This window comes from Pteronotus mesoamericanus, unplaced genomic scaffold (genome assembly GCF_021234165.1).
Source record: "Pteronotus mesoamericanus isolate MK-2021 breed Mesoamerican mustached bat unplaced genomic scaffold, CSHL_Meso_final contig_173, whole genome shotgun sequence".
Taxonomy (NCBI): Eukaryota; Metazoa; Chordata; class Mammalia; order Chiroptera; family Mormoopidae; genus Pteronotus; species Pteronotus mesoamericanus.
Genome location: NW_026555072.1, coordinates 1,023,514 through 1,090,268, shown reverse-complemented (window position 1 = coordinate 1,090,268; position 66,755 = coordinate 1,023,514). Strand labels below are relative to the sequence as shown.

Here is a 66,755-nt window from a genome sequence, read left to right as displayed (position 1 = left end):
GTTTGTTGATGTTTATGATGGCCTTTCTGACAGGTGTGAGGTGATATCTCATTGTGATTTTCATTGCCTCTCTCTGATGGCTAGTGATGTTGAACATCTTTTCATATGTCTGTGGGCCCTCTGTATGTCCTCCTTGGAGAAGTGTCTATTCAGATCCTTTGCCTATTTTTTAAATTGGATTGTTTGCCTTCATGGTGTCGAGTCATATGAGTTCCTTATATATTTTGGAGGTTAAACCCTGGTCCAGTGTATCATTGGCAAATATGTTCTTGCATACTTTAGATTCCCTTTTCACTTTGATGATGGTTTCTTTAGCCATGCAGAAACTTTATAATTTGATGTAATCCCATTTGTTTATTGTTTCCTTTATTTCCCTTGTTCTAGGAGATATATCAGCAAAAATATTGCTATGTGGTATATCTGAAATTGTCCTGCTTATGTTTTGAGTTTATTCTGGTGTATGGTGTAAGTTGGTAGTCTAGCTTCATTTTTTGCACGTACCAGACCAGTTCTCCCAACACCATTGATTGATGATACATATTTTTAAATTCTTTGTCTACCGTTTTACCAAATGCCCATTAAGTGGGCTTCATATGCTGAAAGTTTTAAAAGATTCCTGTAGGAGTCACTCATATTTTAGAAATCAGGAAATGATCTGATCATATCTGTGTTTCAGAAAGATAACTCTGCTTGTCACTAAATACTACCTATATTTGTGTTTCTAGCATAAGATGCATTAATAATTAAGCATTTCTTTGTTTTATTTTCACAATATAATTGACCTACATTTGTCAGTGGCAGAGAAGGGAAGCGGGGGCGGGGGGTAGAAAAGAGAAAAGAAATATATCAAACTTTGAATACCAGTGCCTTATTTCTTAATATGAATTGTAATTAAACCCCTTTTTAGTATGAGGACTAACTGTATCATAGCTACAGTTCCCTAGTTTTCAAAGGAAACATATTTACATGGAATAAAGAAGTCCTTCCCCTAGAAGCACTGATGTAGCATTTGAAGAACACGTGAACTTTCATCAAAAGTTGGTAACATTGTACTAGTTATACAATCCAGTCACTGTATGTTGAAGAACATTTTTTTAGGTAATAAAACGAATAGCATCTTGAAGTGTAAAATCATCTAATAAAGTAATGTAAATCTTATTAGATCATGTAAGTGAATTCTGTAGAGGTCTTTAGATACTATACGTGGAATCCTATTTAATAAAAACTGACTTGGAAGATGGATTGTGAGATTGGGCATGTCATCCTCTTTAAGTAAGATATATACAAGGTCTGTCCAGAAGGTATCCAGCCATGTACTGTGAAAACCAGAGACATTTACTGAAGAAGAAACAAGATACAAGAAACATTGTACCTAGGACAATGACACCTCAGTCTCCTTCAAAGTAGGCACCTTGAGACCTCACACAGTTCTCCCAATCGCCCTCAGTTGCCCCATCATATTTTCCTGAACCTCACTGATGGTCTGAAATCTCTTGACTTTCAAAGGTGATTTTAGTTTTGGGAAAAGCTAGAAGTCACAGAACACCAAATCTGAGCTGTAGCGGGGCTGAGTCACCTGGGTGATTTGATGTTTTGCCAAAAACCTCTGCATGAGATCTGATACATGAGTGGGCACATTGTCATGGTAAAGCTGCCAGTCACTGGTTGCCCACAGCTGCGGCCTTGTGAATCATCTGAATAGTTTTTTTCCTGTGGACGAGTGTTCAAACTTAATGTGAAATTTGATGCAGATTCATTGCTATATTTGTTCAGTCATTTTGAATGCAACAGTCACACAGTACACATGCTTGTTCAATGGCGTCTCCTGCCCCCACTGACTAGTACAGTGAAGTCAACATTGTTCACACATGCGCATTTCAGTCCACTCTCCTTGGCTGCCAGGTTACATTGATGTCACGCAAACCGTCCCCATTATATTAACAATGGTTGGACTTTTTCCGGACATATCTCATTATATTTATATACATGCACACATACATACACACACTTTTCTAAAAGTGTAATTGTATAAGGCACTCACACTTGGGCCACAAATAGTTTTGCTTTTTAAGCTTTGCAATTTATTGCTACAATACCATCAGTTGCTACTTCATTTTAATTCTTCTCAGTAATGCTAGATTAGTTCATTAAGAAACTGAGATGTTATAATAATGATAGACTGGACTGAAAACATACAGGTTTCCTGAAGTTCCTTACATTTCATAAGATTTTGTTTTATTAACATTTCAGGGTGCATTGAGCCTTAAGAATTGATGAGAGTAACTCCACATTTTAACTCTACATTCAAGTCTGATTACTGGAGCATGCTAACTGGATTAATGCTTAACAGTGGCTATCTTGTGCATTCACTTAGGAAGTTGGGAGATGGCAATTTGATTCTTCTTTATTGGACTGGCCTTATTACACAATTAATTAAGACCTGCTTAAAAACAGCCTTCAGAAGAGGGCCAGGGAAGGGAATGCCTTTAAAACAGTGCCACTATAGTAATGAACTCATGTTTATGCCTGACATAGCTACTTTTACCCAGTTTGGATTTAATAAGATAAGATATGATTTTGCTTTCTGGCTAAAGCACTAATACTAAGAAACAACTCATTTTTGTTAACTATATTTTAGGTTTTCAAAGTTATTGGGTGCTTTTAAAGAACTGACCCTGTGTAGACAGTTCATGTGCAGTTCAGTTTTTTATATTTTTCTCTAATTATGATGTTTACTTAGAAAGGCATAAAACATATGTGTACAGTTTAAAGATAATTATAATGTCAACACTCTGGTAACCACCACTCAGATCAGGAAAAATTACAAGTGTTCCAGAAGCTCCACCCTTACTATGCACTCCATCCAGATGACAACCTCCTCTCTTCCTCTGGGTAGCCACTGTTTTTACTTTCATCATTTTCTTGCTTCTCTTTGTAATGTAGTCACTTTTTGTATCCTATACAAGAACAATATAATTTAGGTTTATCTGATTTTGAAATTGTATGAATAGAATCATGTTATGTACTCTTTTGTGTCTGGGATCTTCAGTGTTATATTTGTGATTTTATTCATGTTATTTCTATGTAGTGAATTTTTTTAAAAGCTTTTTTTAAAAATATATTTGCTGCTCTCCCTTTTTTACTTAGGACCCGTGTAACTAACTGCTTTTGGAGATTTCCACTTTACCTTCTTGGATTTTCTACTAAATGAGGTCTGAAGACTAAAACTTGTCTGGGCCCCAGTTTTCTTTTCTTTTTCTTAAAAAAAACTTTATTGAGGTAAAATGGTTTATAAAATTATAAAAGTTTCAGGTGTACAACATTGTAATTCTAGTATGCTCTATTGCATTCTTACCACCAAAAGTCTAGTTTTTCTCACCATACATTTGACCCCCTTTACCCATTTGGCTGTTCCCCACTCCCCTCTACTCTGGTAACCAACAATCTGTTCTCTGTATGTATGAATGTTTTTGTTTTGTTTATTTACTTATTTGTTTATTTTATATTCCACATGAGTGGTATATGATTTTTATCTTTCCTTGAGGGTAATACACTAAGTGAAATATGTCAGATAGAAATGGACCCCACTTTTGTGAACTGAATTGACTGCCACCAGTTTGGTGGCATAAGTTTTGATGAGACTACATCTTTAAGGCTTCTGTGCTCGGTTAAAAATCTTCCTTTCTCCAAGGCTGGTCCAAGGGTCTGGTCATGTGATTTCAACAGTGACATCATACTCTGACTGCCGGGGAACACTGGTGGTTCTTTAGGTGGCGTTTGTTCCTGTGGAAGGCAGAGAAGGCAGCAAGTGCCCCTCTAAAGCAGTTTTTACCGGGGCTCCTTCTGTAAATGCTTCTCAACCTAAATGACCAAATGCGAGCTTCCAAGGTTATTTCTTCCTTGAGGCAGAAAAAAAGAAAGCTGTAATTGAAGGTAAGCAGACTTGAGCCTGGCCAGGGACGGAAGCATGACCCCAGGGAGAAGGGAATCTGGAGAATCACAAGCAGCCCGTTGTCAGATTCTAATGACTGCCTGCTCTTTTAGAGCTGCCTGATAATTTGCATTTATAACAGGAGACTATCTACAAAGAAGGATGATGCATGCTTGTGTTACCTAGCAATGGAAGAGGTTTCTTTCATATCTATTAGAAAGCTGTTTGCAGATCTTCATTTTGTCTTAATATCCTTCGAGCTGGGGCTTCATTTGATAATAGTGTAACATTAGATAGTTATTGCTTTTAAAAATCAGTTTCACAAAATCCTTTTTTAAATTTCTCCTGAATGGAACACCCTTAAACCAGAGCAAATTTAATTGAAATATGAATCTGCTTTTAAAAAGTAAATTTCTGATTGTTTGGTGTCCTGTGTTCATCATGTTAGCATTTGTCTTGAGAATTTAAACAGGCTTGTTTCCCACCCCCTCACATACTTATTCTCCTTCTGCCCTCATTTCCTAGCTGGCTGTTTCCCTCCAAGCTCTCAAACAGCACACCAACACTGATCTTTATCAGTATGCCACTAACATGATAGGAAATACTGGGCTGGTGATTCAGCAGCCAACCATTTTACAGCCAGGTAGGCTGGAAGATAAGGAAAGGACTTTGATTAGGAGTTTTAAGATTAACTTGTTCACCTCCTCCATTCCATCCCCACCCCCAGCCCTACTCCTCAATATAATTTGGACTCTGCAGAGCTTTTCATTTCAAATATGTGTGTTGCTTATGAAAGGTATGCTACATTAGGTATTGAGAAGAGTCAAATTTGTAAACCAGATACAGCTTGGGTGTTAATTCAAACTGACACTATGAGAGTGCTGAAGTTGTCTGTTGGAAGTTTAGAGTGAAGATGGGGATACAGATAGGGGGCGTGGGGAGTCAGTTCAGGCCCACTTTGGTCTTCTCTGTAGAGGGATTCATCACCAAACAGTCTGGGTAAAGCTTTGTACCTGCCAAGGTTGATTCTACAAATGTGAGCTCTGACTGTCTGAGTTCAATCATGCCATTACTCTGCATATTTTCTCAGTGTGCATTTGCATAAATACCTGAATACTGTTTTACATTTTATGTTTAATAGCTAAATATTGTTCCATCAGAGGATTGTGGATATATTTTGAACAAGTTTGTTAAGCCAGACTAAGTAACCTTGTATAAGTACAACTTCTGAGTTTGAATACTTCTCCCTTATCACTACAGTTCATCAAACAAACTTTGGTTTAGCTGGTATTTATTGAGTCTTGTGCAGATGCTAGATGCTGGAGAAGGCAATGATGAGTCAGATCTGTAGCTGCCTTCAAAGAACTTCTAGTCTAGAAAGGTACATAAAACATTTGATTAAGTAATTGTAATATAAGTGCTAAAGGTGAAGCAGATAAAGGGCTGTGATTGTTGGGCAAATGGATATGTTTCTTCCAGTTGAAGAAATATCAAGGAGGGACATCATCATGGAGCCTCATACTGCTCTTTAAATCTCTACTGATAAAACCTAGGCTCTTCTGACATACTCAGTAAAAGTTTCTATAAGCTTATTACATCAGGGATCAAAGCCTTCTACCCATTGAAGGGAAATAGGTACATTCCAGCCAGTTTAACTCTTGAAGAGGTTGATATTCTTTCTTTGGAGTCCCCATTAAGGCAAAAGCTACTTCCTAAGATGAATTATTGCCCTCATAAATGTAAAATGCTTTCTGCTGTGATGTGTCTGCAAGGGTCTTTGACCCTTTTATCTCCCTTCAATAACAGAAACTGAAATACCTAACTGCTCCAAGCTCCTGTCTTTTGCTTCATAAATCCTTTCCTAGTGCACTTCAACTCCTGTCAGTCTCCCTTTGTATTGTCACTCTCCTCTGTCCCCTTCCATTTACACTGCCTTAAGATACTTATTTTGTGCTTAGACCACAGAAATCTCTGAATGTGATGGATATTCTCACCAGGTGATTGATTTCATTGCTTTGTCAACCCATCCTAACTGTATTCAACCGGTAGTTTAAGGGCTCATCTTTTGGTGTGCTGAAAAGAAATATTAAAAATGACCTGTGTCTGAAATACTAATATCTCTTTCCTGTTCAATACAGAGGACAGGTCATACAATGGTGGAGGAATAGGTTCTTCAAATAGGATGATGGACTTCTTGGAGGAGCCAATCCCTGGTGTGGGGACCTATGATGATTTCAATACGATTGATTGGGTGAGAGAGAAGTCTCGAGACCGGGATAGGCACCGAGAGGTAAGGTGAAAGATGGCAAATGAGTAACTGTTAGGAAACATCAGAAGAAGACGTTGAAGATATATATTCTTTATATGTATTCTTTCTTTCAGCCCTGTATGTGGCTAAATCTGTTTTTTATTGGTAATGTAGAGTTTTATTTTAATTTGTTTTTAAGCCATCATTATATGATTTTGAAAAGAATTTATATTTAATGATGATTTATATTCCTGTAGTAAGTGGTTGAAAAGGATCCTTACAGCCTTGAAATGGGTATAAATATCTATGCAGACAGGTGAAAACAAACTTGGTGGGAGTGACCAAAATAAATTTCAAAGATCCTCCTTTCCCATTTCATCTCCCTTTCATGGTTTTCCCTTGAAACAGGATTTTTAGAACTAAGAAAAGTAAATTGGATCCTTTTAAAGGAATAAAAGAAAGAAATCTCAGAGCCCTAATGTTTATTGAAGCACACAAGATAAACTTTTTCTGATTATAGCTATTGTACAACCACAACACTGAAGTAAATTTATGTATTTTGGCTCAAACAAAATCACAAGACCAATCAAATTCAAATTAAGGACATTGATTTAACATGATAGGTAATAGGTGGTACTTATGGCTATGGCACAGCTTCTTGTAAATATCACAAGAGCATTTCCCCACTTTTCAAAGTACTATGAAAACTTTTTAGAGCAGTCCACCAAGGTCATTTGCCTTGAACTTGTTGCTGTGTATCATTTAAATGAGGGAATCCTAATTTCTAGTTTGTGTCTGGAGCACATAGAAAGCTTATTAAAAAGGTACGGCCCTGCCCCAGTTACCCTGATTCAGTAGGTGATCCTCTGGAGAGACATTTCAACCAATGGTAGGTATTATTATTTTTTATTTCTTGTTATTTCTGCTCTGACTCCAAATTTAAAATTTGATTTTTAAGCTGACCCCGTTCTGTCCAGAGTTCATGATTTCCTTCTCTAACAGCCAAATCAATCTCCTGAGCAGATCACTTTTCATTCTTAAGCCTTTCCCAGCTCCTAACTAGTTCTTTTGTGACCACCTGAACCCATGAGTCAGGTTGTCCCAGGTACAGGTTTTGAGAAATTCCTTTGTAATCCTTGGATTTGTGATAATCCCACTGAGTTTTCTTATTTTAACTTAAAAAGGTGATCTCTATAAAACACTCTATGTTTTTCAAAAGTTTCTGATTTTTAGGAACACATATGTATTCTATTTATCCTATCAATACATCAAGCAGGCTTTAAACTTTGGAATTTTATGGCATTTGGATTTCTTCTCTTTGTAATTCAGAGTTCAGTTTGTCATCAGTTGCATATTCAACTTTATTCACATTGCAAAAGTCACCTGTGATATGACAAGGACATATTTCCCATTGTATTAAAATGGTTACATCTGAGACAAATTATACCAATTAATGATCATTCAAAATCAATTAAAATGTGTTTATGAAATGTTCAAAGGGGACTTTTTAGCAGTAACTGTTCATCATTGGAGTGGAAATAGCCACAGGGAAAAATGTCACCTCATTTACTTTTTCACCACTGGACTGGAAACTTGAAGTTATAGGTTAAAATGCAATTTTAAATGGCTTTAAAATTTTTTATAATTTATTATAATTAGTTGTGATGTTGATAGATAAAGATGGAGTGGCTAACTCACAGTTGCAAATATAAGAAATAGAGGTCCAGAGAAGAGGGGTAGTATCAATGACAAAGCTGTCAGAATGCTTGGTTTTGAAATGTGGGCACCGAAGGGATAAACTGACAAGGCTAAGACCTAAAAGTTAAAGCTTTCTGCAACTCTTGATAGCCTTAGATATTCCCAGCAGGTTTCTGAAAATAAAGATGCATTTCTAATATCTTTTAGTGTCTATGATCAGTGTAGAGTTAGGGGTTTGTGGGATTAAGTCTTGAAATTTGCCTGACTTGAAGCATAGCTCTGGATAGATAGTACACCTCAAATTGTACTTTCACCACTCAAAGGAGCTTATGTTTGTTTATTCTTTGAAAAACAACCAAATATTTGTTGTGAGTCAAGAGACCATCCTTGAAATATCTGATGCCTAGGGCAGAAAGAGACCACTTCAGTAAGCAAAATAGAGTGATACTTTAAGAAATCAGCAGCTGAATATGGAAGGCCTGAATAAGATACGTGCAGGCATTGTGATATTAAAGATGAAGGTGGGGATCAGTAGTCAAGATTCAATAAACCTCAAAGTCCTTGGTTACATTGGGTTAGCCAAAGATTATTTTAGAAGTAACCCCAAATCAGTCTCTATTCCCGATGAGTAGGTTTGTCTTTGTGTTTTCTTTACTTATTGCACGTTTGAAAGTGAAAAAGCAATGGTATATGTATAATGTATCAATGTTTTCTCATTTTTCCTTAGATTACGAATAAAAGCAAAGAGTCAACATGGGCCTTAATTCACAGTGTGAGTGATGCTTTTTCTGGCTGGTTGTTGATGCTACTTATTGGGCTTTTATCAGGTATGGTAAACTCTGTTAGTTTTCTAAACAAATCTCTTAAAATTATAGTATGCCCCTCCCCTAAGTCATGACCTGAGTTGAGTGCTATGCTTTATGATTTTCCTACATGAAATCAATTGCTGATGGATCTTTTGAATGCACATGTCCCCATCATAAAGGGGTACTAATACATGCATTTAATCTCCTTCCTTAAATAAATGAGATTTAATGAGGAATTGCATTTAAATGCATGTGTATGCTATAAAATGATGTATTCATTTTAAGGTGCTGTTAGCACTGCCTTTGGTACTTTCAGTTTTTTTTTTAAAACACACACTACATGGAGTTTAGGAGAGAAGATGTAGAAGAGGACCTCCTGAGATGTTTTTGTAGCTATTTCTTAAATATCTACTATTCCAATTGGGGGTAAAGGAAAGCACGTAATATATGGCTCATACCCTGAAGGATTTTACCATCTCATTCTCTCATAGTGGCTGAAAAGTGGGGTGCTACCACCTTTTCCTATCTTCACCAACCTCCTAAGACACTACAAATAATATACACTCTAACTCAGAATATTACACTTGGTGTGCAAATACAGCTTTTCTCATTAATATATATTTTATTGATGTTGCTATTACAGTTGTCCCATTGTTTTCCTCCACTTTATTCCCCTCCACCCTACACCACCCCACACCCCAGCATTCCCACCACCTTAGTTCATATTGTACGTATAAGTTCTTTCGCTTCTCCCTTTACTATACGATACACGAATAAACATGATTTTCTTTTAAATCATGTTTATTCTTTTACAGTTGTCTCAATTTTACCCTCTTTGCCCTCCTCCACTCATCCCATGCCCCCCCGCTCCCAGTCACTTCCCACTCTGTTGTCCATGTCCATTGGTTTTTCATACATGTTTTTTGTCTACTCCCTTCTCCTTCTTTCCACCATTGTCCTCCTTCCCCATCCCCTCTGGTCACTTTCAGTCTGCTCCATGTTTCCATGCCTGTGGTTTATTTTGTTCGTTAGTTTATTTTGTTGAATAGATTCCACTTATAGGTGAGATCGTGTCGTGTTTGTCTTTCACCAACTGGCTTATTTCACTTAGTGTAATATTCTTCAGTTCCATTCATGTTGTCGCAAAAGGTAGGAGTTCCTTCCTTCTTTATTTATTTTTTTAACTGCAGATTTATTTATTTATTTGCAGGTTGATTTTATTTTTTTAAATGTCAAAATCCACTATAAAATATTAAAAAATTTAAATCTATTATAAAGTCTCAGCAATTAAAACATGACACCAGCACAGAAATAATCAAGTAGATCAATGAAATAAAATGAGCATTCTAGAAACAATCGTATATATTTGTCTAACAGTGTAATATATGATTAAACTGATATTTCAAATCAATGGGAAAAATAAGGCATATTCAACAAATAAGGTGCATGAACCACTATTACTTGAAATAAAACAAATATAGAGCCCTATTTCACACATTATACAAAAAATATTCAGGTGAATAAAAATCAATATGTAAAATCTAAGGAATTTTAGGAGAAAATACAAAATAATATTTTTCTTATCCTGAAGTAAAATATTCAAACCCAGAAACTATAAAGTAAAATATTGACAAAATGACTATATTAACATTTAAGACTATACAGTAATATATGTATAAAAAAAGGTAAAGGACAAGTAATAGACTGGGAAAGTGTTTGCAACACATGTAAAAAAGGGTTAATAGGTTTTTTGTTTTCTTTTTTAGGCAAAAATTCTATATACATTTAGTAAAAAAAAATGGGTAAAGAATACCAAAAACTCATTTAAATCTTTTAAAAATAATAGAAATAGGCAAGAAATATCCAAAAACAGTTTCAACAAATAATACAATAACAAAATAACACATTATTGTCACAATCAGATTAATAAGTATTAAAAATATTGTTAATATCAAGTAGTAGTGACTCTGAGAAGAGCTGGATATTCATAGATTCCTTTTCTTCATCTCAAAGCAGTCCCTTTAGCATATCTTGCAATGTTGGTTTAGTGTAGCTGTATTCTTTTAGCCACCTTTTGTCTGAGAAACTCCTTATTTCTCCTTCCATTTTTATTGAGAGCCTTGCTGGGTAGAGCCATCTTGGTTGCAGGTCTTTGCTTTTCATGACTTGGAACACTTCTTGCCATTCCCTTCTTGTGTGTAGTGTTTCTGTTCAGAAGTCAGCTGCTAGCTGTACCAGGGCTCCTTTATATGCTACTACCTGTTTCTCCCTTGCTTCCTTTAGGAGTCTCTGTTTGTCTTTGATATTTGCCATTTTAATGGTGATGTGTCTTGGAGTGGGCCTCATTGGGTTCCCCTTGAATGGGACCCTCTGTGCTTCCCTGACTGGCAGGGACTGGGTTCCCTGCTTATGGTTTTGGCCTTGTTCTTTTCAGGGGAATTAAACTGGTCATTTCAATATCCTTCTGGTGCTGCCACTCCTGAGTGCCCCTCCCACCTTCTTGATTCTCTACCGCACTCCTTACCAGTTCGCTTGTGCTAAAGCTGATTTTCTGTCTATCCAAGATAATAGCGAGATATCCTATCTTGATATTGTTCAGCTGTTTGTTCCAGGTGATTTCTCCACAATTTAGTTGTAATTCCAGATTGGTCCTGGAAGGGGGTCAGGGTGACTTCCATTCACTCCTCTGCCATCATGATTTCTGCAAATACAGCTTTAAAGCAAGTTCCCAAGCAGGCTTCCCCTCCCATGGAGGAAGCAGAAAGCCAAGAATACCTGGCAGAGATGCTAACAGTTGTAGCCTTATGGCATTAAAAGATGGGTGTAGGAATATCTGGAATATTGAGCTAAAACAAAAGTTGGGTGGAAAACCTGAATGGAGGTAGATGAGATGAAATGGCAATTAACAGCACAGGCTCTAGTTTGTAGCTGCCTAGAGTTTAATCCAAACCCTGCTGCTTGTTAGTTTTGTGGCTTTTGGCAAGCTTTTCAACCCTTGGAAGCTTCAGTTTACTGATCTGTAAAATGGGGATAATGAGTACCTATATTACACACTTGTTGTGAAGATTGAATGAGATAGAGCACACATAGCACCACAGTGCCCAGTTGTTAATGGTGCTTCTGCTCTTGTTATCTAGAGATAATTCATGAGCCATAGAGTATAAGATGCTTGTTGCAATGAGGAATGGTTTACCCATTGCTGGCTTTTCAATGATCTAGGGCATGGGTCAGCAAATATTTTCTCTGCAGGGCCAGATAGTAAATATTTTAGGATTTGTGGACCAAATGGTTTTTGTAGCACAAAAAGAGCCATACACAATTGGTAAACAGATGAGTGGGCTAGTGACCAAGAAAAACTTTATTTACAAACACAGAGGCGAAATTGACCCTCCAACCATAGTTTGCCAACCCATGGTCTAGGGTGTTAATGTTATCCCTTCTGCAAGTTTAGAGCTGACTAATAATGGACTGAGTGATCTGTAGTCCCAAGTATTGCAGAGAAGCTGAAGATAAAGAAGAGCAATGAGAAAAAGTTATATAGTCTAGCAGTTAGGAAGATACCAGTGACCTTGAAGAACAATCTCAGGTAAATGTTAGGGGCCAGAGTTCAAGGGGAAGCAAGCAGTGTGGAAGTTTTGGAGGTATTTGGTATTCATTGGAAGTAGAGAAGGGACAAAAACTTGAGGTGGTAACAAGGACAAGGGAAAACATTTTATTTTTTTTAGAGGAGGGGAAACCTGATGAAATTTGTAACCAGGAAAGAAGCCAATTGGGAAAAGAAGGGGTAGAAGTAGAAGGGAAGATAGCATTGAGGGTACCTGTGTTAGGTAGGATAACACATGCATGCATGAAATAACTAGAGAGCAAGCCAAACTCTATAACATAATGTTACTTTTCTGAACCCAGGCAGTAAGTGCAATAAGAGTTAGAAGAAAGAGAATGTGGGAGCCGAAATGGTCAAGAGTAGGTAACAAACTGTTAGATTTGACTAGGTTATTTAAGTATGTACATAATCTATGTTAACACTTTTAGTACCTACCAAAACATACATGTGAAATTGCCTCCAGCCTGTTGGAATGCAAATATAATATCCTCAACTTTTTAATGTATTTCTTGTCACTAGGTGGTCACTGAATATTTTTCTTTCCCTCATACACACAGGGTATTTTGTTTTTAAGCATTGGAGAGCTACAATAGAAGCAGTGTGTCTGAAGGCAGGAACAGCCTGTGGATTCAGGGGCTGTGAATTTTATGTCTTTCCTGTTTCCCTAAACCACTATTCTAGACCATTTAATTTCTGTATGCCAGAATTTCTTCATCTGGATGACAGAAATGATGAGAAGACCAGAATCAAAAGTACTATAACTGTCTTAACCCTATCAGTCTATTAGCCATAGTGCCTGAGTCCCCATTCACTATTCACTTTCTCATAATTTTCTTTGATGAATGTTATGGATATAATATTGTTTGCTCCTCTCACTAAGAAAACTTCAGAATGTTCATGCCCTAGGCTAAGGAGGCTTCAACGTGTCTACAGTTTCATATAACCTTCTTCTGTGTGTATCACAGTGTGTGCTTTTATAAATTCAGTTCCCTTAGCCTGCCATTGCTCAAATTGCTTTGTCCATGGAACAAAATCACTATGAAGACTGAGTCCTTCACCCCATAATCTTTATCAGTTCCCCTCTCCAGGCCATCTCAAATAAGATAACATATAATATAATTCCATATGGTCAATGTCAGTTTTCTCAATCTTACATATATAGGGAGAATAAAATAATTTTAATAAACTTGACTGTCTTTATGGATCAGTATTCATTAACTCTAAGCCAAAGCAGAATCTTTCAAAGCTAAATTAGGCAGGTCCCAGAGTCCATCCTTGCCATCCTTTTCGCTTCTCCTTTCTTAGCATAGCTGAGCCTCATCATGGTGGAAGCCTTTGCAGGCACCTGAAACCTAGTGGACAGCAAGAATTTCGATGACTACATGGAGTCACTTGGTGTGGGTTTTGCTACCAGGCAGGTGGCCAATATGACCAAGCCTACCACAATCATTGAAGTAAATGGGGACACTATCTCCATAAAAATCCAAAGCACCTTCAAGAATATGGAGGTCAGCTTCAAGCTAGGGGTGGAGTTTGATGAGACGACAGCAGATGACAGAAGGTCAAGTCGACTGTGATGCTGAATGGAGGCAAACTTGTCCATGTGCAGAAATGGGATGGGCAAGGAACAACACTTGTATGGGAGCTTGTTGATGGAGAACTCACCCTGACACTCACCCATGGCAATGCAGTTTGTACTTGTACTTATGAGAAAGAGGTGTGACCTGCCCACTCCTTCACTGACTGCTCCTCTGCCCACTGGCTACCCCTGGACTAACTACCAGATTGCCTCATTTTTTCCTCTGGCATTTTGTATAAATTCACTTTGTTTGGGGAAATTCTTCTGGAGTCAGGTGCACCATCCTGGATCCAGTTCCAGTACCCATTGTGTTTGTTTTTTTAACTGCATCCAAAGAGCGCCCTGAGGTCAATAAAGCAGAGCCAAGACCCTCTCTTCCCCAAAAAAGAAAAGAGAAGCTAAATCAGCTAAAGGTCAAATCCATTTGTGCCTTGCTCCCATCCAACCATTTTGCTTTCCCTTAAGTTTCCCCTATATAGAAATTCTACAGACACAGTGTTTAATGCAGACAATGTTTCATTCTGCTTTTTCCTTCTTGAACAGGCATTTAACAATAGGTGAAATCTATTAGAGATAGTAGGTGCAAATCAAGCATAGAGACAGTCAGAAAGAGGTTGCAAGTTGAATGGGAAAAAGTATATGCTTGCCCATTATTTTTATCCCTTTTTCCTCATTTTCTCTAACAATTTTGTCCCTTCCTTTCCTGCCCTCAAATCAGGTTCCCTAGCTGGCTTGATAGACATCTCTGCTCATTGGATGACAGACTTAAAAGAAGGTATATGCACAGAGGGATTGTGGTTTAATCATGAACACTGTTGCTGGGACTCCAAGTATGTTACCTTTGAAGACAAAGACAAATGCCCAAAGTGGAATAGCTGGTCCCAGCTTCTCATCAGTGCGGATGAGGTAACATTTAGTGAAGATTTTGGAAGTACTGACTTTTATTCTTTAATTTCCTTCATTTCTTATACTGTACTCATGCCAATTTTGGAATCTCCCCCCATTTTCCTTTTCATGAAAAGGGGAACCAGTGCCAGCTGCCTTTTTCTGTGGTTTAAGTGCAGCCTTATTTCCCTCTCTTCTGGCACATGGGATCATTTGATGCTTACACAGTGACTTAACATTTTTGCTTGTTTTACACAAGCTTAGGGTTTCTTCGTAGTTTTAGTACACATTGTGACTGAATCTATCTTCCTCTAATAATCTCAGTAGAACTGTCTGACAGGTAAGCTACAATTTCTAACTAAGGATGGAGTGAGTTAAAAATATGTTTATAGTATATGTTCCAAAAGTAATTTTTCCCTGAGCATTACATTAGAAAATTATAAATTATAATACATTCCACATCAAAACAACAGAAACCTAGGAATAAAATTGCCCCAGTTCCACTTTGAGATTAAATCAATATTTTCATTTATCCTCCTTCTAGCTTATATTTTTCAATGCAGAATTAATTTTGCTTTGCAGTTCCTTACCTTTCTATTACCACTTAGTTGTAAGTTAGACCATTCCTATTTGTAAAAAGCACTAAGTAAAACAAAACAAAGCAACTCTGAATTCCCAATTCCACTTTGACTTCTACTAACTAAAACAGGTACCATCTCAGCTCACTACTCATCCACTCTGTTGGTGAAGTGAGGGGGGCAAGACTAGGATATATGTATGTGCTTTTAAAATTTATTTTTATACTCACTTTGAAATGGCACACATATACACACATACAGAATCAGTCAAGGGAAAAGGTTAGAAAAATAATGTCAGAAATAATAGTGTACCTATGACTGTACATATTTTGGTTTGGGAAAAGAGATCAATAACAGGGGTAAATATATAGTGTATATATGAGAGGGTTATGAGAGTCTATGCTTCTCAAACTGGGGTCAGTGTGGCAAAGGGTAGGTGAAACCACAGGAAAAAATGCTATGTGCCTTCTCAGAATATCAATTTTTTCCTAAATATTTGGACAAATTTTTTTCAAAAATTAAATGTAAACAGTCATTAAAAGGAAATGCAAGATTCCCATGTTTCTTGAGATAAAACATAATCTTTATTTCAGTTCTGCTCCTGGGTACCCCACCCCCTACCCTGATGTGTCTATTTACTCTCCTAGATTAGGAGTACTTGGGTAGAAAAATTTGAGAAGCCCTGGAACTTAGGGTGAGTCTGTGTATCTTTGTGTATATGTGATTTCCTTGCTTTTTAAAAATCTTTTATTTTTGAAGTAATTAGAGATTCATAGGAAGTTGCAAAACAGTGTATAGGGAGCTTTCCCCTACCCTTCTCTCAGCCTCCCTCAATGCTAACATCTTATACTATAGTACAGTAGCAATACAAGGAAATTTATATTGGTACATTCCACAGACATCATTTCATCTGTTTTACATGCATAGATATGTGTGTGTGTGTATCTCCCTGCAGTTTTATCACATGTATAGATTTGTGTAACCACCACCACAATCAAGATACAGACCTATTGTTGTATCACCACAAGGCTTCTCCATGGTGTCCCTTTATAGCTGTGTGTGCTTAAATGTTCCAGTAACTTTCAGACTGGAGCTTGAGATTTGTAAAGTGACACATTTATCTGGATCTCCTTTTTATGAACAAAATCCTTGCCTGGGGAAAGAGTTTTCTTGGTTTTAAGAACAGTTCTCCTGCCAAGAACTTGGCCTCCCGGTTCCTGCCTTTAGCCAGTTTCAACTATTTTCCCATTCCCTCCCTTTCCCTCTTAGTTTCCAACTTTTTGAGTCTTCTTCCTTAGCCACATTCCAAAGAAAAAGAGAGAGCAATTGTGTGTTTCTCTCAGGGAGTAAGATAATGGAAAACCTGTGTCAAAATTATGACTCAGAAAAAACCTGGATATTTTGGTTCTCCTTGTCTAGGTCAGCAAATTATTTTAATAGTATTTTATGTTTTAAAAAGTCAAGAGTTCATTGAGTTTTGTGTTTCATGTAATTTGAATGAGTTTCAACTTCTAATATTTTTATCAACAAGCATAATCTAATGTTCAAAACAGTTTTTTTAAAGACATAACTATTTGCAAGCCCTTCAATGTTGATGAATCCTTATGAGTGGTTAAAATTAGATTTTTTTCTAGCAGACTTTGTTATCATAAGGGGTAGCTTCAAAAGTATACTTTCTCCATTTTAAAAATACCTATTGCCATTTTATACTTTGGGATATCTGACATTTCACTGATTTTGTTTTATGGTCAGAGCCTGGAACTTTCTACTGCATAAACTTGTTGCTGAATCTGTGGTAGCAAAATTTTCTCAAAATTGTGGTCATTCTCTACAAAAGATAATTGTGTATTTTAAGAAAAACACCCAGGAATTTTAGACACTGTAACCTCCTATGAGAATTTGACACCAATGTAGGTAGCCAAAGGTGAATTTAATGGAACTTCAGAGCCAATCTTCACTTCAAATGTGTAGCCAAGATTCAGCCATTCTAATAAAAGAGCTGTTAATTATCTTAATAAAATTGACATAGTATCATATAAAGTTGACCCTTGAACAATATGGGTTTGAACTGTGCAGGTCCACTTATACACAAGTTTTTAAAATAAATATAACTGTCCCTTTGTATTCACCTTTATGGATTGAACTATCTGTTGATTCAACCTACCACATATCAAACACAGTATTTTCATATTAGCATCTACAGTTTCCTAACTGCAGATGAAAGATAGTTTTTGACTTGCGATTGGTTGAATCCATGGATGTAAAGGGCCAACGAAGCTTTTGGGGAGTCAGAAGTTATACAGGGAATCTAAAGAACAAAATAAACAAAATAGAAACAGATTCATAGATACAGAGAATACACTGATGATTGTCAGAGGTGTTGGGGGGATAGGTGAAAAGGGGGAAGGGGTTAAGAAAAACAAATTGGTAGTTACAAAGTAGTCATGGGGATATAAAGTACAGCATAGGGAATATAGTCAATAATATTGTAATAACTATATATAATGTCAGATGGATACTGGATATATCAGAGGAATCACTTTGCAAAGTATATGATTGTCTAACCACTGTGCTGTACACCTCAAACTAGCACAGAGTAATATTGAATATAAAAATGTTTTATGGAGATTTTCAACTGCTCAGGGGTTGGTATCCCTAATCCAGCATTATTTAAGGGTCAACTGTATAGTTGACTACAAAATCTACCAAACTAGTCATAAAGAAAATGAATGTGCTTGCTTCAGGGGTTTGTTTGCTCTTCTTCTTGCCTGTCCTTAGAAGCTATTGTCATTTTCCTTGGGGTATAGCAAAGCCTCTAATTCTCAGTAGCAAATGCACTGACAGTGTTTTAGTAGTTGTTTTGCTGATAATCAGGGAAGGAACATCTTGAGCAATTTAATATTGGTCTTTTTCTTTCTGATCTGCTCTCCCGAAAACCTGTTATTCAGAAGAGCTGCATGCCTTACTGAAGCTGTTTTAGCTAAAACAAGCTGCTTTTCTTTTTCCTCTGTTCCAGGGAGCCTTTGCCTACATAGTCAACTATTTTATGTATGTCCTCTGGGCTCTACTATTTGCCTTCCTGGCCGTGTCTCTTGTCAAGGTATTTGCACCTTACGCCTGTGGCTCTGGAATCCCTGAGGTGAGTCTCTAGAATGGCTTATAAATGGTAACAATAATGAATCTTTTTTTGTTAAAACATTTAATATGTATTAACGCAATATGAATGTTAAACAGGATCAGGTCCTGAGGTAATCTGGGGCTTCTCTGGGTCTTCCCTAAGTCTCCTCCCAGCCTGGGACACCTGGACATTAATGGGAGTTGATTCCTATCTCCTGTGGGTTCCTGGTGAGCCAGCTCCCCAAAGACCTCCCCCACTCCCTACCCAAGAAACTCTCATGGTGGATCCCAAGATTCTGGCCTGAGAATGTAGTGGTATTGTCAACTTTGTTAGAACAGAAGGGAGAAAACTATTTTTGGCCCTGACCAGTGTGGCTCAGTTGGTTGGGCATCATCCCACAGAAAGAAAGGTTGCGGGTTCTGTTCCCGATTAGAGCACATGCCTGGGTTGCAGGTTAGTTCCCCATTTGGGGTGTGTGCAAGAGGCAAGTGATCAATGTCTCTCTCTCTTTCTCCCTCCTCCCTCTCTCTCTCAAAATAAATAAATAAAATAAAAAACTAGTTTGCTGTATTTCCTACAATCTAATTTGCTCCAGAAAAAAAATGGTGATTAAAACCCTGTTTTTAACTATTTTTTGCTTTAGATTGCTTGACAATGACTGAAACCACTGAGATTTAAGGTTACCCAGATGATCTTGCCCCTCTCTGTTTCCCGACCAAGTCGTAGTTACAAATTTTTCTGGCAGAGAATCAAGTCTATATGAGTCTGTAAGGGAAAATTCTTTTCTTTTCCAACTCTCCTTCTCCATATGTGCACTCTCATACTTATAATACTCCCTTGCCCAGCTATCACATAGCCAAAAAAAGAAAGAAAGAAAAGATATAAATTTGAAAACTTAAAGAACAGTTCTCACTTTCTTGGGCTCCTGGGCTCCCCGCCCCCCGCCCGCAAAATGGGGTCACTGTAGTTCAGGCACTTATGTCACTTGTTCAAAAGGTATAGTTTCTATAATGAGGTCCAGATTATTGTTCCATAGCCTGCTTTACTTGCTTAGTCTATATCCAATCTCTTTGTGTTTGACCTGCAGATAAAAACTATCTTGAGTGGTTTTATTATTAGGGGCTATTTGGGTAAGTGGACCCTGATTATCAAAACCATCACACTGGTGCTGGCAGTGTCTTCTGGCTTGAGCCTGGGCAAAGAGGGCCCCCTAGTGCACGTGGCTTGCTGCTGTGGGAACATCCTGTGCCACTGCTTCAACAAATACAGGAAGAATGAAGCCAAGCGCAGAGAGGTAATAACGACCTTAATAGTCTCTTGTTTCTTTGTGTGTATGTGAACATAAATGGTACATTCTTAGGGATGAAAATTTGGGGATTCTACCAAAGTAAATGCAAATATGCTTTGACTTGGGAGTTCCACTTCTAGAAATTTATCCTACAGATGTTCTACAGATTTTGGATAAATTCCCACAAGTGGAATTGCTGGGTCATAAGGCAGTTCCATTTTTAATTTTTTGGGTTAACTCCATATTGCTTTCCACAATTGTGTATGTGCCCAAAGATGTATGAGAATAGTCAGTGCAGCATTTGTCAACATAGTGAAAAACTGAAACAACCAAAATGTGCATCAACAGGAGATTGATTGAATGAACAATCTTCTGTATGTATTATAGAATACTATGCAACTGTTAAGACTGAGATAACCCTTAATATACTGACAGTGAAAGATGGCTAGAAAACACTGTTAGGTTTCAAAAATCCAATTTTAGAATAAGGTATATAGAATAATTAATGTTTCATTTTATACTATTCATTGTTTTTTTTTAATCACCATTTATACCCCATACCCTCTTCTACCTCCAGTGTTGTCCATGTACATGAGTTCTTTCTCTTTTTTTGGCTCAATCCCTCTACTCCCAGTTCCCCCTGCACCGTCAGCCTGCTCTCTCCATCTATGAGTCTGCCTCTGTTTTGCTTGTTAGTTCAATTTGTTCATTAGCTCCTACATATGAGTGGAAATCATGTCATAGCTATCCTTCTCTGACTGGCTTACTTCACTTAGCATAATGTTCTCCAGATCCTTCCATGCTGTCGCAAAAGGTAAAATTTTATTTTTTACGGCCTAGTAGTGTTCCATTGTGTAAATGTCCCATAGTGGTTTTATCCACTCATCTGCTGATGGACACTTGAGCTGCTTCCAAATGTTGGCAATTGTAAATAGTGCTGCAATGAACATAGGGGTGGATATATTCTCTTGAATTAGTGTTTAAGGTTTCTTTGGATAAATTCCCACAAGTGGAATCACTGGGTCATAAGGCAGTTCCATTTTTAATGTTTTTTAAATGCAGATATATTTATTTTTTTAAATATCAAAATCCATTATAAAATATTTAAAAAGTTAAATCCATTATAAAATCTCAGCAATTAAAACATTACACCAGAACATAAATAATCAAGTAAATAAATGAAATAAAATGATCATTCTAGAAACAAACACATATATCTGTTAACGATGTAATATATGATTCAATTGATATTTCAAATCATTGGGGAAAATAAGGCTTATTCAACAAATAAGGTACATGGACCACTATTACTTGAAATAAAACAAATATACAACCCTATGTCACACATTATACAAAAAATATTCAGGTGAATAAAAATCAATATGTAAAATCTAAGGAGTTTCAAGAGAAAATACAAAATAATATTTTTCTTACCCTGAAGTAACATATTCAAACCCAGAAGCTATAAAGTAAAATATTGACAATATGACTATATTAAACATTTAAGGCTATACATATATACACATATAAAAAAACTTAAAGGACAAGTAATAGAAAAAGACAGTATTTGCAACACATCTACAAAAGAGTTAATAATTTTGGTTTATTTTAGGGAAAAATTTTTACAAACATTTAATTGAAATGGATAAATTACCAAAATGTCATTTAGAGCTTTTAAAAATAATAGAAATAGGCAAGAAATATACAGGTTTAGTTTCAACAAATAATAAAGTAACAATTAAAATAACACATCATTGTCACAATCGGATTAATAAGTATTCAAAATATTGGTAATATCAAGTATTGGTGACTGTGAAAGGAACTGGGTATTCATAGACTCTTTTTCTTCATCTTATTATTAAAGCAGTCCCTTTAGCATATGTTGCAATACTGGTTTGGTGGAGGTGCATTCTTTTAGCCTTCTTTTGTCTGAGAAACTCTTTATTTCGCCTTCCATTTTAATTGAGAGCCTTGCTGGGTAGAGCAGTCTTGGTTGCAGGCCTTTGCTTTTCATAACTTGGAACATTTCTTGCCATTTCCTTCTGGCTTGTAGTGTTTCTGTTGAGAAGTCAGCTGCTAGCCACACAGGGACTCCCTTATATGTTATTACCTGTTTCTCCCTTGCTGCCTTTAGGATTCTCTTTCTGACTTTGATATTTGCCATTTTAATGATGATGTGTCTTGGAGTGGGACTCATTGGGTTCCTCTTGAATGGGATCCTCTGTGCTTCCTGGACTTGTGTGATTTTTCTCTCCTCCAATTAGGGAAGTTTTCCATCATTAATTTTTCAAATATGTTCTTATCCCTTGCTCCTCTTCTTCTCCTTCTGGTATCCCTATTATACGGATATTATTATGTTTCCGATTGTCCTGCATTTCCCTCAACGACTCTTTGTTCTTTTTGAGTCATTTTTCATTTTTTTGCTCTTTCTGGGAGCTTTTTTCTCCCTTATCCATCCTCCAGCTTGTTGATTCAATCCTCTGTCTCATTGAGCCTGCTTTTGATTCCTTCTACCGTGTTCTTCAATTCAGGAATTGTATTCTTCATTTCCTCTTGTGTCTTATTGATAGTTTCTATGTCCTTTTTCATGCTGATACAGTTTGCAGTAAGTTCTTCGTAGTTTCCCTGTAGTTTTTGGTAATTGTCTCTGAACTCGCTGAGCTCATTAAGCTTCCTTAGATCCATTATTTTGAACTCAATATTTGATCGTTGACTTGCCTCTATTTCATTTATTTCTCTTTCTGGGGATTCCTCCTTTCCCTTCGACTAGGGGATGTTTCTTTGTCTTCCCATTATTTGTGAGACTTCTTTTTTGCTTCTGCTTCTTAAATTGATCTGTCTTGATTTCCTTACTTTGTGGTGTGAAATTCTACGGTAGGAGACTGATGTTTTTTTCTTTCTGGATCTGTCTCTGATGATGTCAGATGTTGCTTCTGTCTGACCTTCGGCAGTATGTTGGAGACTTCCAGCAATCTACTGTCTGTGGCTGTCTCCTTCAGCTGTTAACCTAGTCACTCTGCACTCAGCATGCTGGCTTTGACACCACAGGGTGGGCAGAGTCCCTTCTGGCAGTGGGGTTACTGGGTCCTCTCAGATGGTTGTTGCTCAGGGGAGTGTTCTGCCTGAGCTAGATGGCCGCTGCCTTATGGGGGAGCAGTCAGCACCAGGATTCTATCTAACCCAGCTACTATCTCTGCTCTCTCCCCAAAGCCTCCTTCCCCAGTCTCCCCTCAAGTGCCTCTCGACCACTCTCTGCCCACTTCAGCCAGGGATCTACTATCTGTGGCTGCCATTTTCTACTCAGCAATTAGGCTTTAGCACTACCAGGCCACAGCAGAGTCCCTCCTGGGGTCAGGCTATTGTGAGCTCTCACACTGTTGCCCCTCAGGGGAGTGGTCTGCTTGAGGAAGATGGCAGCTGCCATATGGGGGATTAGTCAGCACCAAGATCCCGCAAGTCACTCTCAGTTCTCTCTCCGAAGCCTCCTTCTCCAGTGTTTCCTCAGGCGACTCTAGCGCACTGTGCCCCCGCCTTTGATAGAGACCAGGGTAAGTGGCTGCAATTAAAAATGTATGCATTGGACCTTTAAATGTCTCTTTTTGTCTCCAGCTGCCTGTCTCTGGCAGAGAGCAGCTGGCTGTTATCTGTGTACATTTTGGGCTCTGGTGCTGTAGGCTGGAGATCCCTGCTTATGGTTTAGACCTTACTCTTCTCAGGGGGATCCAACTGGCCGTTTTTAATATCCTTCTGGTGCTGCTGCCCTTGGGCTCCCCACCCAATATCTCGAATCTCTACACCACACCTTACAAGTTAGGTTGTGCTAAAGCTGATGCTTCTCTCTCTCTGAGGTCACATGACTTCTGTCTTGCTATTGTTCTGTTGTTTGTTTCAGGTGATTTCTCCACAATTTAGTTGTAATTCCAGGTTTGTCTTGGGAAGAGGTAAGTGTGACTTCCACTGACTCCTCCGCCATCTTGGTTGTACATTTTTAATTTTTTTTAATTTTCTTTTTTTACTTTTTTTTAAATTTTATTTTAATTTATTTTTTGAAATACATTTGTCTCTGCCTCCCTCCCACCACTTTCCCTTGCCCCCTTCCCCCTTCCCTACCTCAGCTCTTCCCCTTTGGTTTTGTCCATGAGTCCTAGCTATATGTTCCTTGACTTGCCCCTTCCCTTCCTTTTCCCCACCCCTCCCCCTCTTGTCTCTGTTGATTTCTTTTCCTTTCAGTGTTGCTGGGCTTATTTTCCTTGCATCTTTGTATTGTTGGTTAGGTTCTGCTTATAGGTGAGATCATATGCTATTTGTCTTTCGCCCCCTGGCTTATTTCGCTTAGCATAATGCTCTCCAGTTCGATCCATGCTGTTGCGAAGTTTAGTAGTTTTTTTTCTTTCTGCTGCGTAGTATTCCATTGTGTGTATGTACCATGACTTTTTGATCCAATCATCTACTGATGGGCATTTAGGTGGCTTCCAACACTGGGCTATTGTAAATTGTGCTGCTATGAACATTGGGGTGCATAGGTTCTTTTGTATTGGCGTTTTGGTGTTCTTAGGGTATAGTCCCAGCAGGGGAATCACTGGATCAAAAGGCAGTTCCATTTTCAGCTTTTTGAGGAAATTCCACACTGCTTTCCACAGTGGCTGCACCAGTCTGCATTCCCAACAACAGTGTACTAGTGTTCCCTTTTCTCCACAGCCTTGCCAGCACCTGTTGTTTGTTGATCTGTTTAAGATGGCCATTCTGACCGGTGTGAGGTGGTACCTCATGGTGGTTTTGATCTGCATTTCTCTGATGGCTAGTGATGCTGAGCATCCTTTCAAATGCCTCTGGGCCCTCTGTATCTCCTCCTTGGAAAAGCGTGTGCCCAGGTCCTTTGCCCATTTTTTGATTGGATCGTTTGTTTTCTTGGAGTGGAGTCGAGTGAGTTCTTCCTATATCTTGGAGATCAAACCTCTATCTGATGTATTATTAGCGAATATATTTTCCCATAGGGTTGGCTCTGTTTTCATTTTGCTGATGTTTTCTTTAGCCATGCAGAAGCTTCTTATTTTGATGAGGTCCCACTAGTTTGTTCTTTCCTTTATATCCCTTGCTTTAGGAGACATATCGGTGAAAAAATTGCTGCGTGCGATATCTGAGAGTTTCCTGCCAATGATCTCCTCTAGGACTTTGATGGTGTTGCGACTTATATTTCAGTCTTTTATCCATCTTGAGTTTATTTTTGTGTATGGTGTCAGCTGATGATCCAATTTCAATTTTTTGCATGTAGCCGTCCAGCTCTCCCAACACCATTGGTTGAAGAGGCTATTATTACTCCATTTTATGCTTCTGCCCCCTTTGTCAAATATTAGATGCCCATATAGACCTGGGCTTATTTCTGGGCTTTCTATTCTGTTCCACTGGTCTGCGGGTCTGTTCTTGTGCCAGTACCAGATTCTTTTGAGTATAGTGGCTTTGTAGTAGAGTTTGATGTCCGGTATTGTGATCCTTCCTACTTTGTGTTTCTTTCTCAAAATTGCTGCGGCTATTTGGGGTCGTTTATGGTTCCATATAAATTTTTGAAATGTCTGTACTATTTCTGTGAAATACGTCCTTGGTATCTTAATAGGGATTGCGTTGAATCTATAAATTGCTTTGGGTAATATGGACATTTTGATGATATTAATTCTTCCAATCCATGAGCACGGTATATGCTTCCATTTATTTGTGTCTTCCTTGATTTCTTTTTTCTATGTTGTATAGTTTTCTGCATACAGGTCTTTTATGTCTTTGGTTAAATTTATTCCTAGGTACTTTATTTTTCTTCTTGCTATATGGAATGGTATTTTTTTTCTGATTTCTTCTTCTTCTATTGCATTACTGGTGTACAAAAACGCCTTTGATTTCTGAATGTTGACTTTGTATCCTGCTGTTTTGCCAAATTCACTTATTAGGTTGAGGAGTTTTTTGGTAGAGTCTACAGGGTGCTCTATGTACACTCTCATGTCATCTGCAAACAATGATAGCTTTACTTCCTCCTTTCCTATTTGGATGCCTCTTATCTCTTTCTCTTGTCTGACTGCTGTGGCTAGGACTTCCAATACGATGTTGAAAAGGAGTGGTGAGAGCGGACATCCTTGTCGTGTTCCCAATCTTAGTGGAGAAGCTTTCAGTTTTTGCCCCTTGAGTATGATATTGGCTGTAGGTTTTTCATATATGGCCTTTATTAAGTTGAGGAGTACCCCATTTATTCCCATTTTGCTGAGTATTTTGATCATAAATGGGTGCTGTACCTTATCAAGTGCTTTTTCTGCATCTATTGAGATGATCATGTGGTTTTTGTCTTTTATTTACGTGATGTATCACGTTTACTGATTTGCGTATATTGAACCATCCCTGCATGCCTGGGATGAATCCTACTTGATCGTGGTGGAAGATGTTTTGAATATATTGGTGGATGCGGTTTGCCAATATTTTGCTGAGGATTTTAGCATCTATGTTCATCAGCGAAATTGGCCTGTAGTTTTCTTTCTTTGTAGGGTCTTTATCTGGTTTTGGGATCAGGGTGATGCTGGCCTCATAGAAAGTCTGGGAGTCTTCCCTCCTCTTGTATTTTTTGGAATAATCTAAGAAGGACAGGGGTTAGCTCTTCCTTAAATGGTTTGTAAAATTCTCCTGTGAAACCGTCCGGACCTGGGCTTTTGTGTGCAGGGAGTTTCTTGATGACTGCTTCAATTTCCCCAGCTGTTATCGGTCTGGTCAAGCTTTCTGTTTCTTCCTCCTTCAGTGTTGGAAGATTATACTTTTCTAGAAATGTGTCCATTTCATCAAGATTTTCAAATTTCTTGTCATATAATTTTTCATAGTATTTTCTGATGATCATTTGTATTTCTGTGGTATCGGTTGTTATTTCTCCTCTTTCATTTCTGATATTATTAATTTGGGTCCTCTCCCTTTTTTTCTTGATGAGTCTGCATAAAGGCTTGTCAATTTTATTTATCTTTTCAAAGAACCAGCTTCTGGATTGGTTGATCCTCTGAATTGTTCTTTTCATCTCTATGTCATTCAGTTCTGCTCTAATCTTGACTATTTCCTTCCTTCTACTTGCTCTGGTTTATTTGTTGTTGTTTCTCCAGTTCTTGGAGTTGTAGTGTTAGGTCTTTTATTTGAATGTTTCTATCTTTTTTAGGTAAGGCTGTATTGCTATGAACTTCCCTCTCAGGACCACCTTTGCTGTGTCACATAGGTTTTTGACTGTTGTATGTTCATTTTCATTTGTTTCCAGAAATTTTTTGATTTCTTCTCTTATCTCATTATAGACCCATTCATTGTTTAGTAGTCTACTGTTCAGTCTCCATGAGTTTGCAAGTATTTGAAGTTTCTCTTTGCGGTTGATTTCCAGTTTCAAGCCCTTTTGGTCCAAGAGAAAGTTTGGTATTATTTCAATTTTCCTGAATTTGCTGAGGTTTGCTTTGTGTCCTATCATGTGGTCTATCTTTGAAAAACTGCCATGAGCATTTGAAAAGTATGTGTATTTTTCTTCTTTGGGATGTAAGGTTTTATATATGTCAGTTAAGTCTCTTTGATTCAGTGTGTCATTCAGCGCTACAATATGTTTATTAATGTTTTGTTTGGAAGATCTGTCCATTTTTGACAGTTGGGTGTTGAAATCCCCTACTATCAGTGTTTTGCTGTCTATATCTTTTTTGAAGTCATCCAACAATTTCCTTATAAACTTGGAGGCTCCTACATTGGGAGCATGTAAGTTTACAATGTTGATGTCTTCTTGATAGATTCTTCCTTTAAGTATTATAAAATGCCCCTCTTGGTCTCTCTTTATGGCCTTTGTTTTGAAATCTACTTTGTCTGATACAAGCACGGCAACCCCGGCCTTTTTCTCATGCCCATTTGCTTGGAATATTTTCTTCCATCCTTTTACTTTCAATCTGTGTAGGTCTCTTGCTCTGAGGTGGGTCTCTTGTAGGCAGCATATGTGTGGGTCATGTTTTCTTGTTCATTCAGGTACCCTGTGTCTTTTGATTGGGGCATTTAGTCCATTCACATTGAGAGATATTACTGATAGAAACTTACTCATCTTTTCTCTTTGTACCTGTGTTCCTCTCTGTCTCATTCTTTTCCTTCATCTGCTTAAACCTGTCCCCTTAGCATATCTTGGAGTGCTGGTTTAGTAGAGATGTATTCTTTTAGCCTTCTTTTGTCTGGGAAACTCCTTATTTTCCCTTCTATTTTAATTGAGAGCCTCGCTGGGTAGAGCAGCCTTGGTGGTGGGCCCTTGCTTTTCATGGCTTGGAATATTTGTTGCCATTCCATTCTGGCTTGTAGTGTTTCTGTTGAGAAGTCATTTCCTAGGCGTATCGGGGCCCCCTTGTATGTTACTTTCTCCTTCTCCCTTGCTGCCTTGAGGATTCTCTCTTTGTCTTTGACATTTGCCATTTTAATGATGATGTGTCTTGGAGCGGACCTCTTTGTGTCCCTCTGGAGTGGGGTCCTCTGTGCCTCCTGGATCCATGAGAGCCTTTCTCTCCTCAAATTAGGGAAATTTTCCATCATTACTTTTTAAAGGAGGTTCTCTATCCCTTGCTCCTCTTCTTCTCATTCTGGTATCCCTATTATATGGATATTTTTGCATTTCAGGTTGTCCTGCATTTCCCTAAATGCCTCTTCATTCTTTTTGAGTCTTTTTTCCATTTCTTGTTCTTTCTGGGAGCTTCTTTCTACCTTATCCTCCACCTCACTGTTTCGATCCTCGGCTTCATCCAGCCTGCTTTGGATTCCTTCTACTGTGTTCTTCAATTCAGAAATGGTATTATTCATATCCTCTTGTGTCTTGTTGATAGTTTCTATGTCCTATTCCAGGTTGATATAGTTTGCTGAAAGATTCTGGTAGTTTCTCTGCAGTTTCTCATAGTTACTTTTGAGGTGGCTGAGCTCATTGACCTTCCTTAGAACCATTGTTTTGAATTCAGTATCTGATCGTTCCCTTGTCTCTATTTCATTTAGCTCTCTCTGTGGGGAGTCCCCTTTTCCACTCATTTGGGGGGAACTTCTTTTTCTTCCCATTTTTGTGAGAGTCTGTTAAGTATTTTTGTCCTTTACTTTTCTTTCTGGGCCTGCCTCTGATCATGTCAGTTGTTGACCCTATATGACCTTGGGTTGTTTGTTTGAGCTTTCCAGGAGTCTACTGTCTGTGTCTGACTCCTGCTTGGAGCAGCTCTGTGACCCCTTCGGTGAGGGCTGGGTTATTTTTTGGATCTCTCTGCACTCTCACGCGGGCTCCTTGAGCGCACTCCCAGCTCGGCAGGATCCCCCGCCTGCCTGGGCCCGCATGTGCTTGCCCCAGAACAGGGGGCTTATTTGCAACCTGGCATACTCTGGCCCCCCTGGCCGGCCAGCTCCCCGGCACTGGTCAGTTAGGGTCTTCTATTGTCTATTTTCCCCGCTTTTGGCTCTTTGGGTGCGTTGCTTGCCCTCACCAAATGGGGACTACGTAAATGGGAGGAAGTCAGCTCCAGGACTCTCCAGTTAATCCTGTCTCCGGTCTCTCCTCCAGGGACTCTGGGCAGCTCTACTAATTTTGTGGGCCGCTCTACTAATTTTGTGGGCCACTCCACAATCGCGGGCGGGCGGGTTAATTTACGCCTGCCCTTGCCGCTCTGTGCACTCCCTTGCAGGCCGTATTGGTTCCAATCTGTGGGAGGCCTTGCCGGCCGGTGCAAGTGTTCGCCAGCCCGTGCGGGTCACACACACGCTCGCCAACCTTCACCGGTCACTCGGCGCAAGTGTGCGCGCCTGCACTCTACTTTCTTTTATTTAATTTTTCAAATATGCTCGTCTCCATTGACATGCCAACAGTTTCCCCTGCCCCACCAACCTCCACCTTTCCTCGTCCGTCCTTCTGCGCCTTGGCTTCGTCCATGTGTCCTTCACAGATTTTCCTTGATCTGACTCTTCCCCTTCCCCTTCCCTTCCCCGCTACCCCTCCCTCCCATCCCTGTCAGTTTCTACCTTCTTTCAGTGTTGCTATTCATATTTTCCTTTCCTGCTTACTTTGCTGATTAGTATCCACTTATAGTTAATATCATATGGTATTTGATTTTTACCACCTGGCTTATTTCACTAAGCATAATGCTCTCCAGTTCCATCCATGCTATCATGAAGGGTAGGAGTTCCTTCTTTATTTCTGCTGCATAGTATTTCATCGTGTAAATGTATTATATTTTTTTTATCCACTCACATACTCATTGGCACTTGGGTTGCTTTCATCACTTAGTTATTGTCAATTGTGCTGCTATAAACATTGGCGTGCATAGGTTCATTTGAATTGGTGTTTTGGGATTCTTAGGGTATACTCCCAGCAGTGGAATCACTGGGTCAAAAGGCAGTTCCATTATTAGCTGTTTGGGGAAATTCCAAACTGTTTTCCACAATGGCTACACCAGTCTGGATTCCCACCAACAGTGTACTAGGGTTGCCTTTTCTCCACAACCTCACCACACCTGTTGTTTGTTGATTTGTTGATGGTCATTCTGACCGGTGTGAAGTAGAATCTCACTGTGGTTTTAATTTGCGTTTCTATGATGGCAAGTGATGATGAGCATCCTTTCATGTGTCTCTGGACCCTTTGTATATCCTCCTTGGAGAAGTCTCTGTTCAGGTCCTTTGCTCATTTTTTAATTGGATTGTTGTTTGTCTTCTTAGAGTGTGGTCATGTGAGTTCTTTATATATTTTGGAGACCAAACCCCTGTCTAATGTATCATTGGCAAATATCTTTTCCCATATGGTTGACTCCCTTTTCATTTTGCTGATGTTTTCTTTAGCTGTGCAGAAGCTTCTTATTTTGATGAAGTCCCATTTGTTTATTCTTTACTTTATGTCCCTAGTTATAGGGGACATATCCATGAAAATATTGCTGCATGGGATAGCTGAGAGTTTCCTGCCTATGTTCTCCTCTAGGACTTTTATGATGTCACGACTTACATTTAATCTTTTATCCATCTTGAATTTATTTTTTTGTATGGTGTAAGTTGGTGGTTGAATTTTACTTTTTTGCATGTAGCTGTCCAGCTCTTCCAACACCATTTGTTGAAGAGGCTATTTTTGCTCCATTTTATGCTTCTGCACCCTTTGTTGAATATTGATTGAACATAGAGACATGGGTTGATTTCTGGGCTCTCTGTTCTGCTCCATTGATCTATGTGTCTGTTCTTATGCCAGTACCAGACTGTTTTGATTGCAATGGCCTTGTAGTATAGTTTGATGTAAGGTATTGTGATCCCTGCTGCTTTGTTTCTCTTTCTCAAAATTGCAGCAGCTATTTGCGGTCACTTATAGTTCAATATAAATTTTTGAAATGTTTTTTCTATGTCTGTGAAATACGTCATTGGTGTTTTCTAGGGATTGCGTAGAATCTATAAATTACTTTGGGTAATATGAACATTTTGATGATGTTAGTTCTTCCAATCCATGAACATGGTATATGTCTCCATTTATTTGTGTCTTCCTTAATTTCTTTCTTTAGTGTTGTATAGTTTTCTATGTACAAGTCTTTTACCTCCTTGGTTAAATTTATTTCTAGGTCCTTTATTTTTCTTGTTGCTATAGCAAATGGGATTTTTTCCCCCTGATTTCTGTTTCTGATATTTCATTTTTGGTACACAAAAATGCATTCAATTTCTAAATATTGACTTTTTATCGTGGTGTTTTTGTCAAATTCACTTATTAGGTTGAGTAGTTTTTTCGAGGAGTCTGTGGGGTTTTCCATGTACACTATCATGTCATCTGGAAATAATAGTTTTACTTCCTCCTTTCCAAATTGTATGCCTTTTATTTCTTTTTCTTGTCTGACTGCTGTGGCTAGGACTTCCAATACTATCTTGAATAGAAGTGGTGAAAGCCGACATCCTTGTTCCTGATCTTAGTGGGAAAGCCTTTAATTTTTCCCCATTGAGAATGAGGTTGGCTGTAGCACTTTCATATATAGGCTTTATTATGTTGAGGTCTGCCCCCTTTATTCCCAGTTTGCTGAGTGTTTTGATCATAAATGGGTGCTGTACCTTATCAAATCCTTTTTCCGCATCTATTGATATGATCATGTGTTTTTTGTCTTTCCATTTGTTTATGTGATGTATTACATTTATTGATTTGAGAATATTGAACCATCCTTGCATCCCTGGGATGAATCCCAATTGATCATGGTTGATGATCTTTTAAATGTATTGTTGTATGCAGTTTTCCTATATTTTATTGAGGATTTTATCATCTATGTTCATCGGTGATATTGACCTGTAGTTTTCTTTCTTGATTGTGTCTTTATCTGGTTTTGGGATTAGGATGATGCAGGCCTTATAAGGAGAGTTTGGGAGCCTTCCCTCTTCTTGGATTTTTTAGAATAGTCTGAGAAGGACAGAGATGAGCTTTTCCTTAAATGTTTTGTAAAATTCTGCTGTGAAACCACCCGGTCCAGGGCTTTTTTGTGCAGGGAGTTTTTTAATTACTGATTCAATTTCACCAGCTGTTACCAGTTTCTTCAGGGTTTCTGTTTCTCCTTCATTCAGTGTTGGAAAGTTATATTTTTCTAGAAATTTGTCCATTTCATTGAGGTTTTCAAATTTGCTGGCACATAATTGTTCATAGTAATTTCTTACAATCCTTTGTATTGCTGTGGTACCAGTTGTTATTTCTCCTCTTTCTTTTCTGATATTATTTATTTGGGTCTCCCTTTTTTTCTTGATGAGTCTGCTTAAAAGCTTGGCACTTTTGTTCATCTATTCCAAGAACCAACTCCTGGATAGGGTGATGCTTTGAATTGTTCTTTTAGTCTCTATGTTATTCAAATCTGCTCTGTATTTGATTATTTTCTTCCTTTTACTTGCTCTGGGTTTTGTTTGTTGTTGTTTCTACAGTTCTTGAAGCTGTTGGGTTAGGTCGTTTAGTGAATTGTTTCTATCTTTTTTTAAGTTAGGCCTGCATTGCTATGAACTTCCCTCTCAGGACTGCCTTCGCTGTGTCCCATAGATTTTGAACTGTTGTTTGTTCATTTTCATTTGTTTCCAGAAGCATTCTGATTTCTTCTTTGAACTCATTATTGACCCATTCATTGTTTAATAGCCTGCTGTTCAGTCTCCATGAGTTTGAATGTTTTTTGAGTTTTTTCCTTGAGATTGGGTTCTAGTTTCAAGCCCTTGTGGTCCGAGAAAATGCTTGTTATGAATTCGATTTTCCTGAATTTGTTGAGGCTTGTGTTGTGTCCTGTCATGTGGTCTATCTTTGAAAATGTTCTGTTTGCATTTAAAAAGAATGTATATTTTGCTTCTTTGGGATGAAAGGTTCTATATATGTCAGTTAAGTCCATTTGACCTAGTGTTTCATTCAGTTACACAATATAGTTTTTTATGTTTTGTTTTGAAGATCTGTCCATTTTTGATAGTAGGGTGTTAAAATCCCCTACTATCAGTGTGCTACTCTCTATATCTTTCTTGAAGTCCTCCAAGATTTTTTATATATATTTGGGTGCTCCTATGTTGCGTGCATATAGGTTTACAATGTTTATGTCTTCTTGATGGATTCTTCCTTTGAGTATTGTAAAGTTTTCCTTTGGGTCTCTTTTTATGGCCTTTGTTTTGAAATGCATTTTGTCTGATATAAGTATTGCTACCCCTGCTTTTTTTCCCCTGTCCATTTGCTTGGAATATTCTTTTCCATCCTTTTACTTTCAGTCTGTGTTGGTCCTTTGTTCTGAGGTGCATCCCTTGTAGGCAGCATATGTGTGGGTCATGTTTCCTTATCCATTCAGGTATATTCTGTCTTTTGATTGGGGCATTTACTCCATTTACATTTACAGTTATTATTGATAGGTACTTATTCATTCTTTCTCTTTCTACCTGTGAACCTCTCTTTCTCACTTTTTCTTCATCTTCTTAAAGCAGTCCCTTTAGCATATCTTGTAGTGCTGGTTTGGTGGAGACGTACTTTACCTTCTTTTGTCTGGGAAACTCCTTATTTTGCCTTCTATTTTAATAGAGAGCCTTGCTGGGTAGAGCAGTCTTGGCTGTAGGCCCCTGCTTTTCATGACTTCGAATATTTCTTGCCATTCCCTTCTGGCTTGTAGTGTTTCTGTTGAGAAATCAGCTGCCAGCCGTATTGGGTCTCTCTTGTATGTTACTACCTCATTCTCCTTTGCTTCCTTTAGGATTCTCTCTTTGTCCTTGGTATTTGCCATTTTAATGATGATGTGTCTTGGAGTGGGCCTCCTTGGGTTCCTTTTGAATGGGACCCTCTGTGCTTCCTGTACTTGCATGACCTTTTTCCTCCTCCTAATGAGGGAATTTATCCATCATTACTTTTCAAACAGATTCTCTTTCCCTTGTTCCTCTTTTCCTTCTGGTATCCCTATTATACGGATTTTATTACATTTCAGGTTGTTCTGCACTTCCCTCTATGCCTCTTTATTCTTTTTGAGTCTTTTTTCATTTTCTTGCTCTTTCTTGGAGCTTTTTTCTACCTTTTCCTCCAGCTCACTGATTCGATCCTCTGCTTCATCGAGCCTACTTTTGTACTGCGATCCACGTGGAGTGGTGGTCCCTGAGTGGGGGTGATGTGAGATTGAGAAAGAGACTACACAAACAGTTTAGAGAAAAGCAAGAGCCACATGGGGCAGTGTCCTCTGATGAAGAGAGAATGACAGTGACCACCGTCTCCGCGTTTATTTCATATGGGTTCGTTACATAAAGCTCAGAGGAGTTTTGCAGACTTAGGGGAATGCTGTGGGTACGGATTGTACCATTCTCAGGCTATCTACATAATAAAGCTTTCTTCTGCATAGGTTACAACAGTGTTCAGCTGATTATTGCAGTTATCTACTCCCTTCTCAACACCCTCTGGTTAGGGCTGTTGTCAGCTGCTGGCTTTCTCTGCTTTGCAGATCCAAGCTACTGAAGTATGGCTTTGCCAAGCACTCAACCTGCTTTTGATGTTAGCCTTCACTACCCTCCACACTTTTGATTCTTTCTACTGTGTTCTTCAGTTTAGAAATTGTATTTTTCATTTCCTCTTGTGTCTTATTGATAGTTTCTATTCTTTTTTTCATGCTGATACAGTTTGCAGTAAGTTCCTCATAGTTTCCTGTAGTTTTTGGTAATTCTCTCTGAGTTCACTGAGCTCATTGAGCCTCATTAGAACCGTTGTTTGGAACTCAGTATCTTATAGTTTACTTGCCTCTATTTCATTTAATTCTCTTTCTGGGGATTCCTCCTTTCCCTTCAATTGGGGGTTGCTTCTTTTTTCTTCCCGTTATTTGTGAGACTCTTCTTTTTTGCATCTGCTTCTTAAATTGATCTGTCTTGACTTCCTGACTTTGTGATGTGAACTTCTATGGTAAGAGATTGCTTTTTTTCCCCTTTCTTTCTGTATCTGCCTCTGATGATGTCAGCTGTTGACCCTGTTTGACCTTAGGCAGTCTTTAAGAGACTTCCAGGAATCTGTTGTCTGTGGCTGTCTCCTCTAGTTGTTACTCTAGTCACTCTGCCCTCAGGAGTCAGGGTGGGACAGAGTCCCTCCTGTGGGTGGGGCTATTGTGCCTTTCAGGATGCTGCCACTCAGGGTGGTGGTCTGCTCGAGAAAAATGGCTGCGGCCTTATGGGGGAGGAGTCAGCACTGAGATCCCCCTTACTGGCTACTCCCTCAGTTCTCTGCCCAATGCCTCTATCACCACACTTTCCTCAAGTGTCTGTAGACCATTCTGCACCCCCTTTAGCCGGGATCTACTATCTGTGACAGGTACTCTGTTCTCAGCACCTGGGCCTGCACACAACCGGGCCAGGGCCGAGCCTACTGGGAGCGTGGCTATTGTGTCCTTTCACGCTGCCACTGCTCAGGGGAGTGGTCTCCCTGAGCAAGATGGCAGCTGCGGAATGCAGGGTGAGTGAGCACTGGGACCCTGCCATCCACCCTCTCAGTTCTTTCCCCAAAGCCTCCCTCTCCAGTCTCTCCTCAGGTGTCTCCAGTCCATTCTGCCCTCACCTTCTCCAGAGTTCGGGTAAGTGGCTGCCAGTACAGATTTTTGTGTTGGCCTTTTAAATGGCTCTTTGCAGCTCCATCTGCCTGTGTCTGTCAGAGAGTACACTGCCACTTTTCACAGCTGGCTGTTGCCTGTGTGCTTTTTGGGCTCTTGTGCTGTAGGCTGGAGATCCCCACGTATGGTTTAGACCCTGCTCTTCTCAGGGGAATCCAATTGGCTCTTTCAACATCCCTCTGGCACTGCCATCCATGGGCACCCAGCCCACCTTCTCAAGCCTCTACCGCACTCCTTACCAGTTAGGTTGTGCTAAAGCCCATTCCTCTGTCTGACCTAGGTTTTAAGACTCCTCTCTTGCTATTCAGTTGTTTTCCAGGTGATTTCTCCACAATTTAGTTGTTATTCCAGATTGGTCCTGGGAGGAGGTCAGTGTGACTTCCACTCATTCCTCCACCATCTTTCCCTTCTCCATTTTTAATTTTTTGAGTAAACTCTATATTGCTTTCCAGTTTGTGTATGTGCACCTAGAAAGAAAATGACTGAAAAGTGATTTTACCCCAAACTGTTAAAAAAAAGTCTTCCTCTGGTGAATGGGAAAGTGAGGTGATATAGTAAAGGAGGAGTAAGGACTTAAACTTTTTTATTATGTTTAATTCTACACAAGTATGTGCCTGTTTCTATTACTAAATAAGTTCCAAAACAATAGAAGATTTTTTAAAAGTAGTTTATTCCTGTGAAAAAATACACACTCAGCACATGTTTCAAATGTCAACATTTCATGTTTTATTTCTACCAGATTCCAAACTGAATTTGTCTCTTTGTATTGGATCTCCCTCTGCCTTATGTCTTAACCGCACTAAGTTATTTCCACCATAGCATCTCTGTAGGCATTCTCACATTTATCGTTTTGAGGAGGAAAAACAATTTTTAAAAAATATTCCAAGTCATTGTTTATTTTTGTCTCATTATAATTAAAGATTTAAGAAAATAATGGCTCTTGCTCTATTTTCCTTGAATTACAAAGAAATCACATATGGAATGGGTCAGGACCAAGACCATTTTATCAGCACAATATTGAAACTTAGTAATTTATTTTGAAAACAAAGCAAAATATAAAGCCTAGAAGGAAATACGAAGATGTTGAAATTTCAAATATGGAATACATTTTGTTAGTTCAGGGGGGAAAGTTTCTGGCAGGAGAGAAAGGCTAATGAGGTAGGGGGTAGATTGTTTAATTACCTGTCAAATGGTAGGAGGACATAAAGGCAGTATTAAGGTGGTGAGGTTGTTATATGGGAATAATGATCAACAGAAGCTAGAGAGCTGAAAAAAACATTTTAGCTGGCAAGAGTGAAATGTTGATTGTTGCCATTTTTGCATGGGTAGTGGTGACTTTGAAGCTGTAGGTTGCTGCTTACTTTCATTCCATAAGATTGACATTTTTGTTCAAATAGTTATAAAATGAGATGGGAGTTTGATCTGACTGTTTCCCTGTACAAATGACATATATTTTTCTAACTATACTCATGAATATTTGAATCTTTAGTCTACTTCTTATTGTTTATTTAGACTTTCCAGTTATTTTTTCCTGTTGACTGGCAGCAACCTTTTGTGTCGCAGGGCCTTGTTAAAGTGGGCAAATCATTGAATAAAATAGAGATTTGAGAAGCAAGGGTATAGACAGACTTCACTCTACAACATAAAATTATAACAAACTAGCCACCTTCATTCTGCTTTCACATAATTCATCCAAGATAGTCACTAAAATTCCCTTTCTCAAGTTTGATGTTGACTGTCATTCTTCTCAGATGAAAGCCCTTATAGCCATAAATTTCAAGTCCTCCTCAGCTAGTATTAGAGATCTCACTATTCCCTCCCCTTCATTTTCCTAGGCCATGCTATACTCCCAGAGAAACCTGCCTAGTTATTTTGCCAAGAACCATTTTATTAAAAAATTCTTAATTTTGTTCAACTTTCTCTTTGAAATTCCTTTTTACTACTCCAAATCATATTATTACTCCACAGCAAGTAGACTCTAATGAAAGAACTTTATACTTCCATTAAATTCTGGTGTGTTTGTCATGTGTTTCCCCTCCCTCTTTGCCCTTTACCTTGCCACACCTAAGCATACTTATGCCTTCTCTTCCCTTCAAAATCTGTTACCAACCTTGCTTCTAGTTATCTCCCTATTTCTGTTTCCATAGATCACTAAACATGGAGTAGGACATATAGGAAAACCTAAATACCTATTGTATGAATATTTGCAGCATCTGAATAGCTGTGAGCTCGTTGTGACTTCAGTTTTGTATCATTAGAGCCTTACTTAAAATTTCATTTAAAAAGCATTTCTTTACAAAGAAAGTGCTATGTAAACACATCATTGTAAGTACTTCATTTAGGTGGTGAATAGGTCTACAAACTCAAATTCGGTTACTGAATTGAGTATTGGAGATGGGAGCATAATTTGGCCTAAAACACATGCCTAAATTAATTACAAAGGAAAGGTCCTATATGTATTCAAGCATGTGCACCATGTGTTTTAAATCTAGTGTACAATGTTTGCTCTCAAAGTTAATATAATTTAAACTTAATTTTTGATAAACTGCATATGGAATCTGTAAAGTTTTTTTTTAATGTTTATTAACCACTAACATTCCTTTTAAAGCTGTGATTGACTGTAGGAAAGTGTCATTATTCCATCGCTAATTTTGAGTTTTGGATTGTAGGTCTTGTCAGCTGCAGCAGCAGCTGGTGTATCTGTTGCCTTTGGGGCACCTATTGGCGGAGTATTATTCAGCCTAGAAGAGGTAACTACTTTTAATTGTTTGTAGCACGTGCGCATGCTCTTGTGTTGAGAATCCTGGCCAGTATCTATGTACGTGGCAGTCCCAAAGTGCTTTACCAGGGGACCAAAGATTTCTGGGTAGTTCTCATTCTCAGTTCTTAATTCCTGCAGCACCAACTTTACACCTGAAATAGTTTCTGCATATTCACTGAGTTTGCTTTTTTACCTTCTCTCTTATAGGTCAGCTACTATTTTCCCCTTAAAACGCTGTGGCGTTCATTCTTTGCTGCCTTGGTGGCAGCATTTACTCTGCGCTCCATCAATCCATTTGGGAACAGCCGTCTGGTTCTATTTTATGTGGAGTTTCATACCCCATGGCATCTCTTTGAGCTTGTGCCATTCATTCTGCTGGGCATATTTGGTGGTCTGTGGGGAGCTTTATTTATCCGCACCAACATTGCCTGGTGTCGGAAGCGTAAGACCACCCAGTTGGGCAAGTATCCTGTCATAGAAGTACTTGTCGTGACAGCCATCACTGCCATTCTGGCTTTCCCCAATGAATACACCCGGATGAGCACAAGTGAGCTCATTTCTGAACTGTTTAACGACTGTGGCCTTCTGGACTCCTCTAAGCTCTGTGATTATGAGAACCGTTTCAACACAAGCAAGGGAGATGAATTGCCCGACAGGCCTGCTGGTGCGGGAGTCTACAGTGCCATGTGGCAGCTGGCCTTGACACTCATAATGAAAATCGTCATTACTGTATTCACCTTTGGCATGAAGGTGAGTAGATTCTTTTGGTTCTTGAATGTAAGTATGGCTGTGGGTTTGGAGGGAAAAGCCAAGAAATCATACAATCCTCATAGCTCATGTAGCACTACCAGATTCACTCAACATTATTCCTCAACTCCAAATGGCCTTTTTACCCCCACATGCCCTCACAACTTCTTAGACAGTTGAACCTCTATCTAAAATTGTCCAAGCCTAGTTTTAGGCCAAATGTAAACCTCAGTGCTGAGATTTTAAGTAGAAATATTGTCAACTTTTTAGAGGTATTTATTCCTGTGCATTGTATATTAAAACAGTATCTGACCAACATAGTGTTGATCCTTAAAGGGCGGCTTTACAGTTTTCCCAATAAAACAAAATATTAGGTTGTGCATAATGAAGTTGCCGATATTCAACCACTTTGACAGTTAAAAAGCAATTTCATATGGTTTAGCGCAATATATATATATATAAATGTATGTTTTACACTTGGTATCAATGTTCAATTATCAAGAACTTCACAGGTGATCGTAAATTAATATTTAAACTGTCAGTGCCCTGGCTGATGTGACTCCGTGGATTGAGCACCAGCCTGCAAACCTAAGGATCGCTGGTTTGATTCCCAGTGCAGGGCACATGCCTGGGTTGCAGGCCAGGTCCCCGGTGGGGGGCTTGTGAGATGCAGCCACACATTGATGTTTCTCTTCCTCTCTTTCTCCTTCTCTTCCCCTCTCTAAAAATAAAAATAAACAAAATCTTTAAAAAATATTTAAACTGTCAAAAGTACACATCAGGGAGCAAATTTTACATTTAGTACTCATTATTATTTCCATGTTTCAGAAGAAACCAGAAAAGAAAATTCATTAAGATATTTTCCTCCTTCTTGGTTTTTATTTGTGCCTTTTTTTAGTATCCCACTACCAAATTATTTTCTTCTATTGTGTAGGGAGGTGGAGATTCAAACCAGGGAATTAGAGACAGCAATTCAGTAGGCAGTACTAAAATCTCTGAGATGATACTGCCTGTTTTCTTCAACACCCTGGAAAGTTTTGCAGTGCTTCTTTAATAATTTTTGCCTGTGGCTTCATTATGTATGTATGTATGTATGTATGTATGTATTTTTAATTTATTTTTTTTTAGAGAGGGGAAGAGAGGGAGAAAGGGAGAGAAACAGCAATGTATGGTTGCCTCTAGCACACCCCCTACTGGGGACCTGGCCCGCAACCCAGGCATGTGCCCTGACTGGGAATCAAACCACCGACCCTTTGGTTCACAGGCTGGTACTCAGTCCACTGAGCCACACCAGCCAGGGCTCATTTTTTATTTAAAGTGAAGTTTCAGACCATCAGACCCAGCCAGATTCAAATATATTCCAAAAATCAAACACAAGCTATTAAAAAATAACCTGTTTTTTATTATTCTTATCATCATATTCCTCTCTTAGCTCAAATTGAGAATTCACTGTAATATTTTAGGAGTCACAAAAGAGTGGGAAGACAGATGAGGGTTCCTTTTCTGGACAGTCATGCAACCACAGTCATTATCTCATTTAAAAGAATTAATAGTTTAATCTTTCTTTTTATTGTTACAAAATAAACTGAATCCTCATGTGCCATTCTTTTTGTATGTGCAATGAGTTAAGATTCAATATATGAGAGTAGTTATGAGCATTCCACTTAAACTTAAGCACCACTATTTACTAAATTTTGGCTGTAGGTGAGTTACTTAACCTCTCTGAACCTTGGGTTCTTTGTGATTTGGGAATAATTGCACCCACCTCCTGAAATCTTAAGTTTAGAGCATCCAGAATAGAAAATAGTATTCAATAAAGGATAATTTTTTTGATAATAATTCAAAATTGGGGAGATGTCTGTATATACGAGAAACTCCATCTGTTTTCCTTTTTCTTTGGGAAAGGCTTGTTTGCCCCCAGTTCTGTGTTTGTCTCGAGAGTTCAGGCTGTAGCCTGATGGACTCCGAAGAAGGGTAAGATTCTTTGCAGTCATACTTGCCTTCATGTCCCAGAGAACCTCTAGTCCCTGTAGTGTTTCATAAATTTTTACAGCCACTTGCTAGCATAATGCATAGTTACATTGTCATTGGCCTGTTTGCTCTGCAGAGGGTCAATTCTGTACCCTTACATACACCAGGCAATCCTGTCATTTCTCACTAACCTTATATTGCTTTCTCTTTACAGATCCCTTCTGGCCTCTTTATCCCTAGCATGGCTGTTGGTGCCATAGCAGGTCGACTTTTAGGAGTAGGAATGGAACAGCTGGCCTATTATCACCATGACTGGGGCATCTTTAATAGCTGGTGTAGCCAAGGAGCTGATTGTATCACTCCTGGCCTTTATGCGATGGTTGGTGCTGCAGCCTGCTTAGGTGAGTAGTGTTTCTATTAATTTCAAAGAAGTTGCTACCCAGGTGACATAATAAAGAATGATGTTAAACACAATTGACTAAAGGTTTTTTAAGTGACCATTTCCTTTTGGGTTTGCCATTTTTCAAGTGCTTTAAGAAAACATTCTTGATTGCCCAAAATAGAGGGTTTTTTTTCCCCCATACTGTCCTGCCCTGAGTTTTTTCAAATATATCAAGCCTATTCCTCCATCCTGGTCTTTGTACTTGCTGCCCCCTCTTCAAAGAATGCTCCTCCCCCAGCCTTAGCATAATTGGTTCCTTTTGGCCTTCAAACTTTTTGCTAAATGTTTTCCCTCAGAGCATTCTTCTCTAACTGCTTTATCAAAAGTAGGTTCCCCTATTGTCTATGATAGCATACTCCTTTATTAAATACTTGCTAAATACTTAAAAAATAAAAGCATCCTATACCCTAAGAACACCAAAACGCCAATACAAAAGAACCTATGCATCCCTATGTTCATAGCAGCACAATTTACAATAGCCAAGTGCTGGAAGCAACCTAAATGCCCATCAGTAGATGACTGGATCAAAAAATTATGGTACATATACACAATGGAATACTATGCAGCAGAAAGAAAAAAAGAACTACTAAACTTCGCGACAGCATGGATGGACCTGGAGAGCATTATGCTAAGCGAAATAAGCCAGGGGGCGAAAGACAAATACCATATGATCTCACCTATAAGCGGAACCTAACCAACAATGCAAAGATGCAAGGAAAATAAGACCAGCCACACTGAAAGGAAAAGAAATCAACAGAGACAAGAGGGAAGGAGGCGGGGGGGGGGCGGGGGGAGCGGGCAGGGAAAAGGAAGGGAAGGGGAAAATCAAGGAACATATAGCAAGGACTCATGGACAAAACCAAAGGGGAAGAGCTGAGGGAGGGAAGGAGGGAGGGGGCAAGGGAAAGTGGTGGGGAGTAGGCAGAGACAAATGTATTTGAAAAAATAAATTAAAATAAAATTTAAAATAAATAAATAAATAAATAAAAGCATTCTTTACCATACATTTACATTCCTCCACTTTATAAGTAATTTTACTCTCAAATTCAATTATACTGAGGAAATCATTAGAAATTTACAGAAACATAACTGCATCATGGTATTATTTATAATAGCAAAAAGTTGGAATCAACCTAAATGTGTACAGTAAGGAACTGTTTAAATAAATTATGGTACATCTATTTAATATTATATTATGCACCCATTGAATATGATGTTGATATTTAACATCTTTAAATGCAGTGTTACATAAATGTCTTTTAAATTTTTTTATTGTTATTCTGTTACAGTTGTCCCAATTTTCCCTCCTTTGCCCTCCTCTACCTAGCCCACCCCCCACTCCCACAGTCAGTCCCCACACCGTTGTCCATGTCCATGGGTCATTCGTACATGTTCTTTGGCTTGTCCCTTCCCCTGATTCCCACCATTATTCTCCTCCTCTCTCCTCTCTGGTCAATGTCACTCTGTTCATTCTATGCCTCTGGTGCTATTTTGCTTGTTGGTTTATTTTGTTCAATAGATTCCTCTTATAGGTGAGATCATATGGTATTTGTCTTTCACTGACTGGCTTATTTCACTTATCATATAGTCTCCAGTTTCATCCATACTGTCACAAAATGTAGGAGCTCCTTCTTTCTTCCTGCTGTGTGGTATTCCATTGTGTAAATATACCACAGTTTTTTGATCCACTCATTTACCGATGGGCACTTAGGTTGCTTCCAGCACTTGGCTATTGTAAATAGTGCCGCTATGAACATAGGGGTGCATAGGTTCTTTTGAATTGGTGATTTTGTATTCTTAGGGTATGTTCCCAGTAGCAGAATTGCTGGGTCAGAAGGCAGTTCCATATTTAGTTTTTTGAAGAAATTCCATACCATTTCCCACAGTGGCTGCACCAATCTGCATTCCCACCAACAATGCACTAGGGTTCCCTTTTCTGCACATCCTCACCAGCACTTGTTTGTTGATTTGTTTATGATGGCCATTCTGACAGGTGTGTGGTGATATCTCAGTGCGGTTTGCATTTGCATATCTCTGATTAGTGACATTGAGCATCTTTTCATATGTCTATGGGCCATCTTCATGTCCTTCTTGGAGAAGTGTCTTTTAAGATCCTTTGCCCATTTTTTTAATTAGATTGTTTGCCTTCTTGGTGTTGAATCATATGAGCTCTTTATATATTTTAGAGGTTAAACCCTTGTCCAATATACCATTGGCAAATATGTTCTCCCATACTTTTGGTTCCCTTTTTACTTTATGATGGTTTCTTTAGCCACGCAGATTTTTAGTGTGATGTAGTCCCATTATATATATATATATATATATATATATATATATATATATACACATATTTTATTGATTATGCTATTACATTTGTCCCACTTTTTCTCCCCTTTATTTCTTTCCACTCTGCACCACCTCACCTCCAGTATTCCACCCCCAACACACACCATAGTTTACATCCGTGGGTCATACATATAAATTCTTTGGCTTCTCCATTTCCTATACTATTCTTAACCTTCCCCTGCCTATTTTGTACCTACTATTTATGCTGCTTATTCCCTGTACCTTTTCCCCTAGTCTTCCCCTCCCCCTCCTTGCTGATCTCCATTTCTCTGATTCTGTTCCTGTTCTAGTTGCTTGCTTGGTTTTTTGGGGTTTTTTTAGGTTCAGTTGTTAGTTGTGAGTTTGTTGTCATTTTACTGTTCATGGTTTTCATCTTCTTATTCATAGATAAGTCCCTTTAACATTTCATATAATAAGGGCTTGGTGATGATGAACTCCTTTAACTTGACCTTATCTGGGAAGCACTTTATCTGCCCTTCCATTCTAAATGAGAGCTTTGTTGGATAGAGTAATCTGGGTTGTAGGTCCTTACCTTCCATGACTTGGAATACTTCTTGCCAGCCCCTTCTTGCCTGCAAGATTTCTTTTGAGAAATCAGCTGATAGTCTTATGGGAACTCCTTTGTAGGTAACTCTCTCTTTTCCTCTTGCTGCTTTTAAGGTTCTCTCCTTATTTTTCACCTTGGGTAATGTAATTACGATGTGCCTTGGTGTGTGCTTCCTTGGGTCCAACTTCTTGGGGACTCTCGAGCTTCCTGGACCTCCTGGAAGTCTATTTCCTTGGCCAGATTGGAGGAGTTCTTCATTATTTTTCCAAATAAGTTTTCAATTCTTGCTCTTACTCTTCTCCTTCTGGCACCCCTATGATTCGGATGTGGGATCGTTTAAAGTTGTCCCAGAGGTTCCTAAACTTCCCCTCATTTTTCTTTTGAATTCTTGTTTCTTTATTCTGTCTGGTTGAATGTTTATTTCTTCCTTCTTCTCCAAATGGTTGATTTGAGTCCTGGCTTCCTTCCCTTTACTGTTGGTTCCCTGTATATTTTTCTCTATTTCACTTTGCATAGCCTTCCCTTTTTCCTCCATTTTTGTGACCATACTCAACTAATTCAGTGAGCATCCAGATTACCAGTGTTTTGAACTGTGCATCTGATAGGTTGGCTTTCTGTTCATCACTTAGTTCTATCTGTTCTTTCACTTTGGTCATATTTTTTTGTCTCAGCCCACCTGTTACATTAGTAGGGGCAGGGACTTAGGTATTTGCCAGGGCCTAGAGAGCAACCCAAGTTGCTGTGTTGTGATGTTTTATGTAGGGGAGGGGTCCAAGAGAGAACAATGCTGCTTGCTCGGCTATTGGCAGGCTTTCTGTCACTTCTCTCACTACGCACAAGCTAATTGGACACTTTTAGTGCTGATTCGTGGGTGGGTGTGTTTGTGTACATTCTAGGGCTCTGTGGGTCTCTCCAATGGACTCTCCTGTGAGGCTGGGAGTTTCTCCTACTGCCACAATCCCTGCAGAGGTTTTGAAGCTTTCTTCTCCCTCACTGGAACCCTGGATTGTTCAGTCTGTCTCACTCCCCAGCTGTTTCTCCCAGTTTATCTGCACACAACTGTGGGATCGCCCAGTCTGCCAGCCCCCACTTCACCAACCTGGTCCTCCAGCCACTGCCTTGCTGCATGTCCTCTCCGCCCCTCCTACCGGTCTGGATGAATGTTTCTTAACTCCTTGGTTGTCAGACTTCAATACAGTTCAATTTTCTGGCAGTTCTGTTTTTTTCTAATTTGTTGTCTTTCTTTTGGTTATGCGAGGAGGCAAAGTATATTTACCTATGCGTCCATCTTGGCCAGACTCAATTTTCTGGATTCTGTTAAGGCTTATTTTTTGGCCTAACATGTGCTCTGTCTTTGAGAATGATCCATGTGCACTTGAGAAGAATGTATATACTTCTTATTTGGGGCAAAATATTGTGTATGTATCAATTAAATCCATTTGATTTAGTGTGTCATTTAATGTTGCTATATCCTTGTTGATTTTTTGTCTGGAACATCTGTCCATTGTCAGTAGTGGGCTGTTTAAATCTCCTATTATGACAGAGTTGTCAATATCTTCCTTAAAGTCCACCAAGATTTCTTTTATATATTCAGGTGCTGCTATATTGGTTGCATATATGTTTACAAGAGTTATGTCCTCTTGTTGGACTGAACCCTTAAGAATATGAAATGACCTTCTTTATCTTTTCTTATGACCTTGGTTTTGAAGTCTATTTTGTCAAATGTAATGATTGCTACACTAGCATTTTTTTTTGGTTTGTTTATTTCCATTTGTGTGAAATATTTTCCTCTATCCCTTTACTCTCAGCCTGTGGAAATCTTTTGCTCTGAGGTTGGCCTGTTGTAGACAGCATATATCTGGGTCATGTTTTCTTATCCATTCAGCTACTCTGTGTCTTTTGATTGGAACATTTAATCCATTTGCATTTGAGGTTATTACAGATAGGTACTTATTTATTGCCATTTTTTATATTGTTCCTATGTTTTTTTTGCTCTATTTCTTCTTCTTACAAAAGGTCCTTTAACATTTCTTGCAGTGCTGGTTTGGTGGTAATGAACTCCTTTAACCTTAGTTTGTCTGGGAAACTCTTTATTTGTCCTTCAATTTTAAATGATAGCCTTGCTGGGTAGAACAATCTAGGCTACATGTTCTTAGCTTTCATTACTCTAAATATTTCCTGCCAATCTCTAACACCTGTAGTGTTTCTGTTGCGAAATCAGCAAAGATTGTAATGGGGACTCCCTTGTATGTAACTAGCTGTCTCTCTGTTGCTGCCTTTACAAATCTCTCTTTGGATTGTGGGGAATTAAACATATAATATGACGTTAGATGTAAAAATACATTTTTGCATAGTGAACAACTTGAAAAAGTAAAAAATACATTTTTGCATAGTAAACAACTTGGAAAAGTCATTCAGATTCTGCTTATTTAGAAATAAGCAGAAAAAAGTCATTCTGCTTATTTCTAGGTAATGAACTTTCTTTCATATCCTTATTTTTTATTTTCTGAATTTTCTTCAATGTGCCTGTACATCCCAGAGAACCTCTAGTCTCTATAGTGTTACACAAATTATGGATATCTTCCACAATTACTTTTGTAATTGGGGGGAACAACAGATGAAACAAAAAGAAGAATCAAGAAGGCATCTTGTAGTGTTGTAGATGTTATTTTGAGAACTCTGTAAACATTGTAAACTTTCTTTAGTGTATTGCTGAGGTCTGTGCAGTTATATGTGAGACCTCTTTTTAGTAATGTTTCTGGTAAATAAGCTTTTCCTAAATGGGGCCTGGAGGAGGGTGATAACTATAATAAATCTTATACTTTTCCTGCCTTCAGTAGCCTGTGTCTGTTACTTTGCAGGTGGGGTAACTCGGATGACCGTTTCTCTTGTTGTCATAATGTTTGAACTAACTGGTGGCTTGGAATACATTGTGCCTCTGATGGCTGCAGCAATGACAAGCAAGTGGGTGGCAGATGCTCTTGGGCGGGAGGGCATCTATGATGCCCACATTCGTCTCAATGGATACCCCTTTCTTGAAGCCAAAGAAGAGTTTGCTCATAAGACCCTGGCAATGGATGTGATGAAACCCCGGAGAAATGATCCTTTGTTGACTGTCCTTACTCAGGACAGTATGACTGTGGAAGATGTAGAGACCATAATCAGTGAAACCACTTACAGTGGCTTCCCAGTAGTGGTGTCCCGGGAGTCCCAAAGGCTTGTGGGTTTTGTCCTCCGAAGAGATCTCATTATTTCAATTGGTAAGGATTCCAGAAAAGGGATAATATAATCTATTGTGGAAATAAATATTCATGAATGGGGAAGATGGAGGGAAGAGGGGAGTAGTTAGGAGCCAGAAATAACACTTTAATTTTCAATCCCCCCCCCACACTTTTCAAATAGAAAATGCTCGAAAAAAGCAGGATGGAGTTGTGAGCACGTCTATCATTTATTTCACTGAGCATTCTCCTCCAATGCCACCATACACTCCACACACCCTAAAGCTTCGGAACATCCTGGATCTCAGCCCCTTCACTGTGACTGACCTTACCCCCATGGAAATCGTCGTTGATATCTTCCGCAAGCTGGGACTGAGGCAGTGCCTGGTTACACACAATGGGTGAGAACTCTTTGGTGAAGGCAAATTGGATTGTGGGAAGACTGTAGAGAGATAAAGAAAGAAGAACCTAATACATATGAACATTAGTAGTGTTCATAGGCCTTTTTGAAGCTCTGAGATGAAGGTGGATGTGTTTCCTTTATCATCATAATTAATAAAAAAGGAGTTTGGGGAAGAAAATGGGTTTGAGAGGTGTAAACTGCTGGTTGCGCATTATAAATAACTCAGTTCCTCCCCACAAAGGAAGCAGCTGTGTTTTTATGAACAGGCAGCACTGAAAGTATAATGGTATTAAATAGTATATGTGTAGTATTTGATCCTTACAGTACCTTTGCTATTATTTGAGGATGAGAAAACCAAGTTTCAGTGAGGCTGAAAGATTTACACTAAGGCTCCCAGTTAACATATAGTAGAGGTACCCTTTAAACATAAGTCTTTTGACTCCCAACACCAAGGTGCTTTCTTTCTGGAATCTTCCTTCCTTCCTTCCTTCCTTCCTTCCTTCCTTCCTTCCTTCCTTCCTTCCTTCCTTCCTTCCTTCCTTTCTTCCTTCCTTTCTCTTTCTTTCTAATTTATAAATCATGTTTATACTATTACAGTTGTCTCAATTTTCTCCCCTTTACCCCCCTCCACCCATCCTACCCCCTACTCTCTCAGTCAATTCCCACTCTGTTTGAAATATTTCTTATCCAGTAAAGGAAGAGGTGCTATTTTTATTAGAAAAGAAGGGAAGTTGAGGAGAAGGGTATGTAATAGATGTCTTCTAGTTTTTAAATAAGGAAGGAGACTTTCCCTAACTGATTCATTCAACATTTATTGAATAGTTACTTTATATAAATGTATTCCACCTGACTCTGAGGAGACACAAAAATGAATAAAACCCTTCTCTGCCTTCAGGGAGTATACAGTGTTATAGGGAAGTAGAGAAGCTAAGAACATATGAGTGCATATAGTACAACAGCAAACAAGACAAGTGCACAGAACATGTTGCTGGGAGGAGGGCACAATTATTGCTGGCTTATAAATCAGGGAAGTTGTTCTGAAAGAGGGACATTTGAACTGGGTTGCAAAAGATAATTAAGATTTGCATATGCAGAGAAGAATATTTAAACCAGAGGCGATAGCAAGATCTCAGATCTAGAGGTAGTAATGCTTGCAGTGCTTTCAGGGACCCATGCATTTCCCTCAGGCCTGATACACGTATCCTAGTCCTGCTATCTCATCATCTGTAAGTGCAGATAGTGTTCAAAGTTGAAAAAGATTGAGGTGGAAAAGTGCCACCTTTGACAATGTTATTTTGATTACAGATTTATTTTTGTTTTGTTGTCTTCTTTTATCTTTTAGGCGATTGCTTGGAATCATTACCAAGAAGGATGTGTTAAAGCATATAGCACAGATGGCGAACCAAGATCCTGATTCCATTCTTTTCAACTAGAATCATAGGAAGGACATTGCAGACCATGGATATATTTTATTAACTGGGTACTCAAAACACATTTCCCATATTTGAATGGTGAAATTATATTAGTGTGTTGTCTCTTTCCTACAAGTTAACCAGTTGCACTACATAATAATTTCTGGAAATTAATCTTCTCTTTAGGAGAATGTGTCATTAGGCTTCTGTGATGTTGCATTTGGAAGATTTCATGAAAGATTAAACAAGATTGCTATGGTTTAATTCTTTTTCTTTTTTAAGATAATTTTTAAAATTTTAAACATAATTGTTAGCCAATATGCAATCACTGAAAACTATGCAAGAAAAGTTCCAACCATCGTGACCAATAGCCTACAGGAAACTCATGAAAAAGTCATTTTTTTTTTTGGACTCTTACTATCATTGGTGAAAGATGAAGTGTAAATTAAGTGGCTTTGCTTTTTCAACCACAGAAAAGAAAGCCAGAAGGAAAATAGTAATAGTATTTTCCAGACTGTGAAAACTCAGTTCAAATATTATCTTGTTCCTGTTATAATATTTAGCATTATTAGTTTGTGTGCTTATGTTTATGTTAATTTTAATATCTGATTATAAGACAGTGCTGCTTTGGTTAATCTCCTCTAAGTGAATTTAGAGAGGTTGATTTTATAGCTTGCTTGTTTCTGGTACTCTTTTGAAGTGCACAAAGTTATAGAGCTTTCTCCTTGTCTGCAAGAAGGGTAACTTTCCAGATGGTATTCGTTAGCTAGTAGACAAGGACTTTGCCATGAATTTGTTAGTAGCAAGAAGTGATTTCTCCAGATGAATGATTAGTGAAGTTCTAAGCAAAGTTAATGACTAGGAAGTTTAAAGTTTCGTGAGGTTCCAACTCATCCTCTTACCCAGATGCCACCTTCATGAATGATGGTGCTTTAGGCTTCTGGAATATGTAAGGATAGTAAAGGAAACCAAGTCTAGGCTGCATACTGGTAAACTAGGGAAGATTTTGAGCTGTATCTGCATTCTCATGCGTTCCTTCATAGAGACAACCAGTACTAAAATAACTGGATTCCCATGCCTCCTCCCAGTGTTAAGTACATAGAACAGGCTGGTGTTGTCCCTGTGAACATGAATTTAGGCTTGGGATACTTTCAAATATATTCAAGGCATTGGAACATAAGAGGCAGCTCTGACTCCCTTGAGGCTCCTTAGAATTCTTAATAAAATGCAGAACCATCCTAAGACCCAGGGGTGTGGACAAGGCCTGGTGACACCAAAGGTGCTTGTATCCAATGAAAAGGTGCCTGTCTGAATTTCCTACCACCTTAACTGCAGTAGAAAACATCACAGTCTAGGGACACCTGGTGGAATTACAGAACCCACCACCATCATTCTGACCACTGTTTCATTTTCTACAGTTTTACCCACCTACAGTTGTTCCTCTTCCATTCTTTTCCCCTTCCTACTCCTCAATCCCTAGTCCTCTCTTTGGGATCGAGCACTCTGCCTGGTTAATTATTTCTATTACAGAAAAATAATTCCCAGGGGAGTCAAATTATAACCAAGCCTCAGTAATTTTACGGCATATGGACCAGAAGTAACAAACAGCCATTGACTTTGCTCTGTAACCCAGTCACTGCTGCCATGCCTCAATTTCCACACCAGTGCCCACAGCAGTGAGACTTGAACTGCCAGGGGTGAAAGTTCAGCCTTTTCCATTTTACAAGTATTTTTCCAGCACTTCTCTCCATCCTTCCGGCCCAGAATCAGCAGTCACTAGGCATATCTTTCCCAGCCCTCCACATTCCCTCCCCTCCCCTCCCTTCCTCAAACATCTCATACCTCATTTTAAGAGCTGCTGATCTGGATTCTAGGATTTGTTTTACCCCTAGTTCTTATCTTTCCCAAATCTGAAATTATGTTATTGCCCAGGACTAGGTAGTCAAGGCTTATATTGATTTTTATCTTTAAAATATCAAGACAGTCGTCAGAGTTTTCTATTTTAAGTATATTACCATAGCATTTTAATGAAAAAGAAAAACTTTCTAGGTTATATTGTATGAAAGTCATTATTCAGTAACTTTACATCTTTTGTCCCTTCCATGCCACTGATTTTCTCACATGAGATGTGGCTATTTTGCCTGTCTACCCTTCTATATTGTGTGGAAACCAAAGTTCTTATCTGTGTATTTCTGGTTCACTACCTAACTTTTCTTATTAGCCACCCAACTAAAGTTTGCAAAACAGGAAATGTTAGTATTTCTGGTATTTGATGATAATGAAAGGTTTTGTTGCTTTTCATAGTGCAGCAGAAATATGGAGGGTGTCTTAAGTTTGCCTTTGTGTTTCTTCTAGGTTCTGTTTTTAATTTTAGACAGATGAGCCAGTGTTAAGGTGCTACTTCAGAGACTAAATTCAAGAAATCAGATAACACTGTGCCAAGGTAAACTTTCTAGATGCTAAGCACCGATTGGCCCTTCAGAAAATAATATCCCTGATACCTCATTCCTGATAAATCTCATCCATTAACCTCAGCTTCTCAGGAATTCTTGTAACTCACATGCTAGAAGTAGCTGTAGTGTACGGTATCCATTATATGTCTAATCCTATGGTTTGGCTTCAAGGTTGGCTAATTGTGGTTAGAGTTCCCTGCAGACTGCTAACTTAGCACCTTAACACTCCAGTTTCTTGTCTTCAGGCAAAGGAAAATGTTCTGACATTGTTAATTCAGCAGTTAAACATACTTAACCAACAAACAAAGCTGGTGTAGGGAAGTCTGTCAGTAGCCTCAAATGGCCACAGACCTCAATGGCAAAAGACTAGATAATCTGTGATTTTAAAATGAATAAAATGAATAGGAGTTAAAACTAGTCTATTTTGGTATTAAATAAGAAAACTACTCAACACAAGGGAAAGATTTACAAAAGAATGATAATAAGTACTTCAGGATTTTCCAAGAAAAAATATCTGGTACACATCCACTCATTAAAGGAGTGAGTCTATAGTTTTATAAAAGTCTGCTGTATTTTGTATCTTCAGATCTTCAATGTAAAAAAATAAAGAAGCCCATGCAGTTAATAGATGATTAGTTATACCTTTGGATGGAAGAAGCAGGGGACTGTAAATGCAAAATAATGGCCACTTTCAAGATCATTTGTATTTAAAAGTTTGTTCAGATTCTATTCTTTTTTCCTGGCTCCGGCATCCTTCTGGCTTAGCCCAGCTGTGGAACAGAGGTAGTATAGTGCACAGAACAGATATTCTCTGGTGAATAATCTGACATCGACAATACTTTGGATTTGCCAGCTGGCAGAGGAAATGATTAATTTATTGATTTAACTGCAAAGCAGTTCAATTGTTTTGACACCAAAGGCTGAATCTGAACCCTTTACAGGAAGAGCAGAGCACAGTATAAATTTTTCTAGTCAGTTTTCAATTGTGTTTGAATATAAGAATGATAAATTAATGGAGACTTGGTATGGTATAAGGCTGTGAAGTAATTCTCAATCATGTTATGAAGCTGTTCAGGTGTGGAGGGAGCAAATACGTTTTTTAAAAACAGCATGCAATAGAGTTCATTATAGAACGTAATTGTTGCTGTATGTTTTAAATATTTAAATCACCCATCCTGGTTGGGTCTTGATCTTGGTTTATTTTGTTGGGTGATGAGAAGGAAGGTGTACTTTTTACCCTGCAGTATCTTTTTTTTTTTAATAAATCATAAGGAGTGCAATTTTTGAACCTGAGTTTCTAATGACTGTGAAGACAATACTGAGAATTTGAAACATCCAGTGTGTTTTATATTGCCAGAGTACTTACTGATGACTGACCACATTGTACTGTGAAGAATTGATTTACCTACATTAGATCAGAGCCAAATACAGGAAGTCCATCGGTTCAGAGAAAGCAGGAGAGCATCTTTCATGACAGTATATGGAGTGTTGAGCTTTTGAAAACGCTGAGAAAAATTAAGAATTTAGAAAGTCAATGGGAGATAGAATATTGAGTACTTTAAAACATAGATGTCATATATGTGCTCTGAACTTAACTATCCAAAAACCTTAATTTTTTTTGACCACCTCTGGGATTGCTTGGATTCCCTTTGGAGAGGAAATGGAGAGTTATGGCAGTGGAAAAGCCCTAGTAAGAAAATATATGAGTTTATGTAAGATGGTGGAAGGAAGGCCAACCATATATCCTGGTATTTATAAACTACTTGATCATGTGCCTCAAGGGGACAAAAAGTCAAATAGTTTCCCAAAGACCAGACTTTCCAAACAAAAGGATTTAGCCTGAGTGAGTCTACTTTTATGGAAATGGCTGACATAGGACAAGACATCTACTCATGCAAGAGGGGAGCCACTAGTGCCATTGCCTAAATGATAAGCTTTTGGTAGATTGTCTTGAATTTTGATAGCAAAATATTTTTAAATCTATATTTTTAGCCTCCTAACTATATACTTCTATATTAGAAAGAAAAAGGTGAGGTTTTCTCAGATCAGAGCTCAGGGAGCTGTATAAATTTGAAGTGAAATCAATGTAATGTACCTGTGGTGACCACTCAGCTTTGTTCTGCTTCAATTTCAGTTGTTTGCTCTGAGGAGAGAAATTCTTGGAATAGTAGGTGTTAGCAAATTCAGGTTATTCCATGAATATTTGCTGGCCACAGTCATTTCTAAACATCTGGATCTGGGCAGTTTTGAAGTGATAAAGGAAACAACATTGGTTTTTCCACTGTGTAGTAATAACCCAAGAAAGAAAGAATTAGATTTGTGGTGTTTGTGTTTCTTGGATAGGGCCTGTTGGGTCACCCAGCCCAATCCCAGAGTCATACATTCCTACCTCTAAGTTCCTGCCAAAGGGTTTTCAGCCTCCGTTTGCACACTCATGGAGTGAGTGAATGAATGCCTTGCCTAAAAAAAGGCATTTAATGGTATAAAATTATGAGGATTTAAAAAAAATGATCTCTGCCTCTCTTTCTCTCTCCTTCTATCCCACCCTCTTTACCACTCTTTTTTACCCCTTTGCCTCTCTCTTTCTCTACCTCCTCCCCTAAATTCAAAACTTTCTCAGTTGTTATGAGCATATTGATTCAAATGTGAACCTTGGAGAAAGGAGAGGATCATTCTGAAAATAGAGAATGAAAGATAATTATCTGATTTTATGGGGCCAACAGAGCTTTGCTCCACTGTCAGGGAAAAAACCAGTGGTATTTATTGGGCGTGTCAAGGGCTTTAGCATCCTGAAGGCAGATTTTATATATATATATATTCATTGCTAAACCTTATTATAACCTACCAGTCCAAACCTATTGAAAGTCAGAGGCAGTCTAGGATTTGGTAAGTGAAATGCCAACTTGCAAAATGGAGACAAGGGGATGGCCTGAGATGGTTTTATCAGGGTGGAAATCTTCAGCCTCATTATCATATTGAGTGTACCTCAAAATATATTGTTATTTAAGAGTGTTCCTTTTCACTCCTCCATTTTACTTTATCCTTTCTCCGTCCTTTCTCTTCTATTGTCCTGCCTTTTTAGTACTCAGCTTTTTAATAAGTATTTACTTTTTTATTATATATTTGGTCTTTTGGGACTATGTAATGATTAAGAATTAATTTCATTCTAGATAAAATGATGTGTTTAATATTTTGTTCTTTTAAACTATCTTTTGAGCTATGCTGCTAACTAGGTACGGGCCACAAAGGAGTTGAGCCTGACAGACAGCACCCTGGTCATATCACTTAAGGATGACATTGATATCATGATGGTGACTCTTCTTCATTTGACCAAGGCCAGCATCCTGCTCTTACCTCTATCCATTCATTTCTGACTACAGGAGAAATACCACCCTTTTGGTGAGCCAATGAGGCTAGGAGGATCGGGGGGTTCTAGCCCATGGACCACTATATGAGTATGTCTGAAATAAGCTCATTTGTAGGACAGGCTCCAACTTCGGTAGCCAAAGAAAATCTGTCTGACTCAACATTTTAGTTCCTAAGAGTTGGTAGAAGTTTAGCTGAAGCTAACCTGTAGACATCAACTAGGCATACAGACACTAGCATCAACCAAAGCTAATAGAGCCTGAGTTTCCACAGGAAGCTTGGTGCTGAGCTGTTCAAAGCATTTATTTATTTGAATGTTGCCAACCCTATAGTCATACTTTCTTAGCTTTATTCTAACTTTTAGAGATGTTGCTCCCCACTCATAGGCACAGCCTGTACCAAAGCTGTGAGTCACCGCTCACTTCATTCTGCTCCTTGGTCATGTATAGCAACAGTCTAAAAAGGAAGACATGGGCTGGGGAGTTAGGAGACCTGGTTTATATTCCTTATGCTTCTACTAACTAGCCTTGAGATCTTAACCGTTCTGTGCCTCAGTGTTCCCATCTACAAAATGGGGATAGTGTTAATTGCCCTACCTACCTCACAGGGTTGTTGTGAGGATAAATTGAGACAATGAATGGAACATACTTTGACTAGTAAGTGCTATGCAAATTGTATGAAATGGAAACAATCATGTTGAAGGCAATGGAATGGACATTGGCAAAAGGGTTAATGAGATTGTCTAGCCCTTTTTCTCTGTGGCTTAAACTGAGGTCTCCATTGCTTTATACATTTCCACTTAGCACAGATTTGTAATTATGCATGTAATAAAGCACAGCCTTATCCAACTTGGTGTCTGGTGTGTTTCTGAAGACTCAATTTTGTACCTGACTTTTAATCATAAAATAACATGGCTGGTATAGCTCAGTGGCTTGAGTGCTGGCCTGTGAACCAAAGGGTCACCAGTTCAATTCCCAGTCAGGGCACATGCCTGGGTTGCAGGCCAGATCCCCAGTACAGGGTGCGTGAAAGGCAACCACACATTGATGTTTCTTTCCCTCTCTTTCTCCCTCCCTTCCCCTCTGCCTTAAAATCAATCAATCAATCAATCAATCTGGGGGAGGGTACAGGGGTTGGGAGAGGATACTATAAAAGGCAACTGAAAACTCCTACTAGGAAGTTCACTTCTTTATAAAGATTTATTAAGTAATTATTTTTACATTAACAGATTCAGTAATACTTTTTACCATAAGGGGACACATGAGGGACAGCTTATGTTTTCTGAGCAATTCCAGATATCTCATTTATTATGGCTACTTAAATGTTCCTGCCTCATACATTGGTGATACTTTCCTGATGGCTTGAGAATTAAGAGGGAGCTGTAGTTTTTCTCTTTTTTTGAGCTTTTAATAATATAAGATTATGGGCTTTGATAGGGCTCTTGCCTACCTAATGTCAGTTTTTACAAGGAGTATGATGGGTGACTGAAAAACATTTAGAGTTAAATGTTTGTAACCCTACTTCAAAACAGTAGGGTTAGTATGACTCTTTTTATGGTGTATTGAGAACTCCCTGAAGTGACAAAGGAGGGGACTTTTCAGGGAGGTAGTTGAATAAGCAGACTATTCCTTTTCATACTTCTCTAGAAAACAGAAGACAAAGTAAAGCTATACAGTAGATCCCCGAATAACTTTGTTTTGTTTAACATCCTTTGGTTATAACATTGATGAGATGCTTAACTCATTTATGTCATTTAGCCTGTGGTAAAATTGGTTTCATTATATGTCATTTCACTTAGTTGAAGAAACTCTCAATGACATTAAGTGAGGACTTACTGTACTTAGAAGTATGGCTTTCTTACTTTCTTACTCTATTGTTTCTACATCTGATTGTCCTTCCTACCCCTCCCTCTCTCTGTTAACCAGACCACTAATAAGGCAATTTGTGTGTACAATGTTTCATTTAAGAATTCCTTCAGTTGAGGCAACTTCAAGATGGCGGAGGAGTGAATGGAAGTCGCACCGACCTCCTCCCAGGACCAATCTGTAATTACAACTAAAATATGGAGAAATCACTTGGAACAAACAACTGACAATACAGCAAGAGAGGAGCCTTATAACCTCGGACAGACAGAAAAATCAGATTTAGCACAACCTAACAGGTAAGAAGTGTGGGAGAGACTCAAGAAGGCAGGCAGGATGCCTTTGGGAGACAGCACCAGAAGGATATTTAAACGGCCAGTTGGATCACCCTGAGAAGATCAGGGTCTAAACCATAACTTGGGATCTCCAGCCTACAGCACCAGAACCCAAAAAATACACAGATGACAAACAACTGAGAAAAGTGGTAGGTTGCTCTCTGCCAGAGACGGGTGACTGGAAATGCAAAGAGCCTATGAAGGGGCAACACATAAATTTTTATTTGCAGCCACTTACCCTGAGCTCCAGCAAAGGCAGAGGCAGAGTGGGCTGGAGACGCCTGAGGAGAGACTGAAGAAGGAGGCTTTAGAGAGAGAACTGAGAGAGTAGCTGGTGGGAACCCGGTGCTGATTCATCCCCCATACAGCAGCAACCATCTTGCTCAGGCAGACCACTCCTCTGAGCAGCAGCAATATGAGAGGGCACAGTAGCCCTGCCCACAGGAAGGATTCTGCATTAGACTGGTGGTGCCTAAGCCTGACTGTTGAGTGCAGAGTGACTAGATTAAAAACTGAAGGAGACAGCCACAGACAGTAGATTCCTGGAAATCTCCAGCAGACTGCCTAAGCTCAGATAGGGTCAAATCTGACATCATCAGAGGCAGATCCAGAAAGAAAAAACAGCAGTCTCCAACCATAGAAGTTCATGCCACAAAGTAGGGAAATCAAGATAGATCAATTTAAGAAGCAGAAGCAAAAAAGAAGAGTCTCACAAATAATGGGAAGACAAAGAAATACCTCCCACTCAAAGGGAAAGGAGGAATCCCCACAAAAAGAACTAAATGAAAAAGGCAAGCCAACTATCAGATACTGAGTTCAAAACAATGGTTCTCCAAATTACAAAAAATTAGAGGGAAACTATGAGGAACTTACCACAAACTATATCAGCATGAAAAAGGACAAAAAAATTTCCAATAAGAGGCAAGAGGAAATGAGGAATACAATTTCTGAATTGAAGAACACGGTAGAAGGAATCAAAAGCAGGCTCGATGAAGCAGAGGATTGAATCAGTGAGCTGGAGGATAAGGTAGAATAAAGCTCTCAGAAAGAGCAAGAAAATTAAAAAAGACTCAAAAAGAATGAAGAGGTGTTTAGGGAAATGCAGGACAATCTGAAATGTAATAATACTTGTTTAACAGGGATACCAGAAGGAGAAGAGGATGAGGAAGGGATAGAGAACCTGTTTGAAAAGTAACGATGGAAAAATTCCCTAATTGGAGGAAAGAAAAAGTCACACAAGTCCAGGAAACACAGAGGGCCCCTTCAAGAAGAATCCAATGAGGCCTACTCCAAGACACATCATAGTTAAAATGGCAAATATCAAAGACAGAGAATCCTAAAGGAAGCAAGAAGAAACAGGTAGTAATATATAAGGGAGTCCTGATATGGCTAGCGGCTGACTTCTCAACAGAAACACTACAAGCCAGAGGGAATGGCAAGAAATGTCCCAAGTAATGAAAAGCAAAGGTCTGCAACTAAGACAGCTTTTCCCAGCAAGGCTCTCCATTAAAATGGAAGGCGAAATAAGGAGTTTCCCAGACAAAAGAAGGCTAAAAGAATACGCCTCCACCAAACCAGCATTTTGAAATATGCTAAAGGGACTGCTTTAAGAAGATGAAGAAAAGAGTCTATGAATACTCACTTTCACAGTCACGAATACTTGATATTACCAATATTTTTAATACTTATTAATCAAATTGTGACCATGATGTGTTATTTTAAATGTCACATTATTTGTTGAAAAGAAACCTTTTTTTTTTTGTATATTGCCTATTTCTATTATTTTTTAAAAAGCTTTAAATGACTTTTTGGTTTTCTTTATCCATTTTTGATTAAATGTTTGTAGAATTTTTGTCCTAAGAAAACTATTAACCCTTTTTTTAGACGTTTTGCAAGTACTTTCCTATTCTATTACTTATCCTTTAACTTTTTTTATATGTATATTGCTGTATAGTCTTAAATGTTTAATATAGTCATATTGTCAATATTTTACTTAATAGCTTCTTGTTTGAATATTTTACTTAAGGGTAAGAAAAATATTATTTTATATTTTCTCCTAAAACTCCTTATATTTTACATATTGATTTTTAACTCACCTGAATATTGTTTGTATAATGTGTAAAATAAGGCTCTATATTTGTTTTATTTCAAGTAATAGCACCTTATTTGTTGAAAAGCCTTATTTTCCCCATTGATTTGAAATACCAGTTTAATCATATATTACATTGTTAGATATATGTTTGTTTCTACAATGCTCATTTTATTTCATTGATCAACTTGATTATTTCTGTGTTGGTGTCATGTTCATCAAAACAAGAAGCTTCTGCATGGCTAAAGAAAGCACCAGAAAAATGAAAAGGGAACCAACCGTATGGGAAAATATATTTCCCAATGAAACCTCAGACAAGGGTTTGATCTCCAAAATATAAAGAATTTACACAACTCCAGTCCAGGAAGGCAAACAATCCTATTAAAAAATGGGCAAAGGACCTTAACAGGCACTTCTCCATGGAATACATACTTGGGGCCCAGAGACATATAAAAGGATGCTCAACATCACTAGCCATTAGAGAAATGCAAATTAAAACCACAATGAGATACCACTTCACACTGGTCAGAGTGGCCATCATAAACAGATCAACAAACAAGTGCTGGCGAGGTTGTGGAGAAAAGGGAACCCTAGCGCACTCTTGGTGAGAATGCAGACTGGTGCAGCCACTGAGGAAAACAGTTTGGAATTTCCTCAAAGAGCTAAAAATGGAACTGCCTTTGACCCAGTGATTCCACTGCTGGGATTATACCCCAAGAATTGGAAAACCCCAATTCAAAAGAACCTATGCACCCCAATGTTGATAGCAACACAATTTACAATAGCCAAGTGCTGGAAGCCACTTAAGTGTCCATCAGGAAATGAGTGGATCAAAAAATTATGGTACATTTACATAATGGAATACAACACAGTGGAAAGAAAGAAAGAGCTACTACCCTTCGCGACAGCATGGATGGAACTGGAGAGCATTACGTTAAGCGAAATAAGCCAGGCAATGAAAGACAAATACAGTATGATCTCACCTATAAGTGGAGCCTAAACAACAAAACAAACAAGAAAAATATAACCAGCAACATTGAAAGAAAAAACAAACCGACAGTAATGAGAGGGAAGGAGGGAGGGGGTAATGGGGCAAAGAAGGAGAAGGGTCAAGTCAAGGAATATATATAAGGTACTCATGGACAAAGCCAAAGTGGGGAAGGATTGAGGGTGGGATGTGAGGGTAGGTGGGGCAGGGGAATGTGGTGGTGAGAAAACAGAGATGAATATATTTGAAAAAAATAGAAAAGAAAAAAAAAGAAAAGAAAAAAATTCCTTCAGTTGACATTTGATCACATTTGCACCAGTGTTGACTTGGTTTCTTGTTCCTACCAAGAACTTTAATACCTTTGGCTTATTTGGTGTCATTTCAGGAATGACACCTCTATGTAAAAATAACTCCCTCAGAAGCCTAAAATTCCACAAAAATTTAGTTTTTGCTGTTATTATTTTCCTGGATCCTTCCACACTATCACAATCCCAACCTCTAAATGCCTTTTGAGGAAAAGAACAATACGTCTAGCTGTTACCAGCTATCAACAACTTGCGCGTAATTAGAATGGCAAGTCACTGTATGGCTCAAGTATGGTGGCTTTGACAGAGCATGAGGTACACACCAGTTCATCATCTAATACAGGAGCTGCACAGAGAAGAACTTGGAAATAACCACCAGATGTCAGTGCAACCATTGAGATACTAACATAGCTAAGTGTTGGTCAGAATAGAACTGTGTCTGAGGGTAGGCAAGGCAAGAAACCTTAATTCATATGTATAGCTGAATGCTTGGAATACACAATTCAATAACAAGTTATTTCTTAATTTATCAGTTTGCAGGACGACGCACAACCCACTGAGCCACATCAGTCAGAGCTGGTGAGGACTAGACAGTGGGATGGTGATATTAATAATTACTCAGTGACAACAGGCACAAAACTGGGACTATTCCAAGTGTCTTAGTAAATTCAAGCTGCTGTAACAAATTATCATAGACTGGGTGGTTGAGGATGTTCCATGCATATGCATTGTCCATGGCTAGTGTCTCTAAGTAGACATTTTATGATCTTGATTCAGGAGGCTGCAGATAGAATAGAAGACAGAAGGGGAAAATATATAGGATTTGGAGCCAGAGGAACTGGACTGGAGGCTTACTCTAAAGGAATTGCTTCCTTTCTTTAACAAACTGGGGTCTCTAATATTGGCCTTGGAGATGAATCTCTTCTTGAAAAGGGACTTCTGGCACTCACAGTATGGCTTTGTGTTCCACAAAATTTTCCTTACCATTAAGGCAATTTTTCTGGTTACGTCACTGGACTTGGGGTTCAGTGGAGATAATCCCATTTTAACATGCTGGCCCAAGTGTGTATGTTTCTCAGCTTAGGTGGGAGTAGAACTTTTCATCTAAAAGCTTGAGGAAAATAAAAGGGAGTCAATGTGATGTGCAGCGAACTCATCTGGCTGACCTTGATTGCATCAGAATCATCTGAAATGGGTATTAAAATACAGATTGGAGGTTTGATGCCAGGTTTTGGATTAGTATTTGGAAAAACACATAGGGGTATTACAGGCTTCATCCCGCCATGAAGCCTTATCAGCCTCCTATTTGGTGGACTTCACCTTAGTACCCACCTATGAGAACTCATTGTTCTACTTGCTCACTCTTGTATCCTAAGTACCAGATACAGTGCCCAGCACATAGCAGGACGTCCAAAACTACAGTACTGGTGGAATGGCTGGCTATGTAAAGCTTGACACCTTAGTTGCTGTTTCCTGCCTGGAGATGTGTCTGTTTCCTAGGTGTACACCACCTTTCTGGGACACCACATGTACCCATCCATGACCAGGTCTTATATTGTATTTTACAAGTCATAACTTCATAATCACCATCTCATACAACCCTTTGTAGGTGACCAGGGGCATGTTTATTTTAGCCTCTGTTACTTATTTGCCATGTGGTTTAAGTATGTGATTTGACCTCTCTGAACTTCAGTAACCTCATTTGTAAGGTAGGAATAACCATAAAACCTGCCTCATTGTACTGTTGAGATGAATTGAAACTGGGTATGAAAACTGGAGTTTATAAGTTGGTTATCCAAGCATCATTCTTACTCAACTAGTCCTAAGAGATAACGTAGACAATGTATGAGAAGAGTCAATTCACTCAGTATTTATTGAGCATCACTAGGCAGTAAAGATTTAATGAAAGGAAAACACAGACCCATTCCCTAGATGACAATCCAAAACATGGTCAATTCAAAATGGCATAAACCAGTAGTCTAATCTCATGGAAGAATTATTTTTCTCTCCTGAATATTAACAGAATCTTGGTACCTCTCCTCCCACAAAAATGTTTTCAAATTACGTCTGCTTCCAAGTCTCTGAAGTATAGCACTAAATCAGGGCATCCCAGGCACACTCAAACCAATCTGTCTGTTACCTATGGTTTTCAAGAGAGGTGCACCCACTTTCTTCCCTCCAGCTCCCAAGTCCCACCTGGCCACATCTGAAGCCTGCAAAGCAACTCAGAGAACCATTCCTTACTCTAGATATCACCCAGCTTGACAAAGCCAATTACATCCCTTTCCTCTTTGCCTGTCCTCCAGCATACTCCTCTAATTCCAGTTACAAAACCAAAACTTCCTTGTGTGTGGAGGAATACCAACAGATATGGCTGTGTGTCAGTGGGGAGTGAAGAGGAGGGTTTTCTACACTAGCAGCAATATAGTAGAAATGTTATATTACACAAATATCTTCAATATCACAACCCTGTGACTGGGCCAAATATGAGGAAACTAAAACTAAGATTAAGACAGTGGAAAGTGTAACAGGAACTGGGCCTCAATGTTTTTTGACCCCAAGTCCAGTGATCTTTCTACTATTTTAAAAAATATTTTAATGCTCTGTCTTAATTTTTTAAAAAATATTTTATTTTTAGAGAGGGGAAGGGAGGGAGAAAGAGAGGGAAAGAAACATCAATCTGTGGTTTCCCCTTGAGCACACCATACTGGAGACCTGGCCTGCAACCCAGGCACGTGCCCTGACTGGGAATCAAACCAGTAACCCTTTGGTTTGCAGGCCGGTGCTCAACCCACTGAGCCACACCAGCTAGGTCTGATCTTTCTATTATTAATCTTGGAGCTACGTGCTCCTGTTTATCCTGAATGTTTCCAGGCCAGTTTACGGGAAGAGAGTAATAAGAGCCTGCCTGGTTGGACAGTTGGACTAGTGTTAAATATTTACTGTGGCCCTGACCTGTATGGCTGTCAGTTGAGTGTCATCCTGTGAAGTGAAAGGTTACTGTTTTGATTTCCAGTCAGGGCACATGCCTGGGTTGCAGGTTTGGTCCCATGTGTTTCTCTCATCGATGTTTCTCTAAATAAAATCTTTAAAAAATTTACTGTGGATATGAATTTGTATAGAGATGTGTAGAGGTGATTAGAAATATTTCTAAAAAGTGGATCTCCAAAGAGGCTTCTTTTAAAATGTGGGTGTGTGTCTGAGGTATTTGTTTGTTTTTTTGCTTAATCCCTTCATTTTTTTTCACCCAGCCCACCTAGACCCTCCCCTCTGAAAGCTATGAGTCTGTTTCCATTTTGTTAGTTTATTTTGTTCATTAGATTCCATATATAAGTGAGATCATATGGTATTTGTCTTTCTTTGACTGGCTTATTTCCCTTACCATAATACTCTCCAGATCTTTCCATGCTGTGACAAAAGGTAAGAGTTCCTTCTTTTTTCCATCCTTATAGTATTCCATTGTGTAAATATACCACAGCTTTTTTTTTAAATCCATTCATCTGCTGATGGGCACTTGGTCTGCTTCCAAATCTTGGCTATGGTCATTACCAGAGGGAAATGGGGGTAGGAGAGGCAGGAAATGTTAAAGGAGGGTATAAATGGTGATGGAAAGAGACATGACTTGGGGTAGTGAACACACAATACAATATACAGATAATGTATTATAGAATTGTACCCCTGAAACCTATAAATTTTATTAACCAATGTCACCTCAATAAATTAAATTAAAAATAAATAATTTTAAAAAATGTAGGTGTGTAGAAAAGTAAGAAGTGGGAATGAATAGGGGTGGGGGAGAAGTGTCTGGGGTCCTATATTTACTAATTTACTTCCCTTCATGTTACTTGAAGTTTTTACCAGGAGCTTGTATCTGTTTTTATAATTTTTAGCAGTAAACACCCAGAAAAGAAAACTATTTTTATATGCGGTTATAAGGATGTGTTCACCCCATTAATTGGAAGCTAATATTTTTACTCCTGCAAAATAATGATGAACAATGATGACTAAAGCCTCAGATCCAATAGATAGTTGTTATGAGACTTTTCACCCCTAGCAGGGGAGCCTTATAACTCATGCAGACACAGAGCTGTTTTCTCTCATAATCTAACATAGCACCTTGAATAATCTTTTAAAAACATAAATCAGATCACATCACTTGCCTGATTTGAAACTCTTTGGTGACTTTCCATTACATCTAAAGTAAATCCAACCCCCTACCCTGGCCACTGAGGCCTTCCATGATCTTCACTTGGTGTATCTTGATAACATTTTAAAAAATATTTTATTTATTTATTTTTAGAGAGAGGGGAAAGGAGAGCAAAAGAGAGGGAAACATCAATGTGTGGTTGCCTCTCATGCACCTCATACTGGGTATCTGGCCCATAACCCAGGCATGTGCCCTGACTGGGAATCGAACCAGTGACCCTTTGGTTTGCAGGTTGGCACTCAATCCACTGAACCACACCAGCCAGGGCTTGATAACCTTATGTTATGTATTGAATTGTGTCCACCTAAAATTCATATGTTAAAGTCATAATGCCCACTACCTCAGAATGTGACCTTATTTGAAAATAGAGTCATTGCAGATGTGATTAGTTAAATTTGGATGAGGTCATACTGAAGAAGGGTGGGACCTAATTCAATATGGCTGTTGTCCTTATGTGATGAACAAATTTGGAAACAAGCACACACTCAGGGAGAACACCATGTGAAGATGAAGGTGTAGAGCAGGGTAATTCTGTAGCTACAAGCCAAGAAATGCCAGATTGCCAGTAAACCACAAGAAGCTAGGAGAGGCATGAATAGATTATCCGTCTCAGCCCTAGAAGGAGCCAACCCTGCTAACACCTTGGTCTCGGACTTCTGGCCTCCAGAACTGAAACAATAAAGTTCTATTGTTTAAGCCACCTGGTTTGTGGTACTTTGTTACAACAGCTCTTGCAAACTAATTAATACAACGTATCTGTTAGCACCCATCTCCTTCTTTCACTTGCTCCAATCATGCTGGGTTTTTTTTTCAGTTCTTCATACACTCAGTTTATTCCTGCCTTAGAATCTTTGCACTAGCTCTTTAATTTTTCTCAAATGTACCTCCCTCAGACTTTTACATGGCTCATTCCTTCTTGTTATTCAGTTTAAATGTCCTCTCTTACAGACACCTTCTCTGACCTCCCATTCTTGTGTCATGCTCTTGTTTCTTCTGAGTAGTCATTATTATCTGATGTCTTCTTGTTTATTTGTTTATGGTACATTTACCCCAATTAGAATGTATATTCCATAGGGATTTTGTTCACCATTGTATCCTTAGCTCCTACCTAGATACACCAGACACACTCTAGGCACTCAATAAATATTTGTTGAATAAATGAATGGGAAATGAATGGGAAGAGTTCTTCACTCATAGATTTGTTTATTAAGCATTTATGGAATCTGTACTACTTAACAGCCACTGTGATCAAACTTGAGGCACAAAGGTAAATAAGACAGAATCCATTCCCTTTGAGTTTCTAAAAGTCTGTGGCTACTGTCAGGTCCCAATACTTGTGTAGTAGGAAGAGCATGAGCTTTAAAGTCTGACAGGTCTAAGTTCATATCCTAGCTCTGCCTCTTACTGGCTATGTAATCCTGGGCAAGGCAACTAACCTCTGTGTACCTAATAAATTTTTTTCTGCCAAATATAGGAAGTATTAATACCTAACCCA

General features: G+C 38.7%; 1 protein-coding gene and 1 pseudogene across 1 annotated transcript; both read left to right on the top strand.

Moving 5' to 3' along the window:
• Positions 1-6,060: 6,060 nt before the first annotated feature.
• Positions 6,061-49,819, top strand: CLCN5 (chloride voltage-gated channel 5). The gene is made up of 11 exons (XM_054566425.1): positions 6,061-6,221; positions 8,605-8,704; positions 14,585-14,772; positions 18,346-18,468; positions 19,535-19,741; positions 38,478-38,558; positions 38,777-39,319; positions 41,502-41,688; positions 47,484-47,882; positions 48,025-48,241; positions 49,586-49,819. The coding sequence occupies exons 1-11, from the start codon at positions 6,114-6,116 to the stop codon at positions 49,674-49,676; spliced, it is 2,244 nt and encodes a 747-aa protein (XP_054422400.1). The 5' UTR covers positions 6,061-6,113; the 3' UTR covers positions 49,677-49,819.
• LOC129065286 (fatty acid-binding protein, heart-like) lies at positions 13,610-14,010 on the top strand (annotated as a pseudogene).
• Positions 49,820-66,755: the final 16,936 nt, after the last annotated feature.

Coding starts and splice junctions, on each gene's coding strand:
- CLCN5 (XM_054566425.1), top strand. CDS start 6,114: ATGATGGACTTCTTGGAGGAGCCAATCCCTGGTGTGGGGACCTATGAT. Junction 14,773..18,345: donor TTCTCATCAGTGCGGATGAG/GTAACATTTAGT, acceptor CCTCTGTTCCAG/GGAGCCTTTGCCTACATAGT. Junction 38,559..38,776: donor TATTATTCAGCCTAGAAGAG/GTAACTACTTTT, acceptor TCTCTCTTATAG/GTCAGCTACTATTTTCCCCT.